The 72,089-nt window shown below is 31.8% G+C and overlaps 4 protein-coding genes across 4 annotated transcripts; 1 reads left to right on the forward strand and 3 right to left on the reverse strand.

The window, feature by feature from the left end:
- Positions 1-11,948: 11,948 nt before the first annotated feature.
- On the reverse strand, positions 11,949-14,785 carry LOC133699072 (uncharacterized). The gene is made up of 4 exons (XM_062122209.1): positions 14,007-14,785; positions 12,736-12,828; positions 12,354-12,421; positions 11,949-12,185 (listed from the first exon to the last, which is right to left on the reverse strand). The coding sequence occupies exons 1-4, from the start codon at positions 14,622-14,624 to the stop codon at positions 12,017-12,019; spliced, it is 948 nt and encodes a 315-aa protein (XP_061978193.1). The 5' UTR covers positions 14,625-14,785; the 3' UTR covers positions 11,949-12,016.
- A 6,114-nt stretch (positions 14,786-20,899) lies between these two features.
- On the reverse strand, positions 20,900-23,133 carry LOC133699575 (3-ketoacyl-CoA synthase 4-like). Its single transcript, XM_062122872.1, has one exon. The coding sequence runs from the start codon at positions 22,727-22,729 to the stop codon at positions 21,197-21,199; it is 1,533 nt and encodes a 510-aa protein (XP_061978856.1). The 5' UTR covers positions 22,730-23,133; the 3' UTR covers positions 20,900-21,196.
- A 32,844-nt stretch (positions 23,134-55,977) lies between these two features.
- LOC133698917 (uncharacterized) lies at positions 55,978-57,526 on the forward strand. The gene is made up of 3 exons (XM_062122028.1): positions 55,978-56,171; positions 56,967-57,167; positions 57,296-57,526. The coding sequence occupies exons 2-3, from the start codon at positions 56,979-56,981 to the stop codon at positions 57,386-57,388; spliced, it is 282 nt and encodes a 93-aa protein (XP_061978012.1). The 5' UTR covers positions 55,978-56,171; positions 56,967-56,978; the 3' UTR covers positions 57,389-57,526.
- Positions 57,527-62,930: 5,404 nt separating this feature from the next.
- Positions 62,931-64,490, reverse strand: LOC133699141 (protein RADIALIS-like 2). The gene is made up of 2 exons (XM_062122290.1): positions 64,095-64,490; positions 62,931-63,297 (listed from the first exon to the last, which is right to left on the reverse strand). The coding sequence occupies exons 1-2, from the start codon at positions 64,354-64,356 to the stop codon at positions 63,293-63,295; spliced, it is 267 nt and encodes an 88-aa protein (XP_061978274.1). The 5' UTR covers positions 64,357-64,490; the 3' UTR covers positions 62,931-63,292.
- Between the last annotated feature and the right edge of the window lie 7,599 nt (positions 64,491-72,089).

The raw sequence follows: 72,089 nt of genomic DNA on the forward strand, positions 1-72,089 counted from the left end.
AAAATGTGTAACAACATCATAAAACGATTTGGTTGGTTACATACGTAAAAATTAACTTGAAGTTAATTTTACTTGCCAAAACCAAAAAACAAATGCTTATTGTGGTTATTTAAAGGTAAATATTGAAATTACAAATTAACTCTATGAAACCATAAAGATATTGTATCTTAATTAATTATTTAGTAATCATGGAAATTGTAGGTAATTAATTAAAATTGAGATTAAAAAAAGTACTTTGTTCCTATATGAGATAAAAAAAAATTGTTTTTTTATATAATAATTTATAAACAATAAGGAGTTGAATGTATTGATTTATTTTTGTCCAATATAGTCAGTGTGATATCGAATGGATTTGATGAGTTGAGTGTTCATAATAGGAGGAAGCTGGGCATCTTGAATAAGCTTAATTACAACTCCAGGATCTAACTCAACCTCCAAATTCACCGCAAAATGAAAGGACTTTTGCAACTGAATTTTCGGTGCTAAACAAGCCCTAACGATGCCTCTGCCACTGCTTGACCTAATGTAGTCCACAAAGTGACGTCCGTACTCAATATGACAGCACCATTAGCTGGTGTTTTCCAGTAAATATGTTGTTCCACACATGTTGCAGCATTCTTATCAAGCATGCTCGTGTAAATTCATCACTGAGCAAAGGATCACCTCAGCTTGTGTAAATGCATTGGAAGGAGAAGTAATCTGAGTTAGGATCAAATATTGCCTTATTTCTCCACTGCCAAATACACCAGCAAGCAGCCACCCAACCAAGTGTTCCAAGAAGAACTCAAAAGACAACTAGCATCATTGAATGAATTAATGGAACTCCTAGTTCTAGAAGCTCCAAGTTTGGTTCCAATCCTTTCTTTTACTTTTGATAATTGTTAGAAATTAGATTCTTAAATATTAATTCTTCCCAAAAAGAAATTAAATCTTGAACAAAAGTTTTTAGAGGGGTGTTAAAGTTCATCTCTTCTATATATGTGTCACTGTGTAACAATATTTATATGTACTCGTTGATGGCATTGTTTATATTTTGGAATTGCCAATGAGAAGTGAAATCAAGCTGGTTAATTTTTCAACATGTCTTGAAATACTGGATTGTTGGCCCTTTGCTCACATATATACTTGCCAATATGATATAATAATCAAACTTGTAACACTAGATCCACAGATCGGTAAGATAAAATTTCATTTGACTTAAAAGAAGGCAAACCAATATTATAAAAACAAAAAATCAGTGATGAAGTCCTAAAAAATAAAAGTAGCATAGGAATAAGGTTCTTGGGTTAGATAATTAGTTAATAAATTGGTTCTAATAATCTCATTCATTCTCCCTAACTAAGGTGTTTTTTAGCATATACTTGGTAGGCCAAGATGGCTTATGACTAGTACTTGCAAAAGATCTTTTTTTGTGGAAATAGAGACTCTTTGATGCTTAAATAGATATCTTTTTAAAGGGAGAAAATACAAGAATATTCTAAAGAGAGATACTATGAAAATATATATGCAGTAGAGAATAAAGATTGTGAACCTTTTATTTGAAGGTCTCATAGTGTTTTTATAGCCATGAGTCTTGTCCTTTTGAGAAGAGAAGGGTCTAGAGTATAATTTTACTTTGATAGCATTTAATGAGGTATAAATATCCATTACATCTATATTAATATTTGATGGAAATATGGTGGGTCCTTAGAGGACTTTTATACTCCTAAAAGGTGTAGGGAGATTAAGGTCCAAGATATCAATTGTAGTAAGCATATAGAAGCTGAGTTCTTCCCCTAAGTTAGATCCAAAAGAGATTGATCATTCCTTTAGATGTACGAAAGGAGGAAGGTCATTCCTATAGGCGTGTCAAGAGAGGATGATCATTCTCTTAGACTTGATAGATGGCCAAATCCTAGTACCTTAAGTCTAGCATGTTCGCCAGACACATGTTATCTTGGACTTAGCTAATTGTCAAGTCCAAGTGTCTTAGATCTTGTATGTTTGCCAGACCTATGTCAATATGGGTCTAGCATGTTCGCTAGACCCACATTACCTTATTCATTTGGGCATGCCAAGGAAAGATGGTTATTTTCTTGGACTTGCTGGATTATCAAGTCCCGAGCACCTTGGGTCTAGCTTGTTTACTAAACCTATGTTATCTAAGACTTAGCTAACAACTAAGTCCAAGTGCCCTGGGTTTGGTATGGTTGCCAAACCCACGTTACATTGGACGTCGCTAAATGCCAAGTCTATGTACCTTGGGTCTGGTATGTTCACCAGACCCACATTACCTTATCCTCTTGGGCGTGCCTAAGGAATGATGGTTATTCCCTTGAGTGTGCCAAGGAAGCATGGTCATTCCATTGGATTTTCTAGACTGCCAAGTTTGAGTGCTTTAAGTCTAGAATGTTTGCTAGACCCACGTTATTATGGACTTGGCTAACTGTCAAATCCAGGTACCTTGGGTCTGCCATGTTTGCCATACCCACGTTATCATGGACTTGGCTGATTTTCAAGTCCAAATACCTTGAGTCTGACTTATTTTTCAGACTCACTTTACCTTATACTTGGCTAAATGTCAAATCCAAGTACCTTGGGTCTGACATGTTCGTCAAATTCACCTTACCATTGGCGTGCCAAGAGAGGACGGTCACTCCCTTAGACTTGGTTAATTATCAAGTCTAAATACCTTGTGTCTTGCATGTTTCTTAGGCCCATGTTACCTTGGACTTGGTGGGTGGTCAAGTCCAAATACCTTGGGTTTAGCATGTTTGTCAAACCCACGTTATCTTGAACTTGGCTGACTTCCAAGTCCAAGTGACTTGGATTTGATATGTTTGTCAAACTCACGTTACCTTGGACTTGGCTAAATTCTATGTCTAAGTGCCTTGCGTTTGACATATTCATCAGACTCACATTACCTCATTCCCTTAAGCATGCTAAGGGAGGATGGTCATTCTCTTGGATTTTTCAGATTGTCAAGTTCAAGTGTCTTGGGCCTGACATGTTTGCCAGGCCCATGTTACCTTGGACTTGATTAACTTCCAAGTCTAAGCACCTTGGATCTTGCTTGTTTGTTCACTACCAGAAATTCGCTAAATACCAACGGATTTACCGACGGAATATTTCTGTCGGTATTTTGAGGTCGAAATTACCGACGGAAACTTTCCGTCTGTAATTCAGTCTGTAATTACCGACGGAAACTTTTCCGTCTGTAATTCAGTCGGTAACTACCGACAGAAATTTTCCGTCGGTAGTTACCGACTGAATTACGGACGAAAAAGTTTTTGAATTTAAAAAAAAGACGGGTCGCTAACGTGGAGGTTTTGGCGGGTTATTTGTTGCCGACGGCATCATCGACGGATTCAAAACGACAGCCCGTACAGTGATGCGACCGGTTCGCCGTTTAAATTTCTGACGGACTCACCGAGGGATTTGAAATGGCAGATCCGTACGGTGACGTGTCTATGTTTCCGTCAGAATCACCGACGTAATCACCGACGGAGTTTCCGTCGGTGAAACCATCGGAAAAAGTTAATATATGACAGCTCTGCCAACCCTCTCATCCCCTATTTCTCCTTCTTCTTCCTCATCCCAACTCTCCCCATCTGCAAACAACCAGCCCCCCCCTCCCCCTTCAAAAAAAATCTTCCTCATATCAGCACAACAAGTTATATTTCTTGAAGTTTTGTGGTCACAACATCCGTGTTCTGATTTACCGACAGATTTTATCAATTTTTGTAAGTAATTATATCTTTTTAAATTTTAAGATTTAATTAAATGTCAATTTTATTGTTTTTTTAGTATATGTATTTTGTTAGTAGATGTACATGTTTTATTGTTATTTCTCAAACAAACTTGTAGTATATGAATGTATAATTTTGTACCTGTTATGGTTTGTTTTAGATTTTGTAAGATTGTATTTGTTTGTAATTTGTTATTTCTTTATGGAATTACCGAATTACATGTGCTATTTTGAAATAATTAATAGCTTGCTTAATGGGCCCGTTTAAAGTTTTATCAATGGTATTGCGGAGTGGTAATTTCTGTAAATTTATATATTTTAATTCGTATGGACGTTGATAAATGATAATGAATATTTAATATTTATGAGAAGTTGTGAATGGTTTGTTGGATAATCTCGAGGTAAAGTAATATTTTTACAAGTTTATTTACCTAACTTAGTTAATTAATACATGATGTCATCATAATTTTATAGAGGTTCGATATAAGTCATGGATGATCGTTCATGGATGTATCGAGATTCACCCCAAGGATTGCAGAGGATGGATTATTGTAATGGGGTTCAGGGTTTTATTAATTTCGCAACATCTATTCCCAGAAATTTTACCGGAGGCGGTATTAGGTGTCCATGCAGGAAGTGTGAAAATAAAAAGTATCTGCATCCAGATGTTGTAATGATGCATCTTCTACACAAAGGGTTTATGGATAATTACCAGTGTTGGTATGCACATGGAGAAGTATTTGTTAGCGAGAGTGAGAGGAGAATGGAAGAAACGGTGGTTGGGTCTACTTCTAGTGCTAGCAACGTGCATGAAACGGCAAATGACAACACTAATCCTTACAATAATATGGTTATGGATGCAATGAGAATGAATCAAGGTAATGGCAGTCAATGTCCAATCGTAGAAGAAGAACCTAATGTAGATGCAGCTAGGTTTTTTGATTTGTTGAAAGATTCTGACGAACCATTATGGGATGGCTGCACGAACCACAGTAAATTATCGGCCGTAGCACAGGTATTCACCATCAAGTCAGATCACGGGTTGAGTGAGGCCGGGTATGACAAGATTATTGAATGGGCAAGAAGCATTTTACCTGAAGGGAACAGGCTGAAAGAGAACTTCTATGCTGCGAAATCCATGATAAAACCCCTCGGTTTAGGATACCAGAAAATTGACATGTGCCCTAACTTCTGCATGTTATACTACCTTGAAAATGCTGAGATGACCGAGTGCATGACATGCGGGCATTCCCGTTACAAACCTAGAACTGGCAGGGGAAAGACTCTAGTGGCATATAAAAAACTTAGATATTTCCCGATCACACCTAGACTATAGAGGTTATTCATGTCACCAAGGACTGCTGAGCACATGACATGGCACCAAGCACACCATGCGGTTGATGGAGTGATGGTTCATCCATCTGACGGCGAAGCGTGGAAACGCTTTAACAGTGTTCATCCTCACTTTTCAGCTGAATCAAGGAATGTGCATCTTGGGTTGTGTACAGACAGATTCAACCCATTTGGGTCATTTGCTGCTCCTTATTCTTGTTGGCCGGTCATACTCACAGTTTATAACTTGCCACCGGGAATGTGTATGAGGCCGGAGTTCATGTTTTTATCTACTGTCATACCCGGTCCAAGAAGCCCGGGGCGGAATATAGATGTTTGTCTTCGATCGTTGATTGATGAGTTGGCGCAGTTGTGGTCCTCCGGAGCTCTGACTTATGATATATTGAGGAAACAAAATTTCCTTATGAGGGCGGCATTGATGTGGACTATCAATGATTTTCCAGCTTATGGAATGCTTTCTGGTTGGAGCACGCATGGAAAACTCGCATGTCCATACTGCATGGAAAACAACAAGGCATTCACGCTAGCAAATGGAGGTTAAGCTTCTTTTTTTTACTGTCACCGTCGCTTCTTGCCACTTCATCACAGGTACAGAAAGAACAGGAAAGATTTCTTTGTTGCCAGAGTTGAAAAAGATGTTGCATCCCCGCGTCTTTCTGGTGAAGAATTGCATGATGTTGTCTCAGAGTACGGTGACATTGTGTTTGGCCTTCAATCAAGTAAGCAAAAGTTTCCTGGTTTTGGTTTGACCCATAATTGGGTAAAGCGAAGTATCTTTTTTGAGCTTCCTTATTGGAAGACCAATCTGCTCCGTCATAACCTTGACGTCATGCACATCGAAAAGAACATGTTTGAGAACATTTTCAACATCGTCATGGATGTGAAGGGGAAGACAAAGGACAACATCAAGACTAGATTGGATATAGCTTTATACTGTAACCGTAAAAATATGGAGTTGGTTTATGATGAGTCACGGGTCGCAAAACCAAGAGCAAGCTTCGTGTTAGAGAAAAACGCACAACTGCTAGTCTACAAATGGCTTAAGAGTCTGCGTTTTCCGGATGGACATGCATCGAACATATCAAGGCTGGTTAATATAGAGGACTGCAGATTATATGGAATGAAGAGTCATCACTGCCACGTGTTTATGCAAACATTCATCCCATTAGCTTTTCGTGATTTGTTGCCAAAGGGAATATGGGATGCACTCACGGAGATCAGTCATTTCTTCAGAGATATATGCTCCAGCAAGTTGAATGTTGATCACATTGAGAGGCTTCAAACGAATATCGTCGAGACACTATGCAAACTTGAGATGATATTCCCTCCATCATTTTTTGACTCAATGGAGCATCTCCATATACATCTACTGTTCGAGGCAAAAGCTGGAGGACCGGTCCAATATAGATGGATGTACCCATTCGAACGGTTAGATATTACAGTTGCAATGTAATTCATATATAAAAGTATTTTATATGTTTTTCTTAATTGAAAATACTTGATTAATACAAGATGAGCAGTTTGCCACATGGTTCAGAACACATGTAAGCACTATCACAAACTCATTCTAACTTGCAAAATTACTGTACGTATGCATGTCATTATGAGATTCTCGTTCATTTACTGTTTATTGATGTACATTACATACAAGGTTTATCAAATGGGAAGGAGTGCACCTAAGTCATTGTCTTCACTAAGCCTGGGGCCTGAAAGAAAATGTAAGTGCTACAACGGGTATTTTGTCAATGGATATGTTTTCCATACTGAAGAATACGGGCAAGGAAGAAAGACATACAACAGTGGTGTTTGTGTTAAGGGATCCACTAGTAGTGAGTTAGAAGTTGACTACTATGGTAGATTAGAAGAGGTCGTCGAACTGCAATATCATAACGAGCAGAATATAGTGTTTTTATTCAAATGCTATTGGTATGACACGATTGACAGAGGAATCAGAGTTGATCTGCACTATGGTCTGGTCGAAATCAACTCAAAAGCTAGACTCCGCAACATAAACGATGTCTTTGTTTTCGCAAAGCAATGTCAACAAGTTTATTACACATACACCCCTTCATTTAGAAAGGATCGATCAAGAGTGGATTGGTTGTCCGTTTTAAAAACGAAACCCCGGGGTCGTGTCGAGGTTGTTCAGGATGAGAACGAAGACACAAGTGTGCGAGATGAAGTCTTTCAAGTTAGTGAGGTGGTTGAACCATATCGAGTTGCTCCTTCAATTGAATTCGAAGAAAATTCAAATTTTTGTGTTTTCGATGATAGTCTTGTTGATGTTGACGCAGAGGAGTTAAATTTTGTTTTGAGCTCTAGCGGACAACCAAATATCGATGAAGAAGATGATATTCATATTGAAGATTGCGATGAAGGTGATGACTATTCAATTGATGACGAAGAAGAAGAAAATTTTGACTAACTACCAAAATGAAGTCCTATGTAAAACCTTTTTATTCATGTAATTTAGATTATGAATGATATATATATTTTGAAACACAAAATATTTATTACTTGAAATAATTAGTTCAAATGCCACAATTATGAGATAATTACTTGAAATAATTATTGATCATGGATGATATATTTTGTGACATGAAATAATTACTTGAAATGCCACCAGATCACCGACGGCGACACCGACGACCTTAAGTCCGTCGGCATTTCACAGAGAGTTCGGAAATAATTACTTGAAATGCCACCAGATCACCAATGGCGACACCGACGGCCTTAAGTCTGTCGGCATTTCACAAAGAGTTCGGAAATAATTACTTGAAATGCCATCAGATCACCGACGGCGACACCGACGGCCTTAAGTTCGTCGGCATTTCACAGAGAGTTCGGAAATAATTACTTGAAATGCCACCCGATCACCGACGGCCACACCGACGGCCTTAAGTCCGTCGACATTTCACAGAGAGTTCGGAAATAATTACTTGAAATGCCACCCGATCACCGACGGCCTTAAGTCCGTCGGCATTTCACAGAGAGTTCGGAAATAATTACTTGAAATGCCACCCGATCACCGACGGCCACACCGATGGCCTTAAGTCCGTCGGCATTTCACAGAGAGTTCAGAAATAATTACTTGAAATGCCACCCGATCACCGACGGTAAATACCAACGTATTTAAATCCGTCGGTACGTTGTCGGAGGGTCAATTTTACCGACAAAATTACCGACGGACCGCACGAATTTCAAAGAGTGCGCATTAAATGCGCCTCTGACCGCGTAATCTTGCCGACGGAATTACCGACGGACCACGGAGGGGCATTAAAAATTTTGGTGCGAAATTCAAAATTTACCGACAGAGTTATAACACATCACCGACGGAATAAATTAAAATAATAATTAATTTTATATCCGTCGGTGAATCCGTCGGTAAAACTGGCTTCTAACCTACCCCGACCGCCTCTTCAGTTCATTTTCTCTTCTCCTCAGTTTTTCACCATTTTTTTCCTCTCCGTTCTTCACTCCGATCTCAAGCTTTTTTTATCGTGAATCTCCATCAGATTAAAAGGTTAGTGTTTCCTCTATTTCATTTTACTTTCATGGTTTTTTTTTTGCTATTTTTTTGGTTATTTTTTTTGTTTTGGTGTATTTTTTGTAATGTAGATAAAGTCTATAGTTTTTTTTGCATAATTCATTGCTAAAGTCTATAGTTTTTTTTTTGAATTTATTGAATATTTTTTATTGTTTTTTTGGCATAATTATTATTAGTTAATTTGTTGAATATTTATTGTTAATGTTGAATTTACCATAGAATTAGTAATTGAATATGTTGGAATAATTATTAATTTTACTTTATTATTGCATGATTTGTGTTTAATTTTTTCCATTTATTTTGATTGTTATTCTAGAGTTTTTTTTTAATTTATTGTTTTGTTGTATTGGCATATTTATTGAATAATTACTTGAATTGTAATTCTTAATGTTGAATTTACCTTAGGATTAGTAATTGAATATGTTGGAATAATTAGTATAGATTGGGTAAATTAGTTGTGGCTATTGTTAATATGTGCAGGTTTGTGGATTTGGGTAGTATCCGGTATAGGGGAGGTGCTGTCGAATTTTTTTTTTAACATTTGAATTTAATTATATAATTATTTGTATAAAATTGTGCAGATGCGTAGAATGAAAAGCAGAGCTGGTCGCTCACGTACGGTCGCAGCTAGTTCGTCTAGCAGCGATGATGATATTTCCTTAGATGCCTCTCAAGAAGAGGCACCTACACCACCTACGCCATCAACCGATGCTGCCTCTTCCAACGGTACTTCATAGCGCAGAGGCGGCGTGCCTTCGCAGCGGAATCAATTTACCCGCAAGTACGAGGCACAGTGGAAGGACGACCTTTCAATGTAAGTTTGTTAAGGTTTTAGTTTTTTTAAAAAAAAAATTACAACATAATGTATGAAGTAATCACTATTGAATTTATTTCATTTATTTTCAGGTTCACAAACATTGAAGCCGCCCGAGTAATATCATCGGCGTTTAAATCATCGATGGAGATTCCATTGTTTCAATGGAGTCAGATATCCAAGCATCCTGAATGGATGCCTCAAATCAATGCATGGTTTAACAGGTTTGAGGTTGGTATTAATTTATAATTTTCAGCTTATTAATATAATTGTAAATAAATTATTTTTTTTTATTTAAACTTGTTTATTTATACAAAGCACAAATTCTGCTGGGACATTGAGCATAACACTGTTGTGAGGAGGGTGTGGGAAAATCACGCGGCAACTAGGTAAGATCGAAAACAATACAGGATTTTTTTTAGACAAAAATTTATGTTTCGAAATGTAATTTTTGGTTGCGTGAAGCAGGTTGCGTGATTTTTGGTATGAAGCACAGAAAAAGGAAAAAAAACCGCGAGGGATAGGGGTTTCCAAGGCTGGAACGATGTTGCGGTTTGGAGGGATTTCAAACCGATATACATCCCGGAAGATATATGGCCGCACTATCTTGAGCACGTGACGTCTGAGCGGTTCACACGACGCTCACAGCCCGGTGCTGGCAACAGGAATCGGCCAATTCATGGCGGGGTGACAACTCACACTGGCGGCTCCGTTCCGTTTGTTGCACATGCGAAACGGATGGTAAGATTAATTTAAATGAAATATATCGTTAATTCAGTTGTTGTTAATATATCTTTTTTCATTATAGGTTGCGTCTCTTGGACATGAGCCGAGCCCGATGGAGCTGTTTGTGGAGACGCACGTGCGGAGTCAAGACCGCCAGAAGGGGGCGCAACAGTTCGTTGATAACCGTGCTCAGCATTTCGTGGTATGTTTGTTCAACCATTTTATTTTGTAAGTTATTATGTTTATTGTATTGAATATGATGATTACTTTTTTATTTTATTTTCAGGAGACCTATAATAATCGGTTGAGGGAGAGATACGGGGACGATACTTTGACCCATCCGGAATTCGATCCGGATTTGTGGATGGAGGTTGGCTCGTCAGGTGGACCCGATAAAAATCGGGTTTACGGGCTCTCCAACACTACGGCCGACAACTTGCGGTCGACCCGTAGTGTTTCAACCTTTGGGAGCTCCCAATCAATATCGAGCTCCCAATCTAAGGAGTTCGTGGCTTTGCAGCAACTCACCGAGAAATACGATAACCTACAAGCGGAGTACGCACAACTCAAAGCGTCTCATGCACAACAAAGAGCGGAACAAAGAGCGGAGTCTGAGCACTTCAAAGCGTCTCAAGCACAACAAAAAGCGGAGTATGAAGCGGCTCATGAACAGCAAAAAGCAGCTTATGACCAGCTTTACGAAATGATTATGAAATTATCAAATAGCAGAACATGTGCGCCTAATCCTTTTTGACCGTATAACCATCAGCCTCCGCCAGGATCTCCTCCTCCTCCTCAAACTCCATCATCTTTATATTAATTTGTAATCAACATTATTTACCTTTAAAACTTCATTTATTATTTTTCTTGAAACATATTCAGTTTGTAATGAATATTATTTAACTTTGTTTTTTTTTTATGTTTAATATAAATTTTATTTGCATAATTGGTTTGTATTACAATTAATTTATATAGTTTTATATTATATATCCTAAATAATTTTTTAAAAACAAATTAAGAAAAAAACTATTACCAAGGATTTTACCGACGGATTAATTCGGTCGGTATTTTAAACACTCACCGACAGAATTACCGACGGAATTAAACCGTCGGCATTTAACAGTAGCTTCCACAATCACCGACGAAGTTACAGACGGACATATTTTGTCGGTATTTCATACATTCACCGACAGATTTACCGACGGATAGTTTCCGTCGGTTAATCACAATATACCGACGGACTAAAAATCCGTCGGTATATTTCAAGCGGGAATCTTTTTTTTTTCTGGCGCGCAAATTCCGTCTGTAAAACCATCGGCAAATGTTTTTTTTGTTTTTCCGACCGATATAGCGACGGAATGGGGAATCACCGACGAAGGGAAAGCCGACGGAAGTAATCCGTCGGTAAAAAAATCACCGACAAACTTCTAATCACACACTGACGGAATTTGTCTGTCGGTAAAACTGTGAAATCTTGTAGTGGTTAGACTCACATTATCTTAGATGGTCATTCTTTTTGGTGTACCTAAGAGAGGATGATCATTCATTTGGGCAGGCCCAAGAGAGGATGCGCATTCCCTTAGGCATGCCCGGGGCTTAACACACTGCCAAGCACAATCGCGTCTAGGTTTGGCGCCAAACCTAGTGTGCCCGAGGCTTGGCACACTGCTAAGCCCAGCGCGTCTTCGTTGAGATGTGTTTATTTTCCTGAAAATTTATATCTGTAAATCCTTCTTGATTCAATTTTTTTTTTTGGTAAAAATATACTGATAAAAACTTGATTTATCTATAATAACTCACATCACAACTTTATTGAACACAATTTTTTTACGATTATACTGAAGTCAAACTAATACAAACAACAATTGTCAAAATCTGAGAGAGGAGAGTTCTTCCCATCTTCATACAAAGAAGCAAGAATTTTCTTGAGCTGCCTATTGTAGACGAAGGGTCGCTCCAATTCCGCCAAGTGACCTGCCCTCTCTATGCAATGCAACGTTGCTTTGCCTTGTAGTAGGCTGCCAGTCAAAGTTTCAATTCCCGTTATATATAACAAATATGACTAATTAAATCTGTTTTTTGCATAGGAAAGTACATTCATTCAATTCTTAATTGATTACGTCAAATGTAATACATTTTTGGCAAACACCAACTAAATTGAAGAGCCAGTGAAGGAATGGGCATACTCTATCAGGTTGCGACATTCTGTCATGTCGAAAATTATGTCATCCCCTCCCCACAAAAGATGTATCCTCTGCAATTGAAATCATAAAAAAAAAAAGATGAGATTTCTCGTGCTAGTTATTTAGACCTTTGAGCCAAAATGGAAATAAATATAAATAATGAAGGGCAACCGAACTTTTGATAATTTCTTCGACAATAATCAATTTTGACCGTCTCATTTGAACATGTGAAAGTGTGACAAAAATAAAGAGCATCTTCTTGATCAAATAAATAAATAAATAGCATCTTCAATCCTGTCTACGGGCATTGCATGCCATTGGTTACAGGTTAAGTCCCATTAAGTGGAGTAATAATAATCTTAATGTTAATTCCTTTATATATGACCTGTGTAAAATGAGGGGCAGTGAAGTTTTTGTCTTCTACAATCAACTCCTCCAAAAGTTCGTGTCTCTCCTTCCTGTGGTCGAAGTACATGTCCTGCCACCAATGTCAAAATGTTATAATTTGCAAAAATCAATTAAACGAGCTTAAATTTCACTTTCAAATATTTCTAATTGTATAAATGTAAAACAATGAGGTTAATTTGTTGTTGATATATATATACAAACATCATGTGATAAGATGAATCTATATTTTTTATGCTTAGTTAAAAACTTTAAAACATTGTCTAAAAAAGTCTAATAAGAAGGTAATAAGGTGGTGACGCAATAATAGATGGATCTAGCGAGTGTTAGACCCAATATATTTAAGTTTGACCACGTATTGAGCTTAAGTAAGCTTGAGTTTAGCAAGCTATCAGACCTAACATGCTTGGATTCAGCCACATGTTAAGTCCTAGTAAATACGAGTCTAGTATATAAGCTGTCAGACCCAATACCATTGGTTTCATCCATGTGCTGAATCCAAGTAAATATGGGTTTAACAAGTTGTCAGACTCACCTTCCTTAAACAAATTAGCAACGCGCCATGCATGTCTAATTGGTTTAAGGGTCGTAATAGACTTATGTTAAAATAATAAAGCTTTGTTTATTTATTCTTAAGACTTTTAACATGAACTATTCATGTAAGGAATAATCATCTCAATATATATATATATATATATATATATATATATAAAAGTGTATAAAAAATCTTTTAATGACCTACTATATTTTTATTTTATTAATGACATGTAAGAAATATTTATCATTTATTAATTATGTGTAAGAGATTTTTATCACTCATTAATATCACTAAAAAAAAATGATTCTCGAGCCCTTCCTTCCACTCCATCAAATGACAAAGTTTGAAGATTATAAATATCTCCTGAACCATCCAAGTAGAAAATTCATAATTTTTTTTCCAAGCATTTATACTTTAATTTTCATAGCATTTATCATATCAAAATAAAAACAAACATTTTTATTCTAAAAATTTTTAAAAAAAATTTATTTATTACAATATTTTATTTAAAGTCACCAAATACTTTAATCATCAAAGGATTCATAAACTCTACTTAACTCTACTAAAAAGAGATTGTTTTAAAACTGCTATAACTTCTACAACCAATCATATATATATATATATATTTTCTAAATTTCAGGAAAGAAAATATAATCTGAACATGTGGTTAAAACTTCATCAGTATATATGACAACATAGCCAACGAAGCTTACCTCCAAAATATCTTTGTAGATAAAATTAGGCATCCATGGCAACTTGTAGAAAGCAACGTCCAACAATGTCTTCACACCCTTGACAGTTTCAGGAATCAAGTATTCTGCCCATGATGAGAAGCCGATTCTTTGTAGGCCAGCACGAGAGATGGACTTAGTCAAGGCCATAACTGAACAAGTTATCACCATTGAATCAACCAAATTAGGGTACATCTCAGCCATCTTGAACCCTACCATCCCTCCATAGCTCAATCCAACCAAGGTGCACTTCTCCACGCCAAGTTTCCTTAGACCCTTAGCCATGCACTCTGCTTGAAAATCCGGCGACCGTTCTGATTTATCAGTGATTGAATCTCCAAAAAAGAGAAAATCTGGAACATAAACTGCGTACTTGTTCGCCAAAGCTAACACCTGAAATTGCCATGTCAGAATCCCATCGAAACCAAAACCATGAAGAAACACCACTGCAGATTTTCTCTTGGCAGTGGTTTCATCACTCGGGACCCAGAAATTGATGACTGTCCCTGATTCGATCTCTACTACTTGGCGTCTCATCCCAGCTACCTTCATCAGGCCATGCAACAAGGGCTTGTATAACAGTGATAGAGTGTTCACCATCTCTCCAGCTCTCTCTCTAGAAATCTAGGCTCTTTTATAAATTTTAACCTGAGCAAGGGTGTTATTTATAATTATTGCCTTGGTGGCTTGATCACAGGACCGTGCCTTTGAGGTAAGGAACTGGTCGAAAGTTCGATTGTTACTCGCTGGTCTGTCGCCTTTCTCCCCATTTTCTTACTTAACTGCCAGCTGTTTACCTCCAATGTTGATTATTTACTGAACAACTTTAGAAAATTCTACAAGTCCGACTGTCAAAGTCAACGACTACTTTTTCGGTTTAATTTTCTTTTTCCTTATTTTTTTTTCTCAGGTGGGTCCCCATTTTTACAAAAATTTAAAATGCTTTTGTAAATGTAATAAATCATTATGATTTAACTCTCGTATTCACGCTTGCTTGGAAAGGTTAACGAGCGTTTAGCCACTTAATTATTATTATGTATGTCCTCGTATGATATTTTTATCTTTTATCGGATAAAAAACTCCATTTTAAATGAAATAAATCAAGCGAAAGATATGATGAATGAGTTTTTTAATAATATTAAATGACATTTAAAATTTAATTTTTCAGTAAGATTAAATGACATTTTAAATAATATTAAATGACATTTTAAATTTAATTTTTTTAGAGATTTAAAGGATTTAATTGTATTTTAGGAGTGTTATTTTTATATAAAACAAATAAACATCTTAAACACTATGTTTTGAATTCTTTAAACTAGATAATTTTACTCTTTATTTATTTTCATACCCAGAATATTTCTAGCATATAATATATTGCCAAATTGTTAGCAACCAGATGAGGCCGGTAATTTTAATTTCTTTACACCCATCTATTAAGCAAACGAGCATATTTGAAGTTAAGTAACTTACAACATCTTAACATTAGCTTTGATGATTGAGGAATTTTTTCTCTCTTAGATTTTGAATTTGTTAGAAAATAATATAAATCATATCTTGGACCTCATCTAACAGTTTAAGTTATTAGATTGAAATAGTTATTTGACATGGTATCAAAACCTTGATGATAAAGCGGTTACGAGTTTGAATTTTACCATTCTTATTTATTTGATAAAAATTAAACACAAGATAATATAAGTCTGTATAAGTTTCAAACTCAAAAAGATTTTACTTGGAGTGGTGTATTAGAAAATAATATAAATTATATCTTGGATCTCACATAACAAATTAAACTATTGAGTTAAAATGATTTTTTAACAGTATTTTAACCTTAAAAAAAGCATTTAGAATGATTTATTTTCTTAAATGCATTTTAATATATCCTTAAAACTATTGAAGATTTATACGCATATCTTGACTCAAGGAAGGCAACTATTTTATAGAGAATCTCCTCCAAATCTTTATGTGGGCCCAAAATGGAAATAAATATCCATGGCATCAAATCGCATATGATAAAATGTATATTAAAAAACGAAAGTTATCACCATCATTTTATTAAAAACAAAGGTCAATGCTAGTTAGATCGTATTGCTACGTACATTCATCACATGCATTTTGTTTTTTTGCTGTTAAAATTATGCAGTAGGATCTTGAATATCCCGCGTTAATAGAGACACCAAATTATTTCTATCAAGAAACCTTTAGGTTGTTGATTTTGAAAAGTTTCTCTGTTTTCCTTCCACGGCGCATTTAATTGTTCCTGTGATCATGATAGGATATCCAAATCTTGCTTTCGTGTTTCAAACTGAATTTAGAATTATTTAATTGAATTTTATATAAATTAATTAATTCTAATGGTTTTAATTTGAATTTGAAATAATAAAAAAAATAAAAAAGAAAAACGTTAATATCTCAATCATAGTTTTGAAACCCGGCCCGACTGTTTTGGAGCTAGAACAAATCTGGGTTGAAGAAAAAATAGGAAAAGAAAAAATCCAACAAGATCCGATCAAAAATTCAGTTGCAACCCATTAATTTTTGTTTTGTTTACAAAAACGACATCTTTTTTATTTAAAAAAATTGACTCAAGCAGCCAGATCAAAATCCAAATTCCGGGCCTTGGACTGAATCTAAAAACTATGATCTAAATACTAGTTTGATACTAAAGTTAAACCTTTTTCTTTTTTGTTAAGATTTGCTTTTTTTACTTTAAATTAATTATTTTTAGTGTTTTTAAATCGTTTTAATTTAAGAATATTAAACACTAATTTTAAAAAATAAAAAATATTATTTTAATATATTTTTAAATAAAAAAACTTTTAAAAATAACATCAACCGTACACTTAGTATTACTTTATCTTAATAGCAAAACAAAAACAGATGGAAAAAGCAACATATGCATGACATGTCCCCTGCAGCTAATGCGCTGGGCGTCAACGCGGATTTGGAAGAGGACGAATCTCCTGCTCTTCCACCATGACTGTGCCTCGCAAGAGTTGACCAAAGAATTTGTTTAGAAAAGATAAATTAGATCTAATAAGATCATTAAAAAATATATTAGTTTAAGAAAAACAGTAGATCATTAAGAGATTGGTTAGGCTTTTTAAAGAGAATTGATAAACTGCAAAAGTTTACGAGCAGAGAGAATCCTAAGAAAATAGATATTACATTAAAAAAAAGGTGGTAAATAAAGTAGTAAATAATGTAATTAAAGCATTAAAAAAAAGAAATAAAATTATAAAATTAAAGCATTAAATAATGTATTTAAAGCAATGAATGGTCCACCTCTCAGTAGCTATATATGTTGCTTTTTTCTGGACCATCGAATAATCCTGGCCACACAAGGAGTATTCATCACATCCAATGCCGCCGCACATGACCTCCACGCCCCACCCCTGACGGAGCAACTCCAGCCAAAGCTGCGTTGTTTCTTAAGTTTAGCTTTAACTGTTGCTAATTTTGAATTCATTAAAATAATATTTTTTATTTATTAAAAATTAATTTTTTATATAAGTCCATCAAAAGAATATAAAAACATAAAAAATAAATTAATTTTTAAAAAATAAATTTTAAATTATTTTAAAATATTTTTAAAACATAAAAACAAAAAGATAGGGATAAGTGTATGGATAATGGACACATACCATTATTTATTGTGTATTTACTATATGCAAGATCAGTTGTGGCGCACATGTATTAAATCATGCATTTATTATGTGTAACCACTATTTATTTTTGTGCTGTAATAAGCCCAGCTGTATTAGTTGAAAAATAAATTTGCTCAACTGTACTAACGTGGAAAAAAACTCCAAAGTTGCCGCATATGCTTTTTAAATGAATGGAATTTGGCTTGTCTTCGTAGGTCATATGGTGTGTTCCTGCTTGGAGTATAGCATTTATTATAAGTACACTAACTCAATTATGGATTGTCGGACTAACCTTATTGGGATATTGGGAAGGGCAGTCCGAACCCACAAATGGAAGGGCGTTAAAAAAAAAAAAAAACTGAAATCTCTTGGGCTCTCAAAAATAATTTATTTTTATCATGTGGGCCGTGTCAATCGTGGGCCTTGTATAGAACAAGGTAAGGCTTTTTCCATCCGTGATTTCAATTCAGAATAGAATCAAGAACGGAAGCAGGACAAAAAAAATAAAATGATTTAAGTTCATGCGTGTTTAGGGCTGTGATCATGTTTAGAATTGTTGGGCCTAAGCTATCCATAGGCCCAATAAAGCGCCACTCATTTCAACCAGGCTTGAGATTAGTATTTGAAGTTCCGGCCCAAGCCCGAGTCTGAACATATTTTCTTCTACCATTCTTTTCCAAGGTGATAGATATATTGCATCTATGGTGTCCTCTAGTACACTGAATACTATGCTTTATACCAAAAAAAAAAACACTAAATAATTTTGTTTTTCTAATCTTACAGTGATTGTGTGTGTGTGTGTATTTCAAATATTTGTTACTATGTTATTTTATTTTTAATAATAAATAATGTTAGGATATAGATACTTATAAAAATACCTGAAACTCAATAAGAATATTTAATTTTTTTAATTGATGGTAACAAATATGATATAAATATAGAAAAATCTATCTCATGAGTACATGTTATAATCCCTAATATGAATTTTTTGTGGGGTTGATGTGGAAAATAATTTACACCCTATTATTAAGGATTGAGAAACATTAATTATTGTTTTAATCTAACAAGAAAAACCATAGAAAAGTTACCTCCGCGATATTTCTAGAAGAATCCGGATCCACTAAAGTTTCCAAGCCTTGTATCAAATCAACAGAAATGCGCGTCAAGTATTTGGCTTAGAATATATTAAATTATCTATATCTCTTTCACAATTACATCCCTTGGCCACATGTCACACTAATAATTCGTCTGATCGTCCTCGTTATATTAATAACCTTTTAAAAGTGCGATTATAATTGTTTTTCAAAATATTTTTTATTAAATATTAAAATAATATTTTTTTTATTTTTAAAAATTATTTTTAAAATTAACATATTAAAATAATTTAAAAACACAAAAAAAATATTCATTTAAAGTAAATAAAAATAAAAAAAAATTTAAATTTTTTTCAAAAATATTTTTAAAACGCAAAAACAAACAGGATTTAACTCAAAAGTGACAATATAATTTGAAATATTTATTCTAAAGTACTAGATGCTTGGCAAGCACATTGAACTTGGAATATTTTTCCTAAATAATTCAAAATAAAAGTTGGCAAGCACATTTATCATCCTGCTTACACATCACATTTTGCATAGATTCAAGGCATATGAATAATTTACCTTGAACCTCATGGAGAAAGGGAATCTTCTTTACTAGAGAACTTCATCTTCTCTTCTAACCCTAATATTTTCTATGTAACTAAACACAGCCTTACAAGTTCTTCACTTCCTATCAACCTTGAAAAATCATTTATTGCTGACATTTCCAGCAACGTCATCGTATTGTAACATGTTAGTCTTCACATGGCCTCCTAGTGACTCGTGAAAAAATCATAAACCAGTTCCATATTTCAAGACTTTTGGATGGGATATTAAAAATGTAAAGTGGGGGGGGGGGGGGGGGCTGATTATAAGATAATATCAACGGCTAGGTTTAACTAATTTTGTCAGTATATGAGTAACTTAATTAATCAAATTTTAAATTTATTTTTAAATAGTCATGAGTTTGAATCTCTTCAAAGTTACTGTAGACTTACATAGTTATTAATTTCAAGATCTATAAAATTAGTCAATATGTATACAAAGATCCGTGAAATTAGTTAAAATATATACAAACTAACTCCAACACCCATAGTAGTAATAATAATAATAATAAAATGCTCACTGTCTCAGTCCCAGGTACTGATGAAACCTGCCACTTAGAAATGATGTTAATATCTCACCAATCATATGAACACTTATGATCGAAGATTTCTGGGAAAGCTATGAATCAAGCAAGCTAGGACGGAATCAAGCAAGCAAGCTAGGAAGGAATCAAAAGTTCATTGATCTATATCACTCCAACCTTGGAAAATGTGTCAAAGACTGTGAAATGTGTAGAAAAACAGAATCGGACACAGATGCTTTATGTCAATCATCATTCTTGGGAAATAGCTTGGAAATTTCGCAATTGCAAGAGCTCCCTAGTTTGAAGCTCAAGTTTCACGCATAGTTCTATACTACGAATCTACAAATTAGCCACAATGAAGACTTTCACAGATCATTCACCCTGTGAAAATCCTGATTGATAATGAAAGAAAGGGAGAACTAAATCAAAACTCATTGGTGATGGGAAAACAAATTGCCATCTCGTCCAGTTTAAAGCTAAAACCAACAGCTTGAGAAAGTATGGTAACACTACTTGGCAACGGAAGACATGGAAAACATAAAAAGATAACTGAGGAGAATTAAAGCACGAAATTATATTTAAATTGGGAATTTCCTTTTCTAATGATAAAAGGGGACATGAAACAATCAGTACTTGGATGAAACTAAATCTCATTTCATGATCTTCACCGTCGACACAGAATTCAAATCCAGAAAGTCTAGCTAGCTATGCAACATTACAAAGACTCGAACTGCCTTGTGGCGGTAAGATTTGCTCAAAGATGGACAAGAAATTCTGAAAGCAAGGAAGCATTGGGAGACCATGAGCAAAAACTGAGGCTCCCTGTATGTTCCCTCAACTTCTTGTGCTTAACAATTAAACTAAAAATTCGATCCAAAGAACAGAGAGATTTATATTCATTTTTGACAAATTCCTTGATAATAATGGACTGGTGTCTTTAAATTATGTTGAAAGCTACAATTTCGTCTATATGTGGATCTTAAATTCTAAGAAAAAGGAAGAAGAAAAAACTAAATGAACAAGTTCCTCTAAACATGGATTTTATATGCCTTTAAGAAAACTAAAGACTTCATAATGATTTGAATACATTCAGAATAAAATCCGTCAGAGCAGTAAAGTATAGTGACACTAGAGAAGAGGTTCGGCATTAATATAACCCAAGATACTAGAGCAAATAGGAGAGACACTATGACTCTCAAAACCAAATCACACATGACCTAACCCGATAAATTAACAAAGGAAAAAAAGATAGCAGAGTAATTGCCCAGTCTATCAAGGACACTTCTCCAAATTAAGAATCTATAACCGAATTGTAGCAAGCTACATGACTATCTGCACTGGATACTTGTCAATGCAATCCTCCCATGGATTACTAGTAGATGGCTTAACATACCTCAGAGCCTCCCAAACCGCACTGTTGCACTTGAAACCACTGCCAAAAGCAATCTGCCACACCCGGTTCCCCCTCCGCACTCTTCCCTTTGCCTCGGTGTAAGCCAACTCGTACCAAATTGAGCTTGATGAAGTGTTGCCAAACCGATGCAGAGTCATCCTGGAAGCTTCAACGTGAATAGGCAAAAGCTGCAGATTCTTCTCAAGCTCATCAATCACGGCTCTCCCTCCAGCATGAATACAGAAATGATCGAAGGCAAGCTTAAAATCTGGGATATACGGCTTCACTTTTGCATTGAACAATTTCTTAGCAACTAAAGTTGAGAAGAACAAAAGTTGCTCACTAATCGGAAGAACCAAAGGACCCAAGGTTGTAATATTAGTCTTAAGTGCACCACCAGCAATTGCCATGAGATCTTTTGATAAAGAAACCCCTGTTTTCCCAGCATCATCCTGCTCCTGATAAACACACTTGAACGCCTTATCATCAGCTCCTTTATGGGTTCTAACCACATGAACAAGCTTATACTTTGCTCTTCTCCTGTCTTTAGCTTTATTCGACAATAAAACAGCAGAACACCCAACTCTAAACAAGCAATTAGGTATCAGCATTGACTTCTTGTTCCCAAAATACCAATTCTGTGTAATGTTCTCAGTACTCACAACAACAGCATAAGTATTCCTATGGATTTGCAACATATCTTTAGCAAGGTCGACAGCAATAACCCCAGCACTACACCCCATACCCCCAAGATTAAAGGTCCTAATATTCCCTCTCAATTTATACTTGTTAACAATCATTGCAGACAATGATGGTGTAGGATTAAACAAACTACAATTTACAACAAGAACACCAATATCTTTAGGCTTGATATTAGTGTTTGCAAATAAAATATCCAGTGCACCAAACATCACCTGCTCTGCCTCTTCTCTTGCTGCTGCCATTGATGGTCTTGGTGGAATATAATGCATAGCTTCAGGAACATAAGTTTCTTCACCAAGGCCTGATCTTTCCAAAATCCTCCTTTGAAATTCCAAAGAAGAATCATCAAAATCACCAGTCAGCTTTGAATGCTCCATGAACTGTTCATATTTGACTTGCAACTTTGCTGGAGGCTTATAACAAGCATAATCAACAAGATAAACGGATCTGGGCCTGGTCACGATATAAACCGTGGCTCCAAAAACAAGAAAAACAGAACAAATAATGACACTAACAAGATTATATTGAAGGTGAAGCCAAAGCTGGTGAATGTCATTTGGGTTCAATTGAGAAGCTTGAAAAATAACAAAAGCTATTAAAGGGACAAAACACAGAGTCAACAAATGAGTTATCAAATAATGATAACCCAACTTGACATACTTAAGATTCACACTTTGCAAGAAATCAGGCAATCTTCTTGATTGTCGGATCTGGACTCCATTGGTGGTGGTGGATTCGGTTTCAGGGGGGTTGTTCATATTGTCTTCCCTATATTTTCAAAGCTTTCAAGACGGGTTCCTTTTGGCTTATGGAGTGGTGGTAAGAGAAGCAGTGTAATTGACTATCTATGGTTTGCATATAAGAGATTAATGTAAGTTTAAAATACGGATCTGATGAAACGATAAAGAAAAAGACAAGAAGGTGGGTGAGTTTAGAAGGGCTTGATACCACGACCCAGACCCAGACCCAGAAACAATGATTAAAGACAACCTATAGTTTGAGTAGATAACTGGTGATGACGACGACGACGATACATGAAATCTTCAATCGTTACCTGTCTCTGTTTTCTTAGTTCTTGTTTCATCTATCTTACATTTGTAGAGGGATATTAAAATAAAAATAAAAATGATGTGTAATGATTTTGGTCAAGATAGGAGGTAGAGAGAGAGAATGACGCACATGGAAAAGATAACAAGGGCATGACAAGAAGGTTATGTTTTTCGATGATAAATGATAAAAGGAATTATTTTTTTAAATATTTTTATTTGAAAATATATTTAAATATTATTTTTTATTTTTAAAATTTATTTTTAATATTAAGCATATTAAAATGATTAAAAAATTAAAAAAATTAAAATTTTTTAAAAAGACAGGGTCAGCCATATTTTCAAACACTTCTCAAATATAATTAAAACGTAATTTTATAGAATAAGATTGCTATATAAAAATTTAAATTTTTATTATTAAATGATTTTTGTTCAAGCATTATGTTCTTATAAGAGATTTACTAATAAATCCAAAAATCAACTTAAACAAAGAAACTTCAAAGTAAAATAAAAATAATCCCTTAACAAACTAGAAAAATAAAATTATTAAGTTTAATATTTAATTTACTAAACTAAATAGAAATAAATAAAAATAATCAAGGAAAAAATATATTTCCTTAAAAACCTCCTGCATCGATCTTCTCGAGTTGAAAAAAACTTGCATAAAGTGTAAATTACTCTTGCCTCGATCTTGTGGATATATAATCAAGGCTCTCCAACCTTTTTTTTTCTTCGTTGTAGGTTTATAATAATTTTTAATATCAACTTTAGTCTTTTCTTGTTAAATGAGAAATATCATTTGACAAATAATTTCTCTTCCACAAACTTCTAAAGTAATGAATTGCAAACCTCAAACTTTTTTTATCAACATGTATTGTATCTAGATAACCCATAGATAAATCTAACTATGTGATAGCTAAAATTTATAATCAAATTGATTAATGCAAATTAAATTAACAATTTTATTTTTTAGGGTACCTTCCATGTTATTTTTACATTAGACCTCTAACTTATAAATAAGAACATTGTTGATGATATCATTACTATCATTACTACCACTGATTCTGCAATCAATATCAACATAATCATCATAGAATAAACATTATAAATTGGTTGTAACATGCATAACTTTTAGAATACAATTCTAAAATAGTGCTTTTTATGTAATACAAAAATCAGGATAATTTTTTGTGAAATATAAACAATGTAGACAATAAAATTAATTGACTCAAGACTTACATAACATGCTTAATTAAACAATCCAGAGACATATTAAAATTTAGAAGACAATAATATATAGAGTTTTATCTTAATTGATATAGATTTCAATATTGATTCACAATATTAACAAAAGAAATACAAGATAATGATATTCATACTCCTAGAAACATGATTACAAGTCCAGAATAAAATATCAAATTTATGATACATTTCAGTTTAACATTTACAAATCATAATTTTTATATTAATAACAAAAGGTGGCACTATAGAAATTTTATTGATTGACCCTAGTATGAGAGGATCCTAACAATTAAATCATTTTATCATTTTAGAATGTAAAATAACAAATTTATAAATTTTATGCGCGTGAGTTCGTTTAACTCATAACAATTTTAATATCATCATTTTCAACCCACATATAATTCAATATCCTGCCAATCAAACATATTGATGCCATTAACCCTTTTTGATTAGCTAATCTAATAAATTATCTCGACCATTTGAACACATATGTCACTAGGCTTTTTTTCGACTAGCTAGTCTAATTTCATCTTTTTTTATTTCATGTTCATATCACAATTAATAACTAAACAATATGCATATAAAAAAATTCTAGTTATACAATTTATCCAACCTGTCTAGAAACCCAAAATTGGCCATTAATCTTAGTTAAAAGTGATCTATCCAATTTCTTATTTTTTCTTGTAATTTAATCCTAACATTCACGTTAAATCCTTCAATTTACGCCATTAAACATACATGTTATGTTAATTAAATAAATCAATCCCATATCCCTATTCAAAACTTTGGTTGACACATGTATAAGGGAAAGATACCAAAATTTCTTCAAATTTTCATAATTCACCCATTATTAAGTCATTTTGCCTCTAAACCAACACAATAATTCAAGAACAATAAACTCAATTCTTTTTTATCCTTCTTGGCCAAAACTTTTATCTAATAGGTTCACAAGTTTCTTTTCAATTTTTATGCATTTTTTCTTTATGTGCCTTTATCAAATATAATTCCTAACTTAACTATCACTAATCTTTCTATCATTACGAACAAAACTCGTCCTCTCCCCCTTATTCTTTTATTGGTCGAACCTTGGTTCTAAAGACCTATAGGTTCCCGTTTTGAATTTCATCAAATTTTTAAGTATAATCATACTTATTTCACATTCCTAGCATAAACTTATCCACCTTAAAGTACAAAAATCAATCCCTCATTTTCATCTTCATTTGGTTGAACATAAAGGTTCTTTAAGAGGGAAAATTTTCATTCAATTTCTCTTTAAATTGAACCAACCCATTCATTTTCCATCTTAATTAATCTATTTCCTCACACAATTAACTTAATTCAATACGAGAATCAAACAAAATTCCATCCCCTCTATATCTCTCTTTTGGCAGAATATCTAGGTTTAAAAAAGGGTGGAATTTTGACATAATAAAATGATTGATATCTTTTTCCAAGTATAGGATTATTAAAATAATAAATAATCCGACAAGATTATGGTCGATCCATAAAGAGGTTAATTATAAAAAACCATAAATAATAAAAGAAATAGAGTTGAAGAGAAATTTGAGATGTGATATTAATATAAAGATTAAATGAAGATAAATCAATTGCCAAGGTTAGAGGATCTACTAATGGTATTTCAAATAAGTATATTCAAAAAAAAAATTATTACTCAACGGAAAGCCACATACAAAGGAGGTTTCAATCGAATGATTTGTAATTGATAACTTATTTTAAGTTATTAACATTATCATATTAACTATCTTATTTAAATAACGCCAATACTTGTATATATTGTCAAGTATTCGAGGTGTTAACTTATGTAAAAAAAAAAATCAAGTTCCTTTTATAGCACAAGTGTCGGTTATCCATAACTGACTATGAAAGAATTAAGTATTTTTTGCATCAAGGATTGTACACTACGAGTCTAGACTCACCACTTAACAAACAGGGTATTAAAATTGAGTAAGATAACAATTATAAAATATATTAATAGAAAATTTTCTTGAATATAAACATTAAAGTCCATGTTGAGTTTGTATTATGCTTATTCTTATACCATTAGTACAACCTTTTTACCTTGACAAAAATAAAATTAACTAAACATAATAAAGAGCAAAAACATAAATAAACAAGATAAGAATATATCTATGATACAAACTAACTTAGTAAAGGAAATAATAAGCATAAATAAGAGGTTAATGAGAATATAACATGAAATAAAACTTGAACATTACAAAAATACAAAGATGTTTCAAGATCGTGATCTTGATTTGAAAACCAAGATGTCTTAATGTATGACAAATGCCTCCTTTTATAAGTTAAAATTTAGAACTATTGATTTGGTGGTTAAACAAAAACTTATTGATAACATCATAATTTAAACAGATGATCTTCATGCAAATTGTGAGTATTTGTCTCATCTTTCCAAAAAATAAATGGGCTTATTTGCACTTCTAGAACTCGAGATATAAAAACACGTAACAATGTCTGGTCTATAAGACAAATTCAGACTTCTCTTTTGTTGCTAAGATTTGAACTTCAAAATGAAAGTATTGAATCTTGGACTCTTATGAATGTTTGGAACTATGTCTTAGATTTCCATCAAACTAAATGAAACCTAAACCCAAGGTCCATAACTCCAGTTATGACCCGAAAACTAAATGGTGTTCTAGTTTGAATCGAACCAGCACAACTAGAATTTCTTCTCTAAACTTAGCCCTCTATTTGTCTCTCTAATCTCAATAACTAAACACATAAATTAATCATCTGAATTATGAGATATTTTTATTTTTCAAATCTATATTTAAAACGAGCATTTACCATAAATTAAAGATATCTTATATTATCAGACTTGTTATTATAAAGCATGCGTAAGTTAGAGAATTTAATGATACTTCAAATGCAATATAATGACGTAAAACCTTAATAAAAATACAATTTTAAGTACTTATCACACCCTTAACCATGTTATTATTAGTTCCTAGTAATTAAAGTTTTAAAATAGAAAAACAATTTACAGAATCCAAAACCAAGGTATTCATCATTTTACTTCCACCAATCTATTCAAATAAACAAATTCGCATTAGATTTATATGTTTTCCACATACCTCTTAAGCAAGATATTAATAAACCTTTTTCTTGTACTCAATATATCAACACATAATGATGGGGCTTTGTTTCGAAGAAAACAAAATTTGTTCTAATGTTTTTTCTAAGTTTAACTTTCTTGGATTGGAATATATATTATTTTTCTCTTTTTTAATAAAATAATTTAAAACACAATACATCCTTAACCCATGTAGTGAGCTTTAGGCTAATGACTCCCAGACTAGTTGATCTTAGAGCATTAGGTGTTGAGACACCCTTATAAGCTTAGTAACTTAGGTTGCAGATACTTAAATGTAGATAGTGCAATATTTGATTTCCTTAAGCTTTCTCCTAAACCTATGTAACAAGCATTGAACCAATAGCTCCCAAGTCATTTGACTTTAAGGTATTAGGTGTTAAGACACCTCTTCAGGCTTAATTGCTTAGGTTGGTGAGGCTATGAAACCAAATTTATCTATATTTTTATTTATTTATTTATTTTATTATCATTGTTTTTTTCTTTAAATATTTATAATTTCCCTTTCCCTTAGTTGCTACCTTTAACAATAGAACACAAATAATGTAATAATTCAATATGCAACCCACAATCATATGTTAAAGTGCGTGTGTGAAAATGATGGTTCATGAATACTTACTAAATAAGTATAGGAGTAGAATTAAGTGATAACAATATGAGAGTTTGTAAACTTGAATAATTAAAAAAGAAGCGTATGATAAAACCTTGTTATGAATTTTGCAAATATCCATTAGAAAATATTTACTAGGATGTTTCTCAAGAGTCAATAAAATTCCTCTTTACTCTGCCATCTTAACAATACAATTTTGTCAAATGGTTTTAATAATAATAAAAAAAAGGTTTATATATCCTCCCCCAACCAAAATAAAACATTGTCCTCAATTTTAAAAGTAAAAAAGATAAAGTATATAAGATATCACTTGAAATAACTACTAGTGAAAAACTCGCAACACACTTAAACAAATATAAGAAATAACAGAGGAAGGCTCTCTAGCCTTCCAAGCTTGTTTGCTTTGGCTTTTTGCTATGAGTTGTGTTTGTTGTGGAAGGCTCTCTTAACTCAGGGTTGCCTTTTTCTGGCTGCTGTTAAACACAATGTTGGTATGCTGGAGTCGATGAGATTCCAAGCTTTGTTGATGCTGGCTTGTCTTATTGCAGGTTTACTATAGGCTATTTGGTTGCTGCTGAAGGTTCTCTTGGGATTTCCTTAGGTTGGTGACACATCACACTTCATCACCCTTGCAGGATGCTACTAATGTTGACTGCTGAGGTTGGTTTGCTAGAGTTGTTCTTCACTCTAGCGTTTATGTTACTGTTGAGTGGTTGCTGTTACTTGTAGTATTGGTTGTTTATTTGTTGATTGAAGGCCCTCTTCCCTCTCTGGCCTTTGTATTGCTGTTGTTTGCATGTTGGTTTGTTAGAGTTGATTGTTGGCTTCACTCTGAGTCACTTTTACTCCTACCATGTTTGCTATGTTGATGCCTCCCCTGTTGGTTGCCCTCTGTAAGCAATATACAGAGGAATGCATAGTCTACTACTGCTATGCGTTTGCTCGCTTGATGTTGGTGTTATGCTCTACTTCTACTTATCCTACTCTCTTGTAAGATGTAATTTGGCACCCTGGTGCTGTTTCTGTTGTTCCTTTTATGTTGTTTTGGCGGCTGTGTTCTCAATCTTCACCTTACGCCTACTAGGCTTAAAGAAGCTCGTTGCTATATGTGGGTCTCTAATGGCTATGCGTACTGTTGTTGGCTGTTTTTCATGTTTTTCATGCTGGTTATGCTAGCTGGTTGTTCATGTCTTGAGTTGGTTGTGTTTTTGTATAGAGCAATGCTTCATATTGTCAAATAGAAGTGTTTTGATGGCTATAATGTTCCTTTTGATTGTTCAAGGGAGCCTGTTCCCTTAGCCTCTATATGTACATGCCTGCTTGTATATTTTGATTTGCTGGTCTCTAGCTTAGTTTCGTTTTGATCTATAAAATTTCTTACATTCAATAAATAAAAAAAACAAAACAAAAAATACTATGTTATAATTGAAACCAAAATACATAAATATTTACACATTGAGGCTAAAATCCAATCTAAACTTTTTATGGCTTTTTATGGTTGACCAGTCTATTCGATTCATTGAAGGAATCAATTTCAGGGATGAAAGATTGTAGTTGATCAATTAATTGTTTAGCAGTTGCAACAAAGACTATGAATCGGCATGCTAAAGATGTTATAAACTTCTATTCCATAATATGATCAAGAAAAGATAACAAATTATTATAGGTTTCCGATGATTATTTAGTTGAGTCCAGGAGGAAATATGAAATATCTCTTATAATGTGCCCAAACCACCTGGTAAAGCAATAAAGACGTTAGAATGTTCAAGCATTGCAGCTATTCATTTAGACGTTGTTAAGACCTTTAGTTCCTCTCCAACTATTTTTCAGTGATGTTCTCTTTGGCTAAAGCGTTTGAGATGATACATAAAACTTGACTGTTTCATAAGAATACAGTTGTTGACAAGGCTTCCTCGCATATATATTAAATGAATCTTTTTCTGAGCTAGTACCTGACTAAGATGATTAGATGATTCTAAAAACTCATTTTCTTTCTCAAGACTGGATCCACCAAAAACACAAATATTTTTTATTTTATGAGTTAAGGAACCTGCCATCTTTACACTCTCCTATACTCTTTGAATGTATAGGTTGAATCAAAATGAAGGGAAGGATGAGAAGATTTTATAAATAAGAAAAAGAAAATGTAATCATATCAGCTATATGTAGGCCAACTGAAGTCTCTTTTTTTGTGTAAGAACATGTATATGTACAAGTAGTTGTAATTGTGGCTTACATCTTTCCTTGGTTTTTCATCCAAGAATGGCTTAAACGCCCTCTATAGGTCAAGGATAAGCTTCCTATCTAATTTTCTTAAAAAATAACAAACAAGGTCTTTTTCAGCCATATTTCCAAGACTATGTCTGGCATATTTTTTATGAAATTGGGGTCATAAATCATGAATTACACGATGCATATCTCCACTAGGATGCATCTCAAGAGTTAGTAGAAGATTATCTAAAGACTCCTTACTTAAGCCATCTTTAATGAATTGTATTTCATCTTCACGGTTTATAGATATCATTCATAAAAAATAACATTGTGCATTATAAGTCCATCTGACATATCTATGACACACTTTCAATTATTTTGCACGACGTTTCTTCACAGAAGTGTTTTTACTTGTCCCAGGTATGTGTGAAATAAAAGATTTGAAAGACTCACTTGATAATCGAACCTTTGCTTCAATTATACAGTGAATATCTTCAGGAATTCCATAGTGCATTAACAACCTTAATCTTTCACACTTAGCATGATAAAGTTTTGTTATCACATTTTGAGGCAAAATAAGAAAATACTTTTTTAATTTCTTGAGAGTAGTGTCTATTTTTTAGATGAGAGGTGGATAAGAGATGCAAAGAAAAGAGAAGGAAAAAATAATTGAAAAATTATATAAACAAATATTAGTTGTCATGGAAAATTGAAAGAATTGATTTGAGAGTCACAAAGTATTGTTATCCACCATTTGACTAGGGTTGGAAAGAGACTAGCAAAACAAAAGTCACCCCAAAAAGAATTCAAACCAATGGATTCATTTTCACTATAAAAATTATCAAAGTAAGCTTTCAAATTATATTCAATTACCTTAAAAACATTGTCATTCTTTGGATTCTCGATATCAAAGGCCCTATAAGGATACATATGTTTCACAATAAATGGACTGCTCCATCTTGATTTTAGCTTTCCAGGAAATAGAAGTCGAGAATTATAAAGCAAAACTTTTTTACCAACAATCAAATGTTTTTCTTAATATTTTCTTGTCATGAAACACTTTGATTCTTGCTTTATGAATTCTCATATGCATCATTTCTTTTTTTCTCAAGCTCATTTATTTGTAACTTATGCAAATGGTTAGCATTATCAAGATTTGCATTAAAAGCTTTAATAGCCCAATAAGCTTTATGTTGAAGTTCCACAATCAAGTGATAAGGTTTTCCATAAACTATGATATAAATTAACTAAATATAGTAAAGGAAATGATAAGTATAAACAAGAGATTAATGAGAATATAATATAAAATAAAATTTGAAAATTACAAAATAGAAAGAAAGCAAAAATATAGTCTTGATTTGAAAACCAAGATGTCTAAATGTATGACAAATGCCTTATTTTAAAGGCTAAAAATTAGAACTATTGATTTGATGGCTAACTATTACTTTAGTGGCTAATTATTGATTTGATGGCTGAATAAAACATCATTGATTTCATCAGAATTTGAACAAATAATCTTCATCAAGTTGTAAGTATTTATCTTAATTTTTTTTTTTAAAGAATGGGTTCATTTGGACTTTTAGATTTCGAGATATGGGCTGAACACCGAATAATGTCTAGATTACGGGAAAAATTCAAAAATTTTTTATTGCTAGGATTTGAACTTTAAAACGAAACTATTGTATCTTAGACTCTTCATGAATGTTTTAGACCTATGTCTTAGCTTTACATCAAACTAAACCACACCTAAATCCAAGGTCCACATCTCCAGTTATGACCCAAAAACTAAATGGTGTTTCAGTTTGAATCGAACCATTACAACTAGAATTTATTCTCTAAGTTTTGCCCTCTCTTTATCTTCTCAATTTTAATATTTAAACACCTCAATCAATCTTTTGAATTATGAGATATGTCTGTTTTATGAACCTGCATTTAAAATGAGTATTTACCATAAATTAAAGATATCTTATATTATCAGATTTATTATTATAAAACATGCTTAATTTAGGAAATTTAATGATACTTTAAATGCAATATGATGATATAAAACCTTAATAAAAATTCACTTTTAAGTACTTATCAAATTTTTTTTTTAAATTTTCCTTTAATTCAACTTGATCCAATGTTTTTTCATGATAAAGAACATGTTTCTCATAATACTTGATCGAGCTAAACAATCAAATCTATCTAATCTAACCAAAATTCAACATACAATGATTCCAACTTCAATAAAAACTCAATTCAACCTTAAAATATAGCTTCTTACCTCTTAATAAAAAGAATTTAAGAAGAATGATAAAAAAAAAAAAAGCTTGGTTCTTACACTTCCTTCTTCTTCTCTATCTAGTTCTCCATCCCTTTCCTTTTAAGCTTTAAAATTCAATAAATCACCAAACCCATGCTTAAGTATAATATTTATTTTAAAAAAAAATAAACAAGGAAAAAATATAAATAAGAATTTTTTTATTTAAAAAAACCTATTCATTAGGGGTGAAAGGAGCGAAAGGTTCAAAGACGGTGTTTTTTCACATACATGACTTTGAAAAATAAGGTGAGAATGAAGGAGCAATACGCATTCTGCTGTTTCAATTTGATTTCTTGTTTTCTTCTTTTTCTTCTTTGCTTTGGAATAGGTTAATTGAATTTCATACAAAATGAATGAACTAAGCTAAAATAACGAGTTGTTACTTGATTTTCATTTTTTCTTTATATATCAATAGTTTGAAACTTATCTTTATAATTAATTAAAAAGAACAATAAATATTTTTCAGTAAAATTCTATCATGCCCCCACTTACTTGATTTGAAGGCTCCAAATCAAGTAAATGGTGCAGGATAGAATTTTACTCGAAAAATTTAGAAATTGGTGTTTCTCGCACAAATATATACCCAAGGAATATAGGCTCGAGTGTGGTACCCCGAACCTAGCTCCCAAAAAGTATGGGTTTAGGTAAGGAGCCCGAGCTAACAAACTAGGAACATAGGCTCGGGCAAGTAGCCCAAGCCTATGCTCCCTTCATGAGGACATGGATGCTCAGTGCATGGGTACTTTGCAGTGCACTAAGCATCCAACCAGTACACATGGATGCCCATTTTTTTTTTTATCTCCTGTCTTTCAATCCCACCCTTTCCCAAAAAATTAGCTTATAATTTTGTATGATAAAGGCCTAAATAAATAAATAGAAAAGGGATGAAAAAAATTAGCTTATAATTTTGTATGATAAAGGCCTAAATAAATAAATAGAAAAGGGATGAAAAAAAATGGTATTTGATAAAGTCTTAAAAATCCAAGTAGCCTAAGAATAAGGCTCTTGAGTTTAATAATCAGTTAATCAATTGGTCTTAACAATCTTATTCATTCTTCCTAGCCAAGGTGGTTAATAGCTTATACTTGGTGTTTGGTAGGTTAAGGTGGCTTGTGACTAATACCTATAAAAGATCCCCTTTAATGGAGGTAGGAGCTCTCTAATGCTTAAATAAGTATCTTTTAGAAAGAGAAAATATAATAATATTCTAGAGAAAGATGCTCTAAAAATATATATGTAGTAGAGAATAAAGATGGTTAAGGGCGGAGCTGGGATTATTTGTTAGGGGGGCCAAAACTAATATAACAAGATATAATTTTTTTAATTTACTGTACATGAATTGTAAAAAAAAACTGCATGATTTAGTTTTATTCAAAGAACTTACTACAAACATATAATGATCTTTGTACAAGGTAAGAGGTTTAAAGCAATACCAAATTGAGTCAAAGCTATGAAGTTAATTTCATCTTCATAATGTATTCATCACTTTAATTTTGTTGGTCTTTGTACCTATCGAGTATAAACTTACAAAATATATAAGAAACATTAGCTAAAGCGAAGCATTATTTATGTTTGATAAACTTTGAAATAAAGTTCTTACATATTTATTTTAATTGTGCTCGTCGTTCTTTCATAAAATAGAAATCATTAATTATCATATCAATTATGAATCTTTTAGCAATTTTTTTTCTATATAGACAATCAAATAATTTTCAAGAAAATAATCTTCCATCCAATTACGAAGTTTTGTTTTAACAATTTTCATCGCTGAAAAAGTTTATTCAGTAGTTGCTATCAAAATATGAAGAGTCAAAATAAGCCGAATCAACTGTCAATGAGTGGATAAATTGTTGATTTTTCTGTCTCAACCAATCCTTGACATAAATCAGAAATCGATGATATATTCTTTAACTTTGGATGATAGGATACATCAAGCTCATAATATTCCAACTGAAATCTCAAATAAATTTTTTCTTAGTTAGAAAAGTCTCCAGGATAGAACATTGTGCTTTACTTAATAAGCATATATCTTGAACATTGAATAATTTATAGCTATTTTTAGGATATAAAATTGTGCTTAACTTAATAAGCTTGATCACTTGCTCATTAAATCTATTATTTAGTTCTTGCAATTGTTGATCAATTATAGCTAGCTGTAAATATATCAACTCGGTAGTGATTCTCAGCATTTAAAATGTCTTGAGATTTTTATTGCAAAAGCTTGGTAAATCACATCAGTAATTCTCATAACATTCTTCATTATATGCAAGATGAATGTAAAATTAAATGACATTAGCAACTTAAATGAAAAAGTCACATCACCATATTGAGAATAAATAGATCCATCTAAAGCGATGTTTTCAAGAACCAAGCAAGTTGCCCCATATATTTTTATCAAACTGGAAATTGATTTGAAGTGTGAACTCCATCTGCTTTCTCTAGGTTATTGCAAATCACCTACTTAATTAACTTTTTTACTCATTTCAGTCTCACCAATATCAACTAAATGTTCAATTATTGCTTGAAAATGTCGTAATTCATCATTACGCTTGCATGAAGCACTACAATAAAAATCAAATTCTAAAAAAAAGAACATTAGATATTTCTCTAGCTGCAACAATAAGAGCTAATTGTACTTGATGAGCTAAGCAATGTACATAATATGCATAAGGGCAATCATTGATGAATAAAACTTGCAAACCATTCCACTCTCCACGCATAGTACTAGCACCATCATACCCTTAGCCCCTAATATTTTAAACATCAAGATTGTGATGAGATAAAATAAAAGAAATATTTTCCTTAAGATTTGAAGTTGTTGTATCTTTGACATAAACTATATTTAAAAATCATTCTCATATAAATCCACTCTATTAACAAACCTAATAACAAGGGTCATTTGCTCTCTTTTGGATTCACCTCGAGCTTCATCAATAATTAAACAAAATCTTGCATCACCAATCTTATGACGAATTGAAAATTGAATATTTCTAGCAAAGACATGCAAAATTTATTTTTGAATTTGATGTGAGGTGTATTTAACATTTTGTGAAGCATTATCCAAAACAAAAGCACCTGCTTGTTTATAGTATGATGCTAAAAGTTCCAATATTTCAAGAAAATTACCTCGATTGTTTTATTCTGGACGTTCATCATGCCCTCTAAAAGCACATGCTTAAAATATGGGCCAACAAACAATATCTATTAAAGCTATAATACGCAATTGATTATTTAGAATTTCTTAAGTAGTTTGCCTCTTAACTACCTTCTCAATATGACATCTCTGATTTTTCAAATTTTCCAAGCACTTGGTAGCAAATCTATAAGCTGAATTCAAACCTTTTCCCATATAAGTAAAAAAAGCACATCATTCCCCATCATTAACTTTCTTCTAACAATTGAATCCTTTAATAGTAAATGTGTTTGATCCTACCTTTTTGAATGGCTTACTTGAAAATAGATAGCAAGGGAAACAAAACGTAGTATTTTTCTGTGAATATTCAAGCCATGGATAACTTTTGAACCAATGAGATTGAAATCGATGAGGATGTTTTTTATCAGTCAGCGGATATTCAGACATCAAAGGTTGATATGACCCCAAATTAATGTATGCCCTTCAAATTTCATCTTGTTGATCAACCAGGTATTCCTAAATTTAAGGACAATTTCTTGGATCTTTAATTAAATAAGCAATGTCGATTTTAATAGAAGGTTACTCACTAATCAATACAGGTTCTTCGTAAACTAAAGCACATTAGGGCTGCTCAACTATAATTTCAACATTACACATTAGAGTTGGTTCACTAAGTTGTGAGTTATCAATATTATTTCTTTTTTTTCCTCAAAAAAAGGAATCAATTCTTCTTATTTTATTCATGGTTCAAACTTCAACCTAAAATCAAAACATCATAAATTTTTATTGTTTCCTGTTTTAAAAATGAATACAATGACGATGTGTTGAAACAATAAATAAAACCAAAAATAAATTTTTACATGTAAACCACACTAACATATAGAAGCAAAATTAACATATTAAAAAAAGAAACTAATATATAAAAGCAAATCTAACATAAAAAAATTGGATTATTGGTTTCTAATGAAGAAAACTTATACTGAATTAAAGATGGGTATATGCTCTTCAAAGAACTCAATCTGGCTAGAAAGATTATGTCTAATTGTTTATTGGACCTGGTGATAGTAAGGTACACATGAGAAAAAAATGATAATTTTGGTGGCTTTATTAAAAACAAAACATAAAAAATCAAGCATAATAAAAACAAACCCATAAAATATATTCAATTAATTAGAAAAAAAGACATTCACTATAACAAGAATTAAAAAAATGGTAAAACTAGTAGATCTAGAAAAAAAAAAGAAGCAAAAATAGCTCATCAAATTTGTAACAAACATCTCAAAACAAAACAAAAATAGATTTTAAATTTGGGTCACCACCAACTAATTACCTTGTTTTGATGAAAAATGAATTAATTGGTAGCTTTGTTTTAGCCTTTCCGCATCGCCATTTGTATTTTTATATCTTTTGTGTTTGGGCTCTAGAGAGAAGAGAGAGAAATAAACAAGGTAATTAAATTGAAAAGGTTGTTTGTCTTTTCTTTTCCATATAGAGAGCATAAAATAGAGAGTTTTAAAGTCAAATGATAGCTAAGAAAATAATAATTTATTATTAGAAGGGTCTATCTATTTAAAATAAAAAATATTACATCATCCCACACTTAAACACTAAATAATAATAAAAAAATGAAATGTTTTGGAGGGGCTTGAGCCCCTGTTTGCCTCCCATTAATTTCGTTCCTGTAGATAGTGAACCTTTGTTTTGAAGGTTTTATGCTGTATTTATAACCCATGAGTTTTGTCTTTTTGTGAATAAAAAGGGTTGGATTGTAACTTAATCTTTGTGATATTTTGAGTTGCATTGTGAGTTGTATTCCACTTATTTTATCTAACTAAAGATAGAGAAATGACAAGCCATGATAGATTTAAGCCCACTCAGGGTTGGGCTTGGCACACTGCTAAGCTCTCTCCAAGGTTGGGTCTAGTTTTCACCAGACCTAGTGTGCCTCCATTGAGACTTGTTTGGTGCTGGGCATGCTAGCCCAACACACCCGAGAATTCAAGAAAATTTATACTTGTATGTTTTTCTTGATCCAATATTTACTATTAAGGATATACAAAGATATATTGTAAAATCTTGGTTTATTAGTAGCCTCTAGTCCTTGTGATATAATAATATGCAAAGACTTTAATTAATCTCTCAGTCCGGGTAGAGTGGTGAGTTTTGCTTGTATAAAAAAAGGGTAAGCTAGGCAAAATACAGAGAAATGTGTATCTAGACTGAAAGAAATTCTTTCAGACATAAAAGATCAAGAATTTATACTTGGAAAAATTCTAAGAGATTGAGGATATCATGCCCATCATCTATACAAATTCCTATGTGGTTATGTGGAATCTAATAAGGGTGAACCTATACTTAGAAATTTCTAAGTGATTATAGGTTCTTTGAAGAGGAAACATGTAGCTATCCCATCATTATTAATGGGCTTAAAAGCCCTCCACTAAACAGTGATCATCATGATCATTTTTTTTAATGGGGCATTAGAGCTCCTCCACTAAAGAGTGGTGATTAAATGATGTTGTTATTTGTACTAGGGAGACCAAGTTCATCCCTTGAAGATTGGTTTTCTTTAGAGAGTGGAAGAATGTAACTTTCTCAGCATTTTCATAGGGTGTAAGAGCCCTCCACTAAAAAGTGGTCATCATGATTATTTTTTTAAAGGGCATGAGAGCCCCCCACTAAAGAGTGGTGATTAGATGATGTTGCTATTTGTACTAGGAAGACTAAGTCCATCCTTTGGAGAATGGTTTTTAAAAAAAAGTGGAAACATGTAGCTTTTCTAGCATTGTCATGGAGCTTAAGAACGCTCTGCTAAAAAGTGGTCATCATGATCATTTTTTTTTATTAGGCATGAGGGCCCCTACTAAAGAGTAGTGATTATAGCACTGAGGAGATCAAGTATATACCTTAGAGATTGATGCATATAGTACTGGGGAGATCATATTTATCAGATTGATGCATGTAGCATTGGGGAGATCACATCCATCCTTTGGAGATTGATGCATATAAGCACTGGAAAAACTAAGTTCATCTCTTGGAGAGTGGTGCATATAGCATTGGGGAGATCACATTTATCCATTGGAGATTTATGCATATAATGATGTAACCATATTATTCGATAGTTTCACCCACATTTAACTAGTGTTTTGCCTATATTTTATGTATAAAATGCCTTGATATTCTTTGTTTTATGTTTTGAAGGCACCTTTAGATGAAAGATTCAAAAAAGAGTAAATTGGAGGTAATTGGCAGATTTGACCCTCAGTTGATGTTTTGTGTAGAGCGTGAGTTCTAGAAGTCGAAATGAAGTGATTCCAGTGGAATTAGAAAGATAACATCCATACCTTTCTGGAAATATAAGACAAGAAAAATAAAAATACAAAGAGCATGGAAATCATATCTTTCAAAGTCAAAACTCGTATTCTGCCAGTGTTGGCCTTTGTCCATTCAAAATTCAATATCTGAAGCTGTAGATATCCAATTGATACAAACTCAATTGTTTTGAATTCCTGACTAAAAGGTATACAAACGCTCCAAATTTCAGCCACAAACGATGTCATATGAGGGAGATGTGAGTTTTTAAAGATGACAGCTGACTTCTACCAGCAAACAAGTTTCGTGAAGAAACGAGTCCAAATTACATCCCGAAGCATCAAAACCAACATCCAAGTTTTAATTTCAGCAATTTAGCTCCTCTAGTAAATCAATCCACAAGGTCAAGGAAGGCAGCCACCAACCACAAACCAGCCGCCAGTCGCCTTCACACTACCACCATCTATTGATGTTCACACTTGAACTTTGATTTTTCTTACTTACAATTTGTATATAAATAAGTAGCTAAGTTTATGCTATTAAGAGAGCTAAGAGGGAAGGAAAGGAGAGCCAAGAGAGAGGGAGAGAGAGTGCACTAGAATCAAAGAAAGAAGGGTGGCAGCCATAAGAGAAGAAACACGAACTCTCCCCTCTACAAATCAGAAATCATGTATTCTTTCATCTTTAGAAGTAGTTGTTCAATAGATATGCAAGGCTAAACTTGTTTTCTTGGTTGTAAGGACGCAAACACCTTCAGATTTCAAGAACTGTTAGATTTATTCTTTCATTTATTTTCAGTTTGTATTATGAATGAGTATGTTTGTTTTCCTATGCATATTTCTTATGATTGTTTATCTTAATTGCTAGAGCGGACTCTAAGTTATTATTGTGAATAATCTATTGCTAAGTTTGATATCAAAACCGGAGTTGTGGTATATAAACTTGTGAAGCAACTAAGCTTGATAATTATAGCGGAACTACGTTATTAAACTTAGGGAGAACATTCGATCAAATGCAACACAAGCTGACAACTTGGTTGTTAAGATTAATGAATTTATCTAGATCTTAAGGCTGCCATTGCATTAAATCATTAAATCATTAGTGCGGACACTGTGATTGTTTGTTGGTTAGAGTTAATTATACAGCGGATCTGTTAATTAACCAACGTTAAGAAAAGATAAAAATTCAGAATATAAACTGGAGTTTCGTTTCAAGGATCGGTTATGATTTCTATAGATGGATGTGTGCTTGCAACTAAGGTTTGTTTTCTTGATATATTTAAGTTTCAATTGATTTTGTTTGTTAGTGTAATTTCTACCATAGTTTAGATCATTTTAAATCAACCCCCCCCAATTACATAACGTATAGCATAAAAATCTGAACTAAACCTTCCTCGTAGGATCGACCCCTTGCTTGCTCTATACTATCTTGTATGTTTTAAGTTAGGGTAATTAATTTGTGCGACCGCGACATCGCAACATATAACATTGGGGAGATGACATCCATCCTTTAAAGATTGGTGCATATAAGCACTGAGAAGACTAAGTTCATCCATTGAAGAGTGGTGCATATAACACTAAGAAGATTACATTTATCCCTTAGGGATTGGTGTATATAGCATTGGGAAGATCACATATATCCCTTGGAGATTGATGTATATAAGCACTGAAAAGACTAAATTCATCTCTTAGAGAGTGGTGTATATAACACCAGGGGAAGACTAAGTTCATCCCTTAAAGAGGTATATATAGCATTGGGGAGACTAAGTCCATCCCTTGAAGATTAGGGAGATCACATCCATCTTTTAGAGCTTGGTGTATATAAGCACTAAAGAGACTAAGTTCATTCCTTAAAGAGTGGTGCATATAGCACTGGGAAGATTATATATCCCATAAAGATTGATGCATATAACATTGGGGAGATCACATCCATCCCTTAGAGATTAATGCATATAACATTACGGAGACTACGTCTATCCCTTGGAGATTGGTGCATATAAGCACTGAAAAGACTAAATTCATCTCTTAGATAATGGTGCATATAACACTAGGGGGAGACTAAGTCCATCCCTTGGAGAGTGATGCATATAGCACCGAGGAGACTAAGTCCATCCCTTGAAGATTGATTCATATAGCACTAGGAAGACTACATCCATCCCTTCCTAGCAGAATTACACATTTCTAGGATAAGTGTTGAGGGGCCTTCAGCCATTACCCTGATTACTTTACTTGGAAGGTCAGTCATATTGGTTGTCTTTGTAAAATCAAGGAGGTCCATGTCGTAGCCAAGTAGCCTCTTCAATCCGTATGTGATTTTCCATGAATTGCTGCACTTTGAACAAAATTTTATCTGGTAAGGCATAAAGTCTTCTCTAGAGGGCATGTTCTCGTACTCCTCTTGTCAAGGCTTTTAAGGTTGCTAGCTTAATTAATTCTTTCACCTTGAGCATCTTCTCGTTGAATCTCCTTAAATATGCTCATGTAGACTTGTTATTTTTTTGGGGAACACTAAAACATTATGTGGATTTTTTTACGAGTATGTTATTGTTAAAGTGTGCCACTAACTTGGCTCAAAGATATTAAACCCTTCAATAGATTTTTGTTCCATATTGTTATACCAGACACGCACAAACCCTCTAAAGGTTATAGGGAGTATCTTGCACATCGAGTCACAATCTTGGATGACTAACGCTAAACTAATGCGTATATTTTATACATGCTCTCATAAGTTGGTCAATCCATTATAGTTGTCCAAACTCATTTCCATGGAAATATAGTCCTTGGAGAGTCAAGTGTTCAATATGTGTTTGGACAAAAAAGAACCTCTCCAACCAAAGATAGATATAGACATTCTCCTAGATATGCTCATGCACAGACTATCTCTTAGTTCTTTGTTTGTTTGGGGTTTTGGGAGCTTAGGGAGCTATGTGTAAAATGATGATTATGGTGGCTGGTATCCGTCCTATGGTAATTAAAGGAAGTTTGTTCGGAGTATTTGCTTTGTGCATGGGTGTCTTAATAATGCGAGTGATCCCTTGAGGAACTCCTATAAATATCATTCTTTTTTGTCTCATCTAGGTAGTGTAATCACCTATAGGCTTCTAGTGTTGCCGGTGGCCGCAATGTTAAAAGTATTGTATATTGTTGAGGGTGTTAAGACATGTTGGGGTGGCAAGGTCTGATCTTGCCCTCGGGTTACCAACACGGTCTGAGAGAGGAGTTGCACCTAACTAATAAGTTGTTGAAGCTCTTGCTGGGTAGGAGTGTCTGCAATAATGAATAGACTTGTCTTGTCCTAACCTAGGTAGGAATTGGTTATATGTTATAGAATGGCTTGGAAATGTCAAAAAAAAAAAACTTTAGAAAGAAACCAATGGCTTTTTTTATTAGTTTTCTCATTGACGGTGCCCCTGATGAAGTCCCAAAAATCCAACTAACCTAGGAATAGGGCTCCCGAGTTAGATAATTGATTAATCAATTGGTCCTGACAATCTCATCCATTCTCCCTAACCAATATGGTTAGCTTATACTTGGTGTTTGGTTGGCCAATGTGGCTTGTGGCCAGTACATGCAAAAGGTCTCTTTTAGTGGAGGTAGGGGCTCTCTGATGCTTAAATAAGTATCTTTTTAAAGAGAAGAAAAACAATAATATTCTAGAAAAAAATGCTTTATATATATTGTGTGTGTAGTAAAGAATAAAAAGATGGTGAATCTTTGTTCTGAAGGTCTTATGGTGTATTTATAACCTATAAGTTTTTTTTTATATAGAGAAAAGGGGTTGGAGTATAACTTTATATTTGTGATACTTTGAGTTGCATTGTGAGTTATATTCCACTCATTTTATCAAGCTAAAGATGGAGAAATGACAAGCCATGATAAATTTAAGACCACTCAAGGCTGGGTATGACACATTGTTTCGCCTACTCGTGTCTAGGCTTGTCACACTACCAAGCCCATCCTTGTTTGGGCTTGTCTACCAAGACATGTTTGGTGCTGGCACGTGATCTAAAAATTCAGGAGAATTTATACCTATATGTTTTTCTTGATTTGACATTTATTGATAAAGATATATAAAGATATGCTAATAAGATATTGGTTATCAACATTGTAGATAGTTCATTCACAGTACCATGTAAGGAGATCCATAATACATTTTGAGCAGTTAATCCCCACCCATTTTAGTTTTTTAGTTAAGTGGATATTGTAAAGGCAATAGTCTAGAAGCGGTATGCACAGAACAATCAGGAGACATCAAGACACGAAAACATACATACTCAAAGAATGGTTAATGAGTTGGCTTTTATATTACTGACAAAATGGAAAGGAGTCTATAAAGTTTGTTGTGTGCTTATTTGCAACAACAAATCTACCTTCTTTGTTGACTTTAATGTGGGGCTTTGATAGATTTTCAATGGACATTTTCCAATCCATGTCGAATATAATTCTTCATTATTATCTGATGTGCGAATTATTAATAATAATAATAATAAAAGGTTGAAAAATAAGATTTAACTCGCGTGGGCTCAACTTGGATAAAAAAAAGAGAGGCTAAAAGGCATAATTCAACTCGTCTGGGTTGAGCCCAAGCGAGCTAAACACACTCAAGAAGCAGCCCAAGCTATCTAGGTGCGCCCTTAGGTGTAGCCTCGACCAACACGAGAATAACCCAACCTTTTATGCATTATTTTATTTTATTTTGTATATTTTTATACATATTCTATCATACTTTTATCCTATTGTGCAAATATTTTCTATATTTTTCTATACAATCTCATAAATTCTACCACATAGTTTGATATTTTCTTATGTACGCAATCCTATAAGTTCTTGTTGTCTTCATCCCAATACTTTTATTAGAGGAGAAACGTGAAGAATCAAGCATTATTTTCTAAACCAATTAAAGCTCCTCTTAAGAATCGTCTTTGATTGTATTCTTGGAAAATCACTACCAGTTGCCTTGTCAACCTAGATTATAGTCTTGGAAAAGGTGAGCCATAGAGAACTTCTATAAGAATAAATCGACAGAGACAAGGCACAATATCAAGATCTCTCAACCACCCAAAAAAGGAAGAAAAATCTTTTTAAGTGCTTATCCTTAAAACAACAAACACTTAAAACTGATTTAGACATTGAAGTCTCTCATTCCATGAGAGACTTGTTTTAAAGTATCAACAAGGGCTCGAAGCTCAACAGTCAGGAAAGTCCATTTTTATATGAAGTGTTTTTATGATTTCATCATTGACGCTGTTTGTGAGATCTAAACAAAAAGCCAATTTATTCCCTTTTATTTTTGATAAAAAAAAATTCTTTCTATCAGTGACAAGACTTTAATACAAGGGAGAGTGACTAATCTCCCCTCTATAAAGACTTCATCTTCCTCAAGACTCTAACAAATCTAGACCAGATGCAATTACTCGACGATGTTGTTATAATGATGCAACTTCATTTTTGCACTCTTTCTTATACACAACAACGACAACAAGCTCTCATAAATGTCTTACTAAGTGTGCAACGACAAATCCAATTCCATAAAAAGATAGGGCAGAATGACATGGAAACAAGTAATGTTCTCACTCCTATACTCCAAATGAACTACACCTATCGCTCACACACAAGCCACCCCAAACAATCTAGTCATCATCAATCTCCACCATCTCACTCACGCATGAAAAAAAACTCGGGCATGAGACAAGCTCCATGACTCCATGAGTTCATCAACAAGAACACAATCTAGTGAAAGAATCTCTATTTTGTTATAAAATCCTTTACACTTGACTCTCTAAAGATTATATGTCTTCCAAAACTAGTCTAGATAATTACAAGGAACTCACAAATCCTCGAAAGCACGTACAAAATATAAGAATTTTATAGCTTTTCACATAAGACACTAATGTTATATTCAAAAATTTTCCAATAATTTTTCATAGATCTGTATGTGCATATTACCATGACCTAAAGCTGATTTTATTCTTCACTTTTGTGATCTGAGATCCAAGCACATTTCTTGTTTTAACATAAAAATTCCTACCAAAAAGAGCACTATAGAGTTATTTGTTATCACATAGTGAGGAGATTAGGGCACCATGGATTATCTCCAAATGTTTAATGAATAAATGCTCAATGTGGAAATACCCTTTCAGCCCATCGCCACATAAACTCTAATTAATGGAGTATAAAATTATTTCTTATAGGAAAGGTTATACAGCCTCCCTAACAAAAATCTCCTCAATATCAAGCACACAATAGAAAATTATATCAGGGTAGAAGAAACTAGCTTTCATTTTAATGCACGAGTAGAGTCTCACCATGCTAATAATCTCTATATTACTTGATTTATTCACCCAATGTCGAAGTCATTGTCATGTACAGTTCAACAGAATCAACAAAAAAAATATCTTAATTATATTGTTTATTATATGAAGATGTCAATTTTTTAAAAAAAAAGTAAACAAGTTATTCACCCTAAATTGATATATGTTAATAAAAAAATATTTTTTAAAAAATCTAACCCAAAACTATTGCTATTATGAATAAGGATGGAAATACGATGGGTATTTCCTCTATATTTACCTAGCTGAGGATGGAGAACAATCAAAATTAAGTTTTCTCAAGTTGAACAATGAAATGATGTTCATGTTCCTCATCTCCATTCATGTATATACATTGAAAGAAAATGACCTTATATTTAATTTGTTGGGTTGGGTTGGGTTATGTGGGTATTGAGGTGAGGTGGGTAATTTTATCATCCAAAAACTTCTTACATTAACATTAACTAACAAATGAACTAAAATAGATGAGGAGTTTATTGTTAGTGCTTTGTTGCTACCCTCATAATCAATTATTCTCATCATTGTTAGTAACTATTTTTCTACTCTTGGTCTCCGATCTTTTTTTGTTTTACACTTTGATGACTTAACTTTTCTCCTTTCAATTTAGTCTTTTAAAGTTATGTTTTCCATCGTCTTATGTGTTGATTACTTTTCCAATTTGTTTTATATCGCTTACCATATATGTTGTTTAACATTCCGACATTGACTTTACAACAAATTCCAAGAGATTTAGTTTTATCTTATTGTTAAAACAAAAATGAGAGATGAATTACCAAAATTGACATAAAAGAACAAGCATGCTCCTTTAAAAAAGGTGTGCAAAACTATAGTTTGGCCCCTAAAGATAAAAATCTTATTGTTGAACCTGTTATTTTAATTTATTATGTTTTAATCCTAAACTTTATTTTTATCATGCTAAAGCTCTTAAAAACTATAAGGGGAGAAAGAAAGTTGCTAAAAAAGTTGAGGAGATGAGAAACTCTTAGGTGGTCATATTTCAACCACCAATAACTTTATTTTTTATATTTATAGATTTGTTTTTAAGAGTGAAACTCAATTAAGATGACTTTGATTATATAAATAAAGTTGAGATTTATTTTTTTAATTTTATTTGATTTTGAGTTCTTAAATCGATTAATATGTGTTTGTGGTGGAAAGTGGGGTTTCAAAGTCTATATGATATTTTTTTTCATGTTTTCTCTTAAAAGTGTTGAAATCTAGGTTTTTTTAGTCTAAAAACTTGGACCCTAAATTTTCAATCACCAAAGCCATTTCTAGTAGCCTAAGTACATCATCCACTATCTATAAAAAACTGGATTAAGCTTCACGGCCCTAGCTTATAGGCTTGGCTGCTAGCCTAGACATGTGCGGGCTTATGCTTTGAGCTCTATTTTTTTAATATTTAAAAATAAAATCCTATTTTGATAATTAATTAAAAAATATATATATATAATCATTCAATGATTTCATATTTCTTTTATACTATTTGAACTTCTCATTGCAAAATTTTTTCTATTGTAGTAATAACTTCATTTTTATTATTATATCGAATGTGTATATTTAAAAAAAAAAAAACAAATGGCACATATATTGAATAAGAATAGAATACATGTTTTATTATTTTTATTATCATCAAGTTTTATATTTTTCTATCATTTAATTGTTTATACAGTCTTATGAAAATAATCATAGCATTATTATTTTTTATTTTATAATTGCTTTACAAAACATGACAAATTTTTATTTGAGTAACCATGTTTTTTTATATATATAGAAAAACATGTTCCCTCCAAAATTAAAAGAAATTAATGAATAGCAAAAATAAAGTTTTGGCTATTGCTAAATTTACATCATTTGAGTTTTGACATATATTTTATTTTCATTGCTTTAATTTTTGTTCAAAAAACCATGCCATTAAAAAAAATCATAAAAAAGGGGTTATTTTTACAAGAAATTATATTTTTCCCTCAAAATTTAAATCCTTAGAGTTTTTATGAATATTTATTTTAATTACCTCAAAATAATTTAAAAAACTTATTCCTCTAAAATTTTAAATAAATAAATTATATTTACAAAATATATTTATAAGAATGAGAATGCTTAGCACCCATAATTAGCCTCAAAGATAAATAAGAGGAAATAAATAAAATGAAAAGAAAAAATAAGATATAATATTTGTATGTGCATCTATTTCTTCTCAAGAGGATGGTTAGCTTATTGTTGCAATCTTAATTAACATTAACAATTCTTTTTATGATTCATTAGTTCATATTTTTTTCAATTCATTTTATCAAGCGTCTATATCATTTTTTCATTTCTTAATTAAAAAATTTAATGATATCAAAACAAGCATGTATAATGTCAGCGTTTTATTTCTCAATGTTAAAAATTACCTTGGATCCCTATTTATAGGTTAGCGTAGGTCAACTTGCTAGTTTTCTTATATATATATAGACAACTGGATGATCTATGACTTGATCTAATAGCTTTTTTTACTCGAATACTATGTTTTCAATAAAAACAAAAATGGTGAGTAAGCAACCAAGGTTTCACCTATTCTTTCTTATTATAAAAATATTTTTGGACTAGTTTGCATGCCCATCATGACTATGTTCCTTCCTAGACGATCTTAATGATGCATCATTCACATCAATCTAATATATTTAGAGGAATCTAATAAAATTCTCTAAGTGTTGCCTCTAAATTTCAAACTTAAAATGTCAAGAAAAATACAAATCTTGTAAGACCTTGATTAGAATTTTTTTGAGTTAATAAAATATTAAAATTTAACCCAGAGATAAAATGAGTTAACTTAAATTTAAGGAAATTTAATTGTATAAAATGGGTGAGGATAATTGAAATGAAAAGGGCCAAAATAGAACTAAATTATAAGAGATAAATAGTTAGTAGGGTGAATAAAAATACAAGAAACAATTGGGTTCAATGTGTAATTAAAGCATAAAGCACTATTTTTGGTATTAAGACCGACAAATCAAAGGGAGATAGTGGGGTTTAGGGTTCTTGATTTTTTCCCCTCCAAAGTTCTTGAGAAATTAAAATTAAAAGGGTTAGTATAGGTGATTAGAATGAAACTTTGGATGATATAAGCTAGGGTTTGGTGCATTTATTGAGTGTGATTAAACTTTAAAACTCTTCCCTTTTAAGCTCCAAGAAAAAGCTTGGTTCCATCTTTTTCTTGGAATTTTCCTTTAATTAAAAGGGTAAGTATAAGTGATTAAATTTATGCTAGGAATGTTAAATAAGTATGATTAAACTTTAAAGATATGATGAAATTAAAAAAGTGAACTTATAGGTCTTTAGGACCAATATTCGACCAATAAAGAAATAAGGAGAAGAGGATGAGTTTTGTTCTTAATAATAGAAAGATCAGTGATAGTTGAGTTAGAAATTATATTTGATGAATGCATATGAAGAAAAATTACATGAAAATTGTAAAGAAACTTATGACCTTATTAAATAAAAGTTTTAGCCAAAAAAGAATTGAGTTTATTGTTCTTGAATTATTGTGTTGGTTTAGAGATAAAATGACTTGAAGAAAGTTTGGTATCTTTCCCCTCTGTATGTGTTAGCCAAAGTTTTGAGTATAGAGATGGGATTGGTTGATTTAATTAACATAACATGTATTTTAGTGGTGTAAATCGAAGTATTTAACATAAAGGTGAGGACTAATCTACAATTAAAAAAAAATGAGAAAAGGATAAGTCACCTTTAAATGAAACTTTTGGCCAATATGGATTTTTAGAGAGGTTAGATAAATTAATTAGGTAGGCATGTGTTTTTGTGTCAATATAATGGGTGATGAAATTTAAAAATAGGTAATAAGAAAATGGAAAGAAATTGTTGAAAAACTCATGCCTTTTTTTCATAAGAAATATTCAGCCAATCTTGAAAGAAATGGAGGAAAGGTGTAAACCCCTGATTTTAAAAAAAAATAAGAAATAAATAAATAATTAGGATAATGAAAAATAACTAAAATTGAAGTTTTAAGGACTAAAACATTTAAATATGGTTAATCATTAAAACGGACCGAGACAAGATGTTTGATTGAACAAAAACACTCGAATTAAATTGTAGTGGTATTGTAGCAATTATAGAGATCTTGGAATTAAGAAAGCCAAGTGAAACTAACCATATTGATTTGGAGAGGGGAAGGGAAATAATCCTAATTTCTTCAAAATTCTTCCAAATATCACATGAAAACACTTAGGTTAAAGGATTAAAATGAGTGTTTGGATGATCTAGGGAGGTTACTTGTATAATTTAAGGGAATTTAAAGCTTAGTAAAAGGAGAAGAATTGGTGGATTGGAGGGAGAAGGAAAGGAGAAGAAGAAATCAAGCTTTTCTTTTTTATTACTTCATGTAAAAAGGTAATAACTCTTGCCTTAGGATCAATTAAAACAGTTTATTGATTTTTTTTTGAGTTGTAAGGCATGTTACGTGAATGAAGGAAATGAGGTTTAAGGGATTTAGTTGCTTGAATTGTTAGTTTGATCCTAAAAATATGTTGATGAACACTTTTTAAATTATAGGACAAGTGTAGAATTAGGAAAATTGAAGAAAAATAATTACCCATCTTCTTCATAATAAGTTTCGGTCGAATAGATCACCAAAGTAGAGGGAATAAATTTTTTAAATTTGCTTGTATACATGATATGAAAGGTTATGTTAATACCTAATTATGATGAACTGATACAAAAATTTGAAGAAAAAACAAAAATGAACTTATGGTTTATTAGAAGACATATTTGGCCTAAGGGCCATTAGGAGAAATAATGGGGTTGGTTTTTAATCTTTACTTAATTATGATGAGTTGTTATGGATTTAGAAGAAAAAAAAATGAAAACTATCATGCTTAGTTGTGTGTATGGTGAATAATTATAATGAGTGAGAATTAGGAGCAACCCTTGGGTTTCTATGTAAAGATTTATCCATATAGTTAACATGTAAATATGTTTTTAGAAAGAAATTGTATTGGGTTGATGATGTGTATGGACTATGCATGTTAAATATTGTATATGTGGAAATAATTGAAAATGCGTTATTTTTTTTATCTAGGTATGGATCCAAAATCGACATAAATGATGGTAATGCAATAATCTTGTAGATTGTTGGGACTAGACCTTAGAGCACAGGAGGATTAGGATCAACATGTTAAGCAGACAAGTATTTTATTTTTATACTTAAAAAATAAAAAGAAGAATTTACCATTATTACATTGTGGTATTAAATTCTTTAAATTCCATAAAATGTATGGAAAGTATCATAAATTTAAGAAAAGAGAAAAAAAAATTAAGTATGACTTGAATTGATGTCCATTATATGAAGGTTAATGATATCCACTAGACTAATACTGACATTTCGTAAATAAGTATTATGGACAAAAACTTGATTAGCTATTCTAAGATTTTGATGACTAATGATGTCAATAGGATTTTATTAATATCGACATTTAGCCTAAAAGACATAAAGGAAAATTTTAATGAACTTGATTAGCTTTCTGGGTTATGGGGGCTAATGATATCAACAAGATTATATTGATATCGACATTAACATGGATCGATTTGCTTTTTGGATTATAGAGAATAATGATAGCAAAAAGATTATGTTGGTATCAATATTATCATGAACTTAATCATTCTAGGTTATAGAAGGTAATAATGTCAGTGAGGTTACATTGGTATTGGCATTACCTAAAAAGGTTAATTAGTTATACAAGATGTAGGACTAATGATACCAAAATAAATGGTATTGGCATACTCTTAATTAGTTATCTTTGTGATAATAACTAATGATATCAATTTGGAATTGATATTGACATTGAATGGTTGACCCAGGTTATTGGTAAGGAAGGATATTATAGTGTCTGATATCATAAAATTAAATTTACATGTAATGAGTTAATGAAAAGGAATAATAATATTGATTTGGTTTAATGAGAAACAATAATTTTTACCTTTTGTTATTATGATTGAAATAAATAAACTTGATATGTGAACCTTATTATATATGTTTGTTTACAGGTTTATCTCTCCCGAGACAGGAGTAACATTTTAGTTGAAGTTGTACTTGTTTTGTTATCTATTAGGTAGAATTGTATTTAAAATGTACCGTAATGTAATTATTAACTAATGTCCTCTATTAAACTTTTGGGATGTTTATGTAGATAAACATGTATACATGTTTATTTTGTATTTACTTTACATTTTAGGTTAAAAGTGTGTTAGTTAATTCTCACTATAGATTATTTTACCATTGTTCCATAAATTACTTAGATAATGTTGAATTTAGAATTATTAATAAAATTATTTAGAAACTACCTTGACAAATGAATATTAATGTTTATATTTCTACGATTCTAGAAATGATATAGATAAACACATGTTAAAAAAAATATATTAACATGCTTGAGAAATCATGATTTATATTATAGTTGTCGTGATTATGATCATCCAAAATAATTGGATCAAGTAACTAGAAAGATTTTTTTCAAGTGTAAAAAATTAAGTCAATGACTTGGATGTTATAACAAAAATACGTTCTTTCAAATTTTTAGAGAAAACTTTGCCAAAATTCCTGCAAGAAATGAAAAAAAAATTACCTTGTATTTTCATAATTTATTCATGATAATTTGTTTTATTAGATTTTCTAAAATGAGGTTTTTACAAAAAAAAAAAAAAGGGCTAGGTGTCCTTCACCTTCACTTATTATAAGAAATTCCTATAATTGTACAACTACAATTTCTTTTATGGATATTGTCTATTTATTAATAGTGATATGGACATAAAAAAGGGTGAAATTAGACTAGCTAACGGAAAAAATAGCTAGTAGCATCTGTGTTCAGATGACTGGGATAATTTATTAGACTAGTTGATCGGGAGGGGCCAGTAGCATGAGTATTTCTGATTGTCAGAATATTTAACTTGTCTTAACTATACGAGAGTTGAAAATGATGACACTAATGTTGATCTAATAAGTTGAATATATATATATATATATATATATATATATATATATATATATATATATATATATATATATATATATATAATTGTTGTGTTGCATTTTAACATGATGAAATGATTTAATTGTCAGGATCTGCTTACACGAGGCCCGATTAATACATTTCTGTGGTGCCGTCTTTTGTTATAGATATAAAAATTGTAATCTATAGATGTTAAATTTATATGTATCATAAATTTGGTATTGTATTTTGGACTTATAATCATGTTTATAGTAGTATGAATATCATTACCTTGTATTTCTTTTGTTAATATTGTGAAGCAATATTGAAATCTATATTAATTAAGATAAAACTCTAAATATGATCATCTTCTAAATTTTAAAGTTTATTTGGATTATTTAATTAAGCATGCTATATAAGTCTTGAGTTGATTAATTTTCTTGCCTAGATTGTTTATATTTCACAAAAAATTAAAAGTATGTTATTCTTGAGTTGTATTAAGGTGGGATAAGGTAAAATGGTTGGATCATGATTGTGATATTAACTTATGATATATATAAAGATGTTGATAATTTTGTATAATCCGGGAAAACTTTTCTAAAATTTTGATAAAATATTAAATATTTAAAACGGGGTAACACGTGATCATGAATTATGAATTAAAAAAACTTATCATGATTTTTGGATTATCCAAAAAGACACTATTTTGAAATTGTTTTCTAAATGTTAAGGATTTTACAAATCTTCTTAACCATCAAACCAACTCCCTGAGGTTAAAGTTTTGTAGCACTTAAGAATTAGGTTTGTTCTTTTTTATTTAATTGATACACCTCATCCATATATTAAGTTGGATTATTTTTTTTTACAACAAATGCATTGTCAAAGCAGCTTATGCATCAATCAAGACTAAGTCTCTAGAACAGGCAGAAGTACAAGTAAAAAGATAATAACAAGAGAAAATAAATTAATGATCGAATATGATGAAATACAAGAACCTCAATTCATAATGATCGAATATTATTTTTCTTTTTCTAAACTAAATAGAAAAGGGTAAAATCACCATAGAAAAAAAATACTTTTTCTAAACTAAATAAAAATAATAATAACCAAGTAAAATAACTTTTCTCTTAAAACTCTCGTGCATTAGTCTCTTAATAGACTATTCTAGGGACGCACTCCCACTTCGGCCGGCTGCATACAAGAAAAATTAGAGGTGACTCCAAAATTTAAACACAAAAACTTAAGAAATGAAACAAATTATTAGCCACGAAGTCAACCTCTTAAAATTATTAAATTTTTAAAGACAGTCCAAGTATAAAATATATCACAACATGATAACATAACGGTATATTCCAAAAACTCAATCTAGTAAAATTCACAACCGTAGTAATAAAGTATAAAAATACTATTTAAAATAATTAAAAATTTATATAATTATTAATTTTAAAACTTATAAAATTAATTAAAATGTACAAATTGACCCGTTTTACTGTCAACCTTAATTTAATACTTCATGTCCCGTATTAGATCATCTGGAAAGTTCGCAGGAATAAAATAAAGGTCCATAGCCACATGCGTCTTTGATACGCACTGCAAATGATTTTTTGCACCCCTTCGTTTTGAAACCGGTTCAGCCCGGTAGATCAATTTAAAATCTGATTATTTCGTGGCTGAAATTAAATCTAGTTGAAGAAAAAACGAGGAAAGAAAAAACATGTTGTGACCCTATTGACATGGTGGGTTAACCTGGCAAGATCCGGTTGTAAACTCGTTGACTTTTTTTTTGTTATTTTACTAAAACGACGTCATTTTGATTTAAAAAAAAAAAGAATTGACCCGGCCGACTCAGTAACCCGGTCAAAACCCGAAACCCGAGCCTTGAACAAGGCTAGCCACCAGCTCAGGTCTTAAAACTATGCTTCTATCACTCAACCTTTAAAGATGTGTCTATGCCTGCCACATGTCTTATATAATATCTGCGTGGAATTTTGTAGTCTCAAACTATGTTTAATGAAATTTAAAAAAAGAAATTGTTAAAATTAAATTTTTATATTTTTAAATTATTTTAATATATTGATTTTAAAAATATTTTTTAAAAAATAAAAAATATATTATTTTAATATATTTTATAACAATAAATATTTTAAAAAATAACAGGTATCTAACACTTAGATACCTTATTAATTCACTACTAGCATATTCTCTTAAAAAAGTGATAGGCGTTAGGGATATGCCACTTGTAGCATATTCTCTTACAATGATAGACCTCCAGGGATATGCCATTTGAAAAAATTAAATTAGATTGTCTTAGTGTGTGTTTAATATTATAGTAATTTTTATTATTGTATTTTTAAAAATATATTTTTAGTTGTGATTTAAAAAATAGATAAAAAAATATATTTGATTAAAATTATTGTAAAATAGATCTTTGCATATAAAATAAATAAAAACCAAGTTTTTATAAATTAAAAAATATTATTTTAACTTTTATAAAATCAAGACTTAAAATGTAATTATATATGTAATTCAATAAAAAAAATATATTTATTTATTTTCACAACACCAAACGGTCTCGGTCTCTAAACTGTGTGGGCTTTCGTGTGGTGTAACGGGGGACTAGCTGTGGCGGTACTTAACTGGTAGACTATAAAACGATTGGCCATGCATACAAATCCGGGCATGGCCCCTCTGGTGACCACATGTAACTGGGTCAATGGGCGACCCGAGCCCAAAAGGAAACATTTTTGAAGGGCTCAAGTCTAATCAGTTCTTCACCATTCATCTGTACTAGGCTAAGCCACATTCAACAATTAAAGGCCTGACTTCTCTTCCAAGACAGAAAAGTCTCTTTTTTTTTTATTAAGGGTATATTTGTTTTCTAAACATAGTTTATGAGAAATTATTTTTTTAATTTTTTTATATTTGTTTGTTATTAGAAACATTTGCTAAAAAAAACACTTTTCAATCAATGAAAAATACTTTTCAGTCCAAGAAAAATTTGATTTTATTTTTATGAAAATATTTTCCTTTTATTTTGGACAAAAAACACTTTTTGAAAGTTATGAAAAATTTAAAAATATTATTATTTGCTGATTATATCAAATTTGATCATCAAACTTTTAATTGTTATATATATTTTATTTTGAATATTTATTTTTCAATTTCATCCCTTAGAATTTAATTTTTATATTAACTTTGGTCCTTATTTTTATAATTGTTATTTACTTTTCCCTTATTATTTTTTAATTGAAATTTTTTATATATCAAATTTGATCCTCATTCTTTTGATTGTTACTTATTTTATTTAAAATAATTTATAAAATGTTTATTATTATTATTATTATTATTATTATTTTAATTTCTTCATCTTTTAATTTTTTAATTTTTTTAGATTTGATCTCTATTATTTTGATTATTATTTATTTTATTTGAAATAATTTATTAAATTATATTTTTTTTTCAATTTCATTCTTATTCAAATTTTTAATTTGTAAGATTTGTTCCTCATTATTTTAATAAATTTTAAAAAATAAAACATTAATAAGTTTTTTTCCAGTTAATTTTTCATGAGATAAATAAATACTAAAAAGTGTTTTCCAACTTATTTTTCATTATACTACTAAATATTAAAAAATAATTTACTTTTTCAAAATTTATTTTTTAAAAAAATTATTTTCCAGCCAAAACAGGACCTAAACCATATTCAGCAACTAGAGGCCTGCCTGACTTCTCTTCCAAGACGGGAGTATTTTATTAAATGTCTCCAGTTCACGAAGAAATCACTGTGTTATAAACAAACAAATCAAGAAAAAGGAAGCGATTCTTTCTGGATATTTCCATCCGTAAATTCAGACTAAATTTCTTACCAATTCGTGCTTCAATTGTTACTGGGTTTTGCTCCTGGTATGTTTCTTTAGTCTCCTTTTCTTTTTCGGTTTAGTGCGATTAATAATAATTGTATTTTATGTGCCTGTTCGATGCAGTTAATGTTAGATCAGTTTATTAGGATACAAAACAGAATCGATGATAGTTAGTTAAAGCTGTCATACACGCTCTTGAATCACCGGGCACACTGCACTCAGTGTTCTCTTTTCTGTCGTAAAAGCTGGAAGTTAATGTGTGTGCTGCTATAAGTGTCGATTTTGTGCGGAGTCGAAGGTCATCGGTTGTGAGTGTGTGGGTTTTGAGAATCGAGGGAGAAAATTGTATTGAAGGTTTATATTACGAAAAGGGTTGTTTATATTATCTATTAATTTTGGCTATTTGGCCCATTTAAATTAGTATTCCTGTTGCAAGTTCGGGTTTTGGTTAGATTGTAAGTGATGATCAAATTACTAGTAAAAGCCATTTCAATTCTGGAATACTTAATGAGATCTTTCAGTCCAACGTGAGGAAGGATGAGGGAAGTCTTTGTTCATGAATGCCTGCCTCAACTTGGAAATCGATGAAGCTAGAACCCCTTTTTGTTCTGTTTTCTTTTCAACTATTTATATTTATAGCTGAGCAAGGACTAAAAGCAGGAATCTGATGTTATGTTGTATCGTTAGTTTTTTTATTATTATTATTTTCCTGTGTTTTTTTGGTTAATATTTCCATGTTGTTACGTCACCATGACTCTGTGTAGAGTGGGAGCAGGATTTGTAGAACCTGTTAAACTTTACTCTGTAGTATTGTGATGAACTAATTCGTGTATGACAGGAAAAATCTCAAATGGAAACACAAAAAAGTGAACCAGCAAAACAGCAGTCATCTGCAGCCCTGGATCCGGCCATCACTTCATGCCGAAGGAAGAAGAAGGATGATGCCACTTTTTTGGAGGATCTGAAGGATCACATCGATGAGTTCATTCATGCATCTATGGATGAGCACAAGGATTGTTTTACGAAGACTATCAAGAAGGTTTGTTCCCAGCTCCATGTTCAATGTTTAATTGCTAATTGCCAACTGACAATGTGCTACTCTTTTTATAGTGTAATCGGAGAGTGTGTGCATTGGTTGCTGACCTAAGACTTGGGTTTTATTTTCAGATGTTTGGAATGTCAAAGATTGTTGCAGAGAGGAGTGGTGATGCTAAGGAAGTTGAAAGTTCTTTGCCTCTCCAAACTACAGTGGCAAAGTAGAATGTCTTCATCCTTATTGTAATAGCTCATAGTTAAACGCTAGTTTCAGTTATGGTAATGACATTTGGTGCAGCTTGATAATCTATTATCACTACTCTGTTCGGTTTGACTTGTTAAATGCATAAAGTTTTAATTCTACTGAGGACATCTTAGAGCTTGAGTGTTTTTGTTCCCCTGAAGTTATTAAAGCAAAGCGTTTCCAACACCTCGAAAGCTCGGAGGTTCTACCCGGTGAAGTTCATCTTTCAATCTCACAAAGTTCTGGCATCATAAAGTGATGGAATGAGTTTGGTTTTGCAATGCCTCTGTTGCTGTCGTAAATGGTTGCCTTAGCTGCAACATTTTGGTGGGCTAGCATGCCAGAGGATGCATTTCACTTGCAAGTTTCCTGTCTAGTTTTGCTTCAGTTGGGTTTGTTGGTTTGCGCGTTTAAACGGCTATACTCTCAATGCTCTGGGCCTTGGTGTATTTTCACGTGTTTCCTTATCATTAATTCAATTTTGAATTCGATGCATCACAGAGGTGTCATGGCAAGTATTTTTCTTCTTTCCAATTAATCTCCAGGTGAAGGGACAATCCGAGAAATTTATTTTCATATGAATTGTGCCACTTTGATTTTGATGCCATGGTAAGTAGCTGTGAAGTCGGAAGGGTAAAAATGCAGTAAACTGGATTCTCCCGTTACTGCAGTTATGAGTTACTTCTATTTTATTGTTTTCAAGTTTGAATTCAAATGCAAACTGAGAGTTGGAAAATTCCCGGATCAGCCTTATACCTTTCCTTCCCCATTCACTCTTATCCTTATCAAGGAAACGGCAATTTTCTGTGTTTCAATTGGAGGCAGAGTCTAAGGTAATGTCATCTCAACATGATCAATGGCCGTGCAATTAACCAGGCTTGTCGTGAAGAAGGGAAGGTCGAGGACCTCTTCCGTTAGACTGGCAAAGCACCAGCCAAAGAAAAGATCTCAACATGTGTAATATGTACAAGCTCGCCGATAAGCTTTCCACCACTTTTCTTCCTCGAAGATCGCTTTCGACATTCTTGCCAGCTTTATAAGCACCAGGTATAGGTACTGCAACAAAACTCTCTTCTTACCGGCAACGCTGTGCCAGGCCTAGTTCCATTTTTCAGTAGCCGCTATGCATTAGCTGTCATAATGGTTGGAGTAGAACAATTGTTCATTCATAAAACCAGTATCAGACATGATTGTAGCCATCTTCAGATGGTTTTCTATTGGGCATGAAGTCAAGAACTAAACATGTATTGCCTCTAATATAGTTTGAACTTCATAACTTCTTATCTTGTCTAAATCATCCGAACCAAACCCACAATTATAATAATCTCAATGCCCAATCACATTAGGGCTCTAAGCCTACTAGCATTATATAGAACACCGATCATAAGCAGTGTAGTCACTCGCGAGGCCAAACCCACTAGGACTATGCGCCAATTGGCACCACAGACTCTCTTTTTTTTAAGGAGTTTTATCATTTCTCTTCTCCGTTCTAGCTTCGGTCATGTATTGATAGTTATTAAACTTGATTATGGGGTTATTCAAAACATGACTAATCATAGATTAGGTAGATTAAATTAATTTTAAAAAAGTGACATCATTTAATTTTTTCAAAAAAAAAATTAATAGATTTTAATCAGATCAATTAAATCACAAGTTATTAATTCTAATTTTTGACCGAATCATACTAAATCAATTTCTTATTTATTATGAAACTCAATTTGAACCAAATCCCAAGACAAGTAAGTCTTGAGTCGGCCTTAGGTTGGGTCCGAGTTTAATAACCAAGACTTCACGAAACTAAACTCGTTTTTTTTATTATAAAGTTAAGGTGTGTGTATAATTCCTTAGTATTCAAATATAAATGATTGGTTAGGGATTGTGCTTATATGAAAATGTGGTAAATGTTGCTTTTTAAAGTATTTTTTATTTGAAAATGCATCAAAATAATATTTTTATTTTATTTTTGACAACAACATATCAAAACAATCCAAAAGCACATAAAAAGTCATTTTGACACTAAAAAAATTCAAAAATACGGTTGGACCACAATGTCAAACACCATCTTAATGCATACTAGATAAATGGCTTATGTTTCGCCACGAACTGAGCTGAATTTTTAAAATATTTTTCACTTAGAAATGCATCAAAATAATATTTTTAAATTATTTTTTACAACAATATATCAAAACAATCCAAAAGCACCTAAAAAGTCATTTTGACATTAAGAATATTAAAAAATACGGTTGGACCACAATGTCAAACACCATCGTAGTGCATACTAGATAAGTGGTTTACGCTTCACCATGAACTGGGCTGAATTTTTTGTTGTGTAAAAAAGTGATGCTCAAGCACTGTCAGTGTATTTTAAAAAAGAAAAAAAATTCAAGACTCTGACATCATAGAAGAAAAATAAAAAAACAAAATAACAAAAGAATATAGAATAAAAAGTAAAAATTCAGAGAATGATGACCAAATAAAAAAATCAATATCATGGATCTAAGGATGAAATTCAAAGCAAATTAAAATTTGATAAAAGGGCCAAGAATCAAAATTAAAAATCAAAACATTAAAGGTTAAACCTGAAATATCATTGAATTTTGAATTGAAGAGAAAAATTAAAAAGAAAATCAAATTCACTAAAGAATAATAAAAAAAAATAACAAGAGAACGATGATCAAATTTGAAAAAAAAAATATATAAGATAATGGATTTAAAGATAAAATTGAAAACAAATTAAAATCTGATAAAAAAACTAAGAATCAAAGTTAGAAATCAAAATATTGAGGGTCAAACCTGAAATATCATAACATAAGAGGGCAAACTTAATTTTTTTAATTGTAAGCACGAAATTCAAATGGGAGGAGAGAAAGAAAAAGAAAAGAAAAGGAAAGGGCGGCCGATGACAAACCATCATCGTAACCACCACGTGTGTCGTCCCACGTGGAAGGGGGTGTCGTGGCGCTTTCAACGTCATTGCAGAAGCTAGTGTTCCTTCACCAAAGACAGCTCATGCGTCGTTAGAAAAGCGCAGAGCCAACTTAATAATAATAAGAAAAAAACTCATTAACATGACAGAAACACCCTCGGGCATAAGGTTTAGAAAATATGATTTTAGAGTTAATTTAATCATTCCAATCTTTAAAATAAAGTAAAAAACAAAAAATGTATCATCATGCTAATTAAATGAAAACAATTTTTAAAGATAATTTAGTAATTTTACTGTACAACAACAGTATGACTTGACCATTATATCCCACATAAATTTAATAATAACATTTATATCCTAATAAAAAGATGAACTACCCCAGTAACTGAGCTAAATGATTTTACGTAGCAGGGGCAAAATCTCCCATTTACTATGCAAATCTAAACTGAGTACGTGTACAGTAAAAGTTTGATGAATTAATTTTAGTTTTTTGTTTTTAAATTGCAAACAGATTAATTTAATGTTCTTTTCATTTTTGTGATTTTCTGTCACGTGGGCAGGGAAGTAATTTGGAATTTGGGGATGGAACTTGCTAGCTAGGGTGAGGTTTAGAGCCAAATGGCAGTTCTTCGCCTGTGATATAAAGACAAGGCCATGGGGAACATGCATCTCTTACAATCCAGATACTTCTCATTCTTATCTTAAAGGTTGGAAACTATCCTATCATTAACCTTCTGAAGTCTTAACTTAGGCCTAAATATATGGCAAATCGTCTTCGAGACTTGGCATATTATCATTTCTTCAAGTGGTAAAGATTGTTTGGCATCATGTAACTTAAAGCAGCACTAAGTGCAGCATATAATAAGTCTTTAAATCGTAAAATTATAAAATTATAAAGTTTTTTTTCTTCATTCAAAGAAGTTTATACAAATAATAAGTAATTTCATCAATAAAGATGTGGTGTATTTATTCTTACGTGATAAAATCTTACCTTACAAGATCTAAGAAAAAAAATTAAAAGTGATTGGTAAGACTCCACATTTAAGAAAATAGACACAATTATGCTCCCTTATTAATTAACATCAATTTCAATACTCTTTCCATGATCATTTATAGTGTTCTAGCATATGATATCTTTTCTCTTGATGAATAATACATCAATTTTAAATATTGTTATACTTTCTTTTAAATTAATATACGTTATATTTTCATAAATTTTAGATATTGTTTGTTACACACCACGAATTTTAACAAGTAGATCAATAAAGAATTGTAAGCTTTATATGAACTAAAACGAATAAATCAAAGAATTCAAAGTATGACTTTGTTTTAGTCTTGAAGTCTAATTTCTTATTAGATCATATCTTAAATAAGTTATAGAATTTTCTATAGATAAATTATAATGTTGTAAACTTGTTTAAAAAACTATAGTATTTAGGCATAAACACATGGTGTATAGATCAGACTTTAAAGTATGATTTGTCACTCTTATTTGTGAAAATATCCCTATAAAATAATTTTAAAAAAAATTCCAACTCATAATATGTAGTTTTTATTTGTTAGGAAGAGTTTAAACAGGACTATATTTTCTTAATCCTCACACTATTAATTAAAAAAAAATCTATAGATACAAGTCTTTGTGAGGCTCATGCATTAATGAGTAAATACAAGGTATACAATGAAAAAATAACAATTCAAAATTCAAAATTATTGTAAAATTATAAAATCGATAATAAAATCATGATTTTACTTGATTTTACATGATTTTAATTTAATTTTATTATTTTTTTAATTTTTATATGATTTTGCATAATAAATATATGTTGATATGATTTTACAAAAAAACTGGGATTTTGAGAACCTTCCCCAATTCTTAATAATTAATGATATTATATATAACTAGAAAAATTACCTTAAAATAATTTGTCGGTAAGAAGGTTACATGGGATTCTTTACAACAACTTATGATCATTTCTTCCTGTTCTTTATTTGATTAAGTATCTGAGCCAACATTGGATGCCTAGGCTAGCTAGCTAACCCTAAAGGAACATGCCATGCCGTGGATATGGTTGCATTTATGGGATCATAGCGCGGGACTCTTTCATCAATGTATATGAGATTGTTTGGAAAGTAATCTCAAAGAAAGATCAAAGCATATTCCACAAAATTAGCATTCCTCTCTTTTCATTTACTGGTCCTTTCAATTTCTAATGCCTTTGATCTGTCTCTCCATGTATCTATATATAGTTTTTTGAAAATAAAAAATATTTTGTTTAATCACAAAGAATTAGGAAATATTAAATATATATGCACAGGAATTTTTAAAATAAATAATTAATATTCCCGAATCCCGCCTATTCATTCGCTACCCTCCTCTCTATTTGCTTTAACACACGCAACCCTCTCTATTCCCATATATATTATCTTTAATTTATTGGTTGGTTTGTATTCTGTCCTCCAATTATTCAAAAACTAGAGGTAGGACCATTATATACTGTATATAGTTTAGATCTCGACATATTTTTCGTCCATATAGTAACTTCATGTTGCATTATATATACTACTGGAAGAGTAAATGCAAGCACTGATCATAAAGGTTAAAAAACATAAAATAATAATATATTTCATTGCTTAGAAACTTAGAACATGATGAGGAAGGGATTAGAATCATCAAAAGATTCAAGATACCTTCTTCCTTGATACATTTATTAAGTGCTTATATTAGCAGCACGATAATAATTTAAAACAGATGACAACTAGAATAATAAAATAAAGGGTAGAATCACTGGTTTTGATTCTTCAATCAAAATCAGTGCTCTTTTGAAATTATTTAACCTGTGACAGCTAGAGCTAGCTCATGAGTGGAGCATAGTAATAGGAGGAGCAGAAAGCAGTGAATCTATATTGCTGCGGAAACATGAAGTTCGTAGAGCTATAGCTCACTGGAGCTTCATGTTTTTCATCCTGCATGTCAAAACAAAAAGATCAGCACATTTAGTCCTCTCTTGTGATCGATAATTCTAATTAATATATGGTTATTGTTACTATTTATTTATTTATTTATCTTTGTGGGGGGTCATTAAGTTTATGTTGTTGTCCAGAAATTATGTTTTGCCGTGGCTCAAACTCGTGAAAGAGAAATACCACTGAACTGTAAGCTTTTAAGTTGGAAAGCTATATATATATTTGCTTGTTAAATTCATAATTTAGTTGTCAAAATCACTCCATCGAAGCCACGTGAAAAGTGCTTGTGGGGTCTCAAAAAAATATAATTTGAGAGTTAATTTGCAAATAATTTCCTACAATATCTTATTATTCTCTGATAGGAACATGCTTTCTGCATGTAATTTTAACCATTTAAGGTCAGTCTCCATGAACTTTTATTCCTGTCGATGGAACCGTGATTTTGGTTTGGATTGTAGATGCACAGTTTTTTACATTTGAAAATCAATATATATATATATATATAGGTGGTTTTGGCTCTCAAAAAGCAAGAAAAATTACTCCTAAAAGAATATTAATACTGTTGAGCAATCCCTTCTAGAAGTGTAAAACACTAATAAAGAGTTAGAGAATCCATGTAAATTTAGAGAGTTAGACAGCAGTAGTGACTCCATAACAGTTCACTTTATTAGATTCAGATACCTTAATCGTGGCATGACATGGTTAGCTATAAAGTCTTTGAGTAGCTAAATATGCATTTGTTATTGTGATTTTACTTCGGTTTTATAAACTGCTATATATATACATCTTTTCCTCACCAGTCTTTGAGTGGCCATTTGCCCCGGTAGTCCTGTAATTAGGGAAGGGAACTCGGCCTGACTCAATATGCTTGACATCCTCCACGAGGAGTTCGTAATGCCTTTTCACTTCTTCAGCAGTTTTTCCACCAACTGCCCTGGCTACATTATGCCAACGGTCGGGTGTGTCCCTGTCATAAACAGCCAAAGCCCTTTCAAAGGCTTTGTTCTGCTGAGCAGTCCACGAGCCCGAACCGCGAGAGGACACGGAGCTTGATGCCATTTGTTTGAATGATGTTTTGGTGTAGGTTATGGAGAGGCTTGCTGCAAGGGCAAAAGATGATGAAAAGGGTGAGTACAGGGAGTTTAAAAGAGAAGAGATTGCAAGTCAAGAGGTTGATATGTGCAATAGAGGTGGCGATGCCTGCTCTTTATAGGCGGAGGTGAAGGGGGTGATGAGGTGGGGTAGGGCTAGTTGCAAAGAAATCTAGCAAATGCAGTAGAATTTTTAATGATTTGTCTCCTTCGGAACCACAAAATATTGAAGTGGAGCAACAACGTAGGAGAATCAGTATCTTCAATGATTAATTAACAACACAATTAAGTCCTTGTCTATCTTTATAATACACATCATATGATAGAAAATATAACATCTAACATCTAATTAAGTTCTAACCATTGTCAATTCATACACTAATAAAACAAACATCAATAATTACCAAAACAAGTGGAGCGCTAATCCTCTCGTATTTTGCAAATAAACTTAGTTCCATCAAAATTCACGTGGTTTAGTTCACTAGGAACTTTCTTATGTTGTTGAACCAAAGGGTAATTATATTGATTGTTTTTTGATTCATAAAATGAGTATAGATAGGCTATCTCGAACTTATGGTATGATACATCACCCAATTATTTCAGGCGAGCTAAAGGTTGGAATATCTCAGCGGGTAGTGCTAAAAGTAGAGTTGCAACCAAATAAAACTACAGTTTCACGACTCGAAACATGACTATCTTGATGATGCAAACAAGCGTTTTGAACCATTGGACCAACTCCAAGTTAGAAATTATATTGAGTTAGAACCTTAAAAGATAAATTCCAATAGAGAAATAGAGAACAACATAGTGGAAATCCCTGGTAGGATTCTGCACCTGTTGAGATTTTATGCAGATTATTACTCTTTCCCTGTTTATTCTCCACCAACTTGCACAGAGGGCTCTGAGTTAGGTGGTCCAACTCCAAGCTAAAGCCACAACCAGACCTTACAATTTTACCTTTCACGCGCGCACCACAACCCCATATTTTTTCCAATTCAGAAAGGATTAACTGCAGAAAAAAGATCCCTCGTGTTCTGTTTCATTATTATGGAGATGATCTTATAAGTGTACTACGTCCTGAACAACATTCCAAGCAAAACAACTGGCTGCTTTGTACCGTACAATGATTAAAAAGTAAACATATGTTACCTACCTTTTTATAGGGATAAATTAGTCAATTAGCATGCAAAAATACAAATAGATGACGAAGTAACACAATAGCAAAAAAAACCTCTCTTTTTTTTTACAAAATAGCATATTTATATTTTTAGGATGTTGCGATTCAAAAGCGTGATATTTAATTAAATTTTCTTATAAATTAGTCGATTGTTTCACATTAATCAATTTCACCAGCAGGCCAGTTAACACTGAAAAACAGAAGAAAGCTTTTGTGTGAATGGTAAATTTTAGAGATTTTAATAGTAGTATGGTTTTTAGTCTACAAGTTAGACAAAAATATATTTTTTGATGCGTAAAACATATTTGGAAAAGATTCAAAAAAAATTATAGTTTTTATGTGAACCGATCAATCTATTTAAACTACTAAATCCATTTACCGACCGATTAAGCTAGAAGATTGATAATGAAGCTACTGCCCATCCCAACAACAAATTTTCCTAACATCTAAATCTAGCAAAAAAAAATGTTTTTTTATGAGATTTATTATTTACTTTGTTAATTTGACATTTAATTTAATTAATGGTTTTAGAAAGTTAATGATTTTATAATTTTAACAAAATTTAGACAGAGTTTCGTCTATATAGAAACTACACTTAAAATTTTCTCTTTTAAAAAACCCCATAAAAATCTACAATAATCAAACTCAATTTATTTTTACATTTCATTATCACTATAGCCCTACAAATGCAAAAATAAAAAAATATATATACATGCAAAATGAATCTAAAATACTTTAATAATACAACATTCAAGTAATTAAAATCTCAAAATATATAAACATAACTAATATAATTACATTTACGTTGTCTACTAGAAGATTTGGGCTCCTCAATAACACGAGTTGATCCAACTCCTGCATCAGTCAGAGTAGTCTCGTCCTCTACCACATCATTATCAAGAGTTAATCTCTCCAAAGATTTCAATTCTATTGCGGCAAACATTGAACCACTGGGATATATAGGTGTAACTTTTATTTTCTTTGTCAATATTACAAAGCATTAATGCAGCCTCTCGACCCTCTCATAGCATGAAGTCAACCTGATATTAATAAAATATTAATGTTAAATTAAAAGGTTAATACATAAAACCCAGTGTTTAACATATATTAATTATAAAGAAATTAGATTACTTATGATATTTTGAATTCGTTGGGCATGTTGCTCATATTGCATGTATCCAGGTGGAGGAACCTGCTCTAGGTTCGAACTAATAATTTGACGTGTGATATCCATATATCAAATCAAATACTCAACATCTGTAATCACATGATACATCTTTATAAATATCTCATTCCTCTGTGCATTTCATTGTAATACATAAGCTCCATTGTAGCTTAACCAGTTGTAATCATCATTTTTACCCTAATAAGTTATGGGGTGCAAAGTATCACTCGTATTGATATCGACCAAAATATGATGTTTGTAGCTGAATTGGTGCATTACCCGATCTAGGCAACGTAGCTAGACCATCTCAAAAAAATCAGCTAGACCACTAATGTCCACATGTTCATCCTATTAGCGCAAATAGCTGGAGCAACCATCAATCTTTCATCCGAGTAAGGTGTTCTTATGACCTTTAAAATAGAAGTTTCTTAAATACTAAACAGATACAATTCGGTGAAGTCAAGTATTTTATTTAACAAATGACTCAAAAAAAAAATACTTGGATAGCATGTTATCTGTCTAGCACGCTCAGATAAAATGTCAATACAAGTGTTGGATTATTTTCAAATACTCTATCAGCACACCACCTAGCATTACAAATATATTAGTTTAATTGTATTTTTAAAAGTTACAATTAGATAATATAAAGTTGTGTCAATATTGCAAAATAACTTTGTAATACCTGCATCCTAGTGGGAGTTGTAGTGTAACCCTCATAGTCTTGACAGTCATGAGCGACAATCTGAGTATGTGGGTTTGGCCAACAAGAAGATGCTCCCGAAACTATAACTATTATTAAATAAAAATGAGTTGATTATTTATCATTAAGAATAAATATTTTAAATGTAAATTGTTATAACCTTATTTTCCAATTAATACCTGAAGAAATATTAAATATCCATCTGACCTATTTGGCCCCCTTCATGCATGCATGACATAGATGTCTGTACAAGCATGTCAAGACAGCAGATCCGGGGTTATATGTGGTGATGACATCAAAATCATCAAAAAACATCAAAAAAATTAATGTTATATATCTCCATATAAGGTCTATGAGTAATACATTGTCAAACAGATGCATAAAAGCATTGTCTCTCCTATACCGAGAGGTCCAAGTTATCGATTTTAACATTTTTCATTCTTGATCCAATCATCATGGATCTCAAACCATATCAATAGTGCTCATTGTTTCACCCATGTCTGCATAAATATACTCACTAGTTATGTGTCTGAAGGAAAATAAAAATAAAAACATATGCATAGAAAGTTATAAGAATATCATAGTAGTGGAACTCATTTGTATCCATGCATCAAAAATAGAGATTTAACGTTGTTATTACATAATTAAGTTAATTACAACCAGTACCCAAAATTATACATATCATTCATAATCTATAATAATAAAAATAGAATTGGGTGAGGACTACTCCTGACGTAACTGAGATGAACCTGAAAAGTGCAATAAAAACATTATGATAAATAAGCCAACTATAAAAATAATTATTACATTGGAACAACATCAATCAAATACTAAAAACAACATCGTTAATCATTAATAAGTAACATTTCCCTTCATCTCAAGAAGGATTTATTAAGGGTATGCTAATACTAGATCACTAGTATCATTTATTATCATTCCTTGGATATCTAATCTAAATCTTAACAATCCATTGATATCAAGGTATTCCCTTTTATATTATTATCTTTTTCTAATGACTGGAAATACTTAATCACATTCATTTTCATTTTCTCAATCCTTGGGGTTATAGCAATGCTAATAAACCTACTAGTATCATTAGTCTCTCTTGCCCGAGATCTACTAATCACATTTTAAAAATAATATCGATATTAATTTAACCCATCAATATCATTACTTATCCCAGCTCAGAATAACTAATCAAACCCTTACACATACCTCAATTCATCATTTGAAAATGTCGAACTCAATAACCCCTTGACATCATTAGCCTTTATTCAGGAGCAGCTAATCAAGTTCCATATAAATATTGACATCAATGTGACCTATTGATATCATTATCTATCCAAACCTAGAATAACTAATCAAATTACCTTAGATACTTTAATTTGTCATTCGTTAATGTCGATGTCAAGAGTCCTTTGACATTATTAGCCTTCATTCAAAAGCAGTTAATCAAGGTTTTTATCCATAATCTTTATTTCCCTCCATTATTTATTTATTCACTTATTTCACACAACAATACCAAAGACAAAGAAATAAATTCCCATAATGTTTACAATGCCCTAATTTAACAATTTTACACAAACTTGTTATGTTCGAAGTTCTCGCTTTGAATTTAACTTTCCCCCAAATTTTATAGTAGAACCCTAATCAATTTTGCTATTATTGTGATGGAAATCAAGTAATTCTTGTTCAAATTGATGTAGATGGGTTTTAGAAACCTTACATGGTTACAATTTGAGTTTCAAATACCAACAAGTTAATATTTTCATAAGCCTTCTTCTTCTTCCTCTCTTTTCTTCATTTTCTCTCTCTAATACAATCTCCCCTCTCTTTGATCTTTTTTGATTTCTAGTGTGGATGGGTTCTTCTCTCTCATAACACTCTCTTTTCACTCTTAAACATCATTCTCTAATCCTTCAAGATGAAAGGAAAGAAAAAGAAATGAAAATGATATTTTTCTCTCTTGATTGTATATTGTCGGCTTTAAGAGATCTAGTAGCCAAAATGGTCCAGCCATTTTGAGAAACGATCTAACTGTTTTATTAAATCGGTCTCGTCATTTCTCAAAGCGGGTAGACCATTTCTAGTCTTGGAACAATTTACATATTTGGCTATAAACCTTTTTTCTTTTATTTTCTTAACTTTTTTATATTCATTTTTATTATTTCATTTTATTATACCTTAATTTCTACTATATTATTTTTACTTTATCCCGGGGTTTGTAAATATCATTATAATTCCACTCAAGTCCATCACAAATAGTTTCTTTCATTTATGTATATGACATGCTTAAATTATCATTTAATAACAAATTGTTCTTGGCATTATATGTGATACTATTGTTTACATCATGAACAATGCTACCATAATGACATAACATAAATATGTTATAAGATATTATGTGAAAAAAAAATTAGATTCTGGTCGCTTGGAGGTAATTTTAACTAAATTGCATTACCTTAACCCTAATTGGCAAAATTCATAACAAATTCAATCAAATTCCTATTTAACAAAAAATTATTCTTGTCATTGTATGTGATACTATTGTTTACATTATGAACAATAGTGTCACCATAATTACATAACATAAATATGTTATAAGATGTTATGTAAAAAATATCATATTTTGGTCACTTGGATATAATTTTAACTAAATTGCATTACCCCAACCCTAATTGGTAAAATTCTAATAAATTCAATCAAATTCTTAAAATTTAACGTTAAAGCAAACTTTACCAAAAATTAAACATAATTCATATACAAAATCTAATTGATATATGCTCAATTGCATTAAATCAAACTCAAATTCATAGAAAATTAATATAATTCAAATAAAATATTAAATTCATCAACTTATCATCAATTCAATTGAATCTATAATTCATCATAACTCTACCGCATTCATGCTTTTTTACATGAAATCATCAAGCGTAGTTAATTATATTATTAGTTGATTACAACAATACACACAAAATTTATAGTTCAAAAACTTAACCAAAATTAAACGCAACACATAATTAATTGAAATTATTAATTCATAAATATTTTAACTTATTTTCATGTTCAACTATATCAAATCAATTCTAATTGATAATATTCTTAACTAATTTATCATTAATTCAACAAACTCTAAATTCACCATAAACCCTATATCCAACCTAAACAATTATTTTATTTCAACCAAACCAAACACAAATTCATAGCAATGTAGTATGTTTACCTTACTTGTAGGACTAGAAAAAGAGTGGAGGCGGTTACAGCAAACGCAACGGTGGATTATGAACACAAAAACATCCAACGACGCTTAGAGACTAGGATGAGTTTGGTTTTTGGTTGTTTTAAGGGCAAAATAAATGTATTTTGTGAGTTTTTTAGGGAGATAGTAAGGGCATCGATTGGTTTTGAGAGAGAAATATTGTGTCTAGTCAATGTGTTTTTTGGTATGAGGGAGAGTTTAAATTTGAATTGATGCCGCACTTCTGAAGCATAACATTTAAACATACCACACTTTTAAAGTGTGACAACTACCTTGTCATGCATCTTAATAGCGACATTTACTAAATGTCGCGCTTCTAAAGTGTAACAAGGTCAAAAAATGTTATTTCACCAAATCGTTTTCAAACGGTGTTATTCTACCTAAATTTTAAGTTTACTATGCTAATTTCTTTTTTTTTAAAAAAAAACACTTCTATAGCTTTTGGGACCCTCTCTCTCCATAAAGTTAGGTTTTCCCTTTAGAGTGTTGTTTTAAATAGCAAGCATAATTAAATATTTAAACATTATTTTGTACGTTCTGCTCATGTTTATTTATGCAAAAATGTTCGACACTTAATTAGCAAACAAAGTATGCTATCAGATTTTTCTAGTCTACTTTCATTAATGTTCAATGAACATTCTCTTACCACTCCCCATCAAAAAGTTGATGGTCTTACTTGGCACATCTTATCACCGTGTACTCTAGTGAAAACTTATTTGTTGAATTTCATCCACTAAAGCATCAACATCTGTGAAAACAAATTAAACATCTTAATCATGATTAACAGAGATGCATTAATTATATGGTTAGAAGAAAATAATGTCGGTGCGGGTGAGTAATATTGATAATCGAAGTGTTTATGGAAAAGTTACCAACAAGGCACAAGAAAACATAAAAAATTGTTAATCAGTCCATGCAACTATGTAAGATATTAGCTCTTTCAATCTCCAAACACGTTCAGGGTATTTATTACATAATACAGGCTCCAATGCCACCATATATAACAAGGGTATAATCAATAGATGAATTCTCTACTTTGTTGTTACCTCAAGATGGTGTGCTAGCTGGAGTAACGAAGATGGGTTCACAGCAATTTCCCACTTGTTTATTTTATCCTTTTATAGAGTAGATATTATTGTTTTTATTACTCAATCAAGTTATCCCTCGTGTAAAAGGATAGCTGAGTACAAAGTTTACTTCTTTGAGGGCGAGTGGATGCTTCTATCTTTGCTGGCCCATGCGTATTCGTTTCACCCTTGAATTGTCAATGATGAACATCCATTACAATATCTGAATAGATATCTGATTGTAGAATCTTTTTATTGGCCTATATGTTAGGAACTTTATGCCTCAGTGGAGCTATTGACTCTTGTCACCTGTCTTTTATTCATCTTAAGAAC

Source organism: Populus nigra, chromosome 7 (genome assembly GCF_951802175.1).
Source record: "Populus nigra chromosome 7, ddPopNigr1.1, whole genome shotgun sequence".
NCBI lineage: Eukaryota > Viridiplantae > Streptophyta > Magnoliopsida > Malpighiales > Salicaceae > Populus > Populus nigra.

Coding starts and splice junctions, on each gene's coding strand:
- LOC133699072 (XM_062122209.1), bottom strand. CDS start 14,624: ATGGTGAACACTCTATCACTGTTATACAAGCCCTTGTTGCATGGCCTG. Junction 12,829..14,006: donor TCTACAAAGATATTTTGGAG/GTAAGCTTCGTT, acceptor CATTGGTGGCAG/GACATGTACTTCGACCACAG. Junction 12,186..12,353: donor GAATGTCGCAACCTGATAGA/GTATGCCCATTC, acceptor TTTGACTGGCAG/CCTACTACAAGGCAAAGCAA.
- LOC133699575 (XM_062122872.1), bottom strand. CDS start 22,729: ATGAACAACCCCCCTGAAACCGAATCCACCACCACCAATGGAGTCCAG.
- LOC133698917 (XM_062122028.1), top strand. CDS start 56,979: ATGGAAACACAAAAAAGTGAACCAGCAAAACAGCAGTCATCTGCAGCC. Junction 57,168..57,295: donor TTACGAAGACTATCAAGAAG/GTTTGTTCCCAG, acceptor TTTTATTTTCAG/ATGTTTGGAATGTCAAAGAT.
- LOC133699141 (XM_062122290.1), bottom strand. CDS start 64,356: ATGGCATCAAGCTCCGTGTCCTCTCGCGGTTCGGGCTCGTGGACTGCT.